Source organism: Mesoplodon mirus (assembly GCF_964341445.2).
Source record: "Mesoplodon mirus genome assembly, chromosome: 14".
Taxonomy (NCBI): Eukaryota; Metazoa; Chordata; class Mammalia; order Artiodactyla; family Ziphiidae; genus Mesoplodon; species Mesoplodon mirus.
In genome coordinates this window covers 11,635,621-11,707,709 of record NC_138990.1, presented here as the reverse complement: position 1 = coordinate 11,707,709, position 72,089 = coordinate 11,635,621, and the positions used below count along the sequence as shown (strand labels likewise).

General features: G+C 44.7%; 1 protein-coding gene across 2 annotated transcripts; it reads right to left on the bottom strand.

Moving 5' to 3' along the window:
* Positions 1–34,272: 34,272 nt before the first annotated feature.
* RPIA (ribose 5-phosphate isomerase A) lies at positions 34,273–66,652 on the bottom strand. Of its 2 annotated transcripts, XM_082642184.1 has the most exons (9): positions 66,352–66,652; positions 60,547–60,607; positions 58,343–58,398; positions 46,669–46,728; positions 44,405–44,469; positions 43,097–43,165; positions 42,254–42,395; positions 40,518–40,617; positions 34,273–35,206 (listed from the first exon to the last, which is right to left on the bottom strand). In XM_082642184.1, the coding sequence occupies exons 1-9, from the start codon at positions 66,622–66,624 to the stop codon at positions 35,112–35,114; spliced, it is 921 nt and encodes a 306-aa protein (XP_082498310.1). In that variant the 5' UTR covers positions 66,625–66,652; the 3' UTR covers positions 34,273–35,111. The 2 variants fall into 2 exon arrangements, with proteins under 2 accessions (XP_082498310.1, XP_082498311.1); XM_082642185.1 differs by lacking the exon at positions 40,518–40,617.
* Positions 66,653–72,089: the final 5,437 nt, after the last annotated feature.

Sequence of the window (72,089 nt, the reverse complement as noted above, 5' to 3'; positions counted from 1 at the left end):
AAAGAAATATACTCAATTTACAGATAAGAGAGGCTAAGAGGCATAAGTAATAGGTCAAGGCCACACAGCTGCTAAGTGGTGGTCCAGGAATCAAATCCCTACCTGCCTAATTCTGCTCTCTCTCTCTCTCTTTTTTTTCTAAATACTTATTTATTTGGCTGTGCTGGGTCTTAGTTGTGGCATGCGGGATCTTTAGTTGTGGCACGAGGGATCTTTTAGTTGCAGCATGAGGGATCTAGTTCCCTGACCAGGGATCAAACCCATGCCCCCTGCATTGAGGGCAAGGAGTCTTAATCGTTGGACCACCAGGGAAGTCCCCTAATTCTGCTCTCTTGACACCTATACAATTCTGCCTTCCAGTTCTTACAGTGCTGCACAGAATAGAGGGTCAAATTCTACCTTCCCAGGGACTCCTCCTCTATCTGGCTAACCAGGAGCATACATACGTAGAATTGGAATGGAACAGACATTCAACAATGGGCAAAGGATGGAATTAACCTGGACCAGATATTGGGATCCCATGTATGAAAGGTTATGTGTTTGGGAAGCGGGGAGCAGGAGGGGCACATATAAAACCAACTTTGACTGTCTTCCCCCAGACCCCAGCCCTTCCCCTCTCACCTACTCATCCATCCAAACATTTACTGAGCACCTTTCTTAGCCTATACCCTGAAAGAGGTACAGAAGTAACTAAAATGGTGTCCTTTCCCTAAATAAATTTATAATCCAATTTTTCTTCTCTTTTTTCCTTTCCTTTGTCATTCCTGGAGCAAGTGGGAAAGAACACTCATGGGAAAAAGTGGATAGAAGGACAACACTGACATTGTACCTATTGAGAATATTCATTATTATCACGTCTTTGAAATTTTGGAGGTCTGAGTAAAGTTCAGAAAGACTCAGTTATGTCCCTTCAAATGACATAAACTTTCTCATTCATCTCTGGTGGCAAAACTCAACAATCAATGGCACGTCTGATCCCAAGCAAGGGTCTTCTCATAAAGCAAAACTCTGAAACCAGACCCACCATGACCCAAAGAAGTGAAGACAGGTGTTATGGGTTGAATTGTGTCCCTCAAAAAGATATGCTCAAATTCCCAGTCCCTATAAATGTGACCTCATTTAGGAATAGGGTTTTTGCAGATGTAAATACTGAAATGCTGGTGAAGATGCAGTGAACTGGATCTTTCATACACTGCTGGTAGAAAAGTAAGATGCCTCAGGCAACGCTCTAGAAAATAGTTTGTCAGTTTCTTAAAAAACTAAATACACCAGCAATTGAATTCCAGAGCATTTAACCCCACAAAATGAAAAAGTACATCCACACAAAAACCTGCACCTACTTTTCATAACAGGTTTGTATGTATAACTAAAAACTGGAAACAACCAACATGGCCCCCAATAAGTGACACAAAAGGTGACTCAATAGATCCCTCAACATGCTTCTCAATAGGCTGAACAAATTGTGATACATCCATGTCATGGATGCCATGTAGCAATAAAAAGAAACAAAGTACTGATACATGCAACAACTTGGATGATTCTGAAGTGTACTATACTGAGTGAAAAAAAGCCAGTCTCAACAGGTCACATAGTACATGATTCTTTTTTTTTTTTAATTGGGTTACAGCTGTCTTACAATGTTGTGTTAGTTTCTACTGTACAGCGAAGTGGAGTTCCCTGTGCTATACAGCAGGTTCTTATTAGTTATCTTTTTTATACATATTAGTGTATATATGTCAACCCCAATCTCCCAATTCATCCCAACCCCCATCCTCCACTTTCCCCCCTTGGTGTCCATACATTTGTTCTCTACATCTGTGTCTCTATTTCTGCCTTGCAAACCAGTTCATCTGTAACATTTTTCTAGATTCCACATATATGTGTTAATATACGATATTTGTTCTTCTCTTTCTGACTTACTTGACTCTGTATGACAGTCTCTAGGTCCATCCATGTCTCTACAAATGACCCAATTTCATTCCTTTTTATGGCTGAGTAATATAGTACCTGATCTTTTTCCATAACGTTCTTTTTTTCTTTTTTTTTTCTTGGCTGCGCCGAAGACCACTGGACTGCCAGGGGAGTCCCCTACATAACATTCTTGAAATGACAAAATTGTAGAGATGGAGAATAGATTACTGGTTGCCAGGGGTGAGGGATTGTGGGGGGAAAAATGACTGAATGTGACTATGAAGGGAGATCTTGGTGGTAAGGGAATAATCCCGTTTCTAGATTGCAATGGTGGTTCCGTACATCTAGACACGTGATAACATGACATAAAATGATACACACACATTGTACCAATGTCATATTGCTGGGTTTCATATTGTGCTGTAATCATGTTAAGAAGTAACCATCAGAGGAAACTGAGTGCAAGGCACACCAGACCTCTCTGTTCTATCTTTGCAACTTCCTGTTAATCTATAATGTTTTCAAAATAAAAAGTTTTAAGGACATCCCTGGTGGTCCAGTGGTTAAGGCTCTGTACTTCCACAACAGGGGGTACAGGTTCAATCCCTGTTCAGGGAACTGAGATCCCGCAGGCTGTGCAGCCAATAAATAAATAAATGAAAGGTTTTTTAAAAAGTTTTAAAAAATGAGGTCATTGGGATGAATTGGGAGATTGGGATTGGCATATATACACTAATATGTATAAAACAGATAACTAATGAGAACCTGCTGCATAGCACAGGGAACTCTACTCAATGCTTTGTGGTGACCTAAGTGGGAAGGAAATCCAAAAAAGAGGGGATGTATATATACATATAGCTGATTCACTTCGCTGTACAGCAGAAACTAATACCACATTGTAAAGAAACTATGCCCCAATTTTAAAAAATAATAAAATAAAATGCAAAAAAAAAGAAAAAGGAGGTCATTTTGGATTAAGGTGGGCCCTAAATCTAATGCCTGGTGTCCTTCTATGGAGAGGAAGATTAGAGATACAGAGACACACAGGGAAAAAGCCATGTGGTGATGAAGGCAGAGACTGGAGTAGCGCAGTTGCAAGCTAATTTATGTCAAGGATCATTGGGGAGCCACCAAAGCTAGGAAAGAGACACGGGGTGGCTTCTGTTTCAGAGCTTCAAGGAAGAACCACTTTAATTTCAGGCTTCTGGCCTCCAGAACTGAAAGAGAATAAATTTCTGCTGTTTTAAGCCACCCAGTTGGTGGTACTTTGTTACAGCAGCCCAAGCAAACTAATATAATGGGGATGACAGAGATGAGAGTTCGGTTCTCAACAAACTTCCATGTGTACTGACAAGTCAGCCTCAGTAAACCATTAATGCTCTTACAGTCTAATAGGACAGCCAAGTGATGCACAAGAAGGTTACACCAGCCCCATGAAGCAACAGCATCAGATAGGAGAATGGTTTAGGAAAATGGGAAATGACCAGTAGTCTGTGGACCTGTGGCACCTTCTATGGGAAGATGAAGAGGCCCGGCAGGCACCTGAGATCCCTGGGGTCCGGGGTCTCAAGAAAGAACAAAGAGACTTGTTAGGCTGCGGACACAATGGAAGAGTTAGACCTTGGAATTGTCAGTTCTTGAATGAGGCACAGTGTAAAAAGACAAACAGATAAACATCTATCTCCACTTCCCCTCTCCCTTTCCTCTTTCATTTCTTATTCTCCATCAATCAGCTTTTGCTGCTTCTTCCTCCTCCTCTATCTCCCTTTCCCTCCCCAGTTTCTTTCTCTCCATCTGCCATTTCCTGATATTTTTTATTACTATTTCTTGACTCATCTTCTCTTCTTCCTTCCCTTTCTCCAAAATAATATATTCAAGTGTCAACTTGCTTTAGGATCTGTGGGAATGTGTTAGCACCAAATCTAAGATATATGGTTAATTCTGGAAAAGTCTTCTTCTTAGAAAAAAGTTAATAGAAAGCTACGGCCCATTTTTGAAGCCACTCTGATATACATACAGACATTAGAGCTGGAAAAGGACTCCAAGGTCCCCAATCTAGCTCTTTGTCTTAAGATCATGCGAAGAGGGCCCAGAGGGGAACTGACGTGCCCAAGAGTACTTGGGATGGTGTGGGTGGCCCATAGGAGTGGTGGGTGGAAGTGGTGGGTTAGTAGTTGGACTACCCCAACCTCATGACACTAAATATTTGTTATTATTCTAAACCCACTCCCAACTACCAGGAAGTTTTCATTCTTCTTACTGTGTCTTAGTGTATATACAGTCCACATGCTGCTTCCAAGATGTCCAGTTATTTTTATTCCCAAATGGTTGATGCCCAGCTCTGTGCCATGGATGTGGACCTCTTTTTACTCAGGAATGATGGCTGTTTCACGCATGGTAAGCTTCAAAGTGTGCTGAGATGCTATCTCTGCCCAGGAGAGAGGTACCAACCCTGCTGCCCATGGGGGCATGTCAGTGCAGGGCCCTCCAAGTTTTCCTTGACAGACCTCCTTTTCTCATTTTTTCATTCTGTAAGTATTGATTGAATGCTTAAAATATGCCCAGCACTGTTTTAGATAATAGAGATAGAGCACAGGTAAAATTCTCTGCCCTTGTGAAACTTATAGTCTAGTTGGAGAGATAAATAATAAAAAAGATTAACACATAAAAATGTATTATCTTAATGATATGTGTTAAAGAGAAAGAGCAGAGAAAGAGGGCAGGAATTATTAAAGTAGATTTATAAAGTCAGACAAGTCATCAGGAATGTTGTCACTGAGAAGGTAACATTTAGGTAAAGAACTAAGTGAAGTGAGGAAGTGAATCATGACAAGTGGATAAGATCATTCTAGGCAGCATGAACAGCAATGATTGAAAAGTCCTGAAGTAGATGTGAACCCAGAGTGTTCACTGCACAGAGTTACAGGTGGGAAGGGCAGGTCCTGCAGACTCTCCGAGGTCACAGGAAGAATTTTTTTACTCCAAGTGAGATGAATGTTGGTGGATTTTGAGCAGAAGAATAATTTCACCTGGCTTATATGTAACAGGATGTCCCTGGGTGCTCTGATGAGAATAAACTGTCAGAGGTGGATGAGGGCAGATATGGCAGTAGGAGCCCTAGTTAGGAGTCTACTAGAATAACCCAAGCAAGAGATGGTGCTGCTTTGAAAGTAGGACTAATAGGACATGCTGACAGTGTGGATGTGGGGAAAGACAGAGGAAACAAGGGTGCATCCAGGGTTTTTTGCCTAAGGAATTAGAAGGATAGAGTTGCTCTAATGAAATAAGAAAGCTTACAGAATGTGCAGGTCTGGGAGAAAAGACAGGAGCCTCAATTTTGACCCATCTGGAATTAATTTTGCATATAGTATGAGGTATAGGAGTCAACATACATTTTTTTTCATATAATATCCAGTTGTTCCAGCACCATTTATTTTTAAAGACTTTCCTTTCCTTTGTTGGATTACTTTGGCATATTTGTTGAAAAAAATTGACCCTGTAAAGTAGGGTCTATTTCTCTGCTTTCTTTCCCATTCCATGGCCTATTTGTCTATCCTGATACCAATAGACATTGCCTTGATTACTGATGAGTTAAGAGCTCTATTTTGGACATGTTAAATCTGAGACGCCTATTAGACAAGCAAGCAAACATGGCAGGTAGACAGCTGGATATAAGAACCTGGAATTCAGAAGAGAGAGGTCAGTACTAGAGACATAAATGCAGTGTCATCACCATGCAGATGGTGTTAAAAGCCATCAGATCGCAACAGACTGTGAGAGGGTACCTAGCTAGTGAGCATGGATAGAGAAGTCCAAGCACTGAACTGGGAGGCACTCCAACATTAAGTGATTACTGAGATGAGGAGGAACCAGAAAAGAAGATTGAAAAGGATTAGTCAGAGAAGAAGGAAAATCAGGAGAGTAGTGTTGTCCTGGAATCCAAGAGAAGAGATGTTCCAAAGAGGGAAAATTGATCAGTTGTCAATTGGAATGAAAATGGACCATTGGATTGAGTGACGTAGGGGGTCATTGGTGAATAGATAAGAGCAGTTTCTATAGAATGGCAGGCAAAAGTCTGATCTGAATGGATTCAAAAGAAAATCAGAGGAAAGAAATTGGAGACAGTGGGCATGAACAATTCTTTCAAGGAAAGAGTTGGAAAACGGAAGGAGAGGAGTGCAAAACTTGCCACCCCAAAATGTCTCTTTGGCATGTGGATTATTTTGAGCTGAAAACAATTAAGGCCCAAAAGACTCAGGAAGAAATGTTGACCTTCCCCCTAACTGCCTAAAAAAATTTAGATTGAGGGCCTGTTCCCAGAGTAGAGCTATCACCAGACATGTCTACAAAGAATATGAGCTGCGTGTGGTGGGGAAACTCTCAGAGATCAGAGTCCACTCCATGTCCCATTATCTCTGCCTGGCCCAGCAAACATTTATTTACCCAACATTTACCTTTCCATCTCCATGTGAATTGCCTTCCTCCCCTTTCAAGTCCCAAGCCACTACCCCCAACATCCTCTTTTGTCTTTAGCTGAAGATGGTAATTAAGGTGACGGTTTCAGCCATTTTGGCGAGTTGCTCAGTTTTTCTGGGTCTCTCCCACTTATGCAGGTTATTAAACTGTGTTTTTCTCCTGTTAATCTGTCTCAGGTCAATTTAAATCTCAGACCAGCCAGAAGAACCTAGAAGGGTAGAGGAAAATTTCTTTCTTCCTGACAAATGTTTATGAGAACCATCTAGTAGAGAAAGAAGATCTGGTGCTGTAGGAGAGAGAAGGGAAAACTACTGGAGCATGTCCTTGAGAAGGTGAGGTGGGAAAGGGGGAGCACAGGTGGAGGTGTTGCCCTTAGCTAGGAACACAGACAGCTCACCCAGTAACAGAAGAGAAGGGGGTGTCCATGAGCACTGATGTCCCTGCCTCATGGATGAGGAAACTGAGACTAAGAATGTTATGTCAAGTGCTTAGCATTACAGAGCTCATGCGAGGTAGAACCATGACTTAAACTACGGTTACCAAGCCCAAACCACCATGTCTTTCTTATAGTTTTGCACGTGGCAGGTTCTCTGTAGGTTTTCAATGTTATTGGTTTGTAATCGTACCAGTTAGGCCTCAACCAACTCCTCTAATACTGACCAAAGTGTTGGACTGGTTGGTGAATAAGGATCTTCTCTCTCTGTGAGTCCTTTTCAAGAAAGTATACAAATTTTTATTTCATCAGGGGCTCACAGAGCAAATGAGGAGCTGCCTCCAATCTATGACACTGTAACAAAATGTTGATGGTCAAGGTAGGAAACAAAGAATACACAGAGAAGACCTTCTGTAATACCGTTGGTGGCTCAACACATGTTGAGTTGTAATAGGTTTGTACTCTATGATAGAGTAATGGATAGTAATGTCTCAGCACTGACAGAGATCATGTCACTGAATCCTCCAACAACCCATGGGTAGTTTGTATTATAAGGAAACTAAGACTTAGAGTAAACACTGTGTCCAAGTCACACAATCAGTAAATACCAAAATCAGTTTTCAGACTCAGGCAGCCTGATCAAGAGCCCAAACTCTAAAACACAATCCCTTAATAACCACTATTCACAGTTGCCATTTTCAGGGGCAAAGAATCATTGAATCCTAGAGTGAGAGGAGCTTAGAAATCAAATCTCTCATTAACAGATGAGGAGACTAAAAAGCATGGCATAGCCTGGTCACTTAGAGACAGAATTGAGATTCGAAGCCAGTGTTTTTCTACCTGTTTTGTTTTTACTAAATGTAACAATGAGCTCATTACAGACTTCTCATGGGGGAGGAATTCACGACCCTCAGCAAAAATGGAGAGTCAGCCAAGCCTAAGACAACTAGGTATGTTGGTCTAGTTTGGAAATATAACTCATTAACCAAACGTCCCTCTTAGCACCCCCAATGTTTTTCACCATCACAGTGCTTTGGCCCCAAAACCATGCCCAGACCACCCCAACCCCAGACTGGTTCTTACTGAGTTTCATGGTGACTGGCCTGAGAAGACCAAAAAAGTAATGACACCTTACAAAGGAGAGCCCCAAGGACCAAGATAGCAACTGTCATAGCAACGGTCACACCACTTTGGTCAAGAAGATCTTTTGGGGAAGTGAAAACAGAACCTTGAGCACATCTGCTGGTTTCACTCCCATCCTCCTTCAACAGGCTGGGTGGTGCACTCCACACCCTTACAGTCGTTTCCACGGCCCCCTGCACCTGGGGCCCCCACAGCACCTGGCTAAGTCTGTGTCCAGCACTGGAGTGGAAGTAACATGGACCCTAACCTTGTTTAATACCATTCTACCAAACCCCACTGCCCCATCTCCAGTCCTAGAATTCTCCTACTTGAAAACCTCAGCCCAGGATGGTCAGCATCCCCTAAGTGGTCTGATACAGTAGTAGAATCTATATACACAGCATGTGAGAAAGAAGTTGTGGGCAAGCAGGTTCCTCATGAGGCCCACAGAGGTCCTGGAAGTGTTTGAGAGCAGCAAGAAAAAAATTCATGCTGAATAGTTTGGGCATCTCAGGGATAGGAGGCTGGGAAGGATAGGGATGAGACACAGCAACATTTCAGAACATATTTCATAAATTTCCTAGTGCCCAGGACAGAAGCATTCTCTTCTATTGTACTATCTCCCCCTTCCATCTATGCGTGTAGCCATCCACACATCCATTCATCCATCTGTTGGCCCTTACCCTAGGCACAGGGTTAGTTGTTTGCCCTTCTACTGAAGCAACCCTAACTACTACAGGAATTACCCATTTGTGTGATTGCATGTATGGAGGCCCACCTTCATTCATTCCACAGACCTTATGATTAGTATCTTCACTACCGGGCTCTGTGTAGTGCTATGTTCTGCAGAAACAGAGTGAACAAGATAGAGCTCTCAACCTCAAGGAGCTCCCAGCCTAGTGCAGAAACAAGTTAGCAGAAATACCACACAGAGCAGTGGGATGGAGGGTGGGATGCCTAAAGAACGCTGTGGAACCACACAGGATGGGCCCATAATACACGTTGGAGGTCAGGGAAGATACGTACCTTCATCCTCCTGCCCAAACATTAGCCAACCTGGGATTTACCTGACACCAAGGGTATCCTCACAAATCACTCCAGGGCTCCAGCCCTGTGACTGGGAAGCCATAGGCTAAGGAGCTCTGACATGGAGACTCATCACTTCAAAACTTAGTTACCTCCTCTTGGTCTTAGGTTCTTTGTCTATACTAAAGCAACAGAAGTAAAACCTCTGTTTCAGTATTACTATGAATATTAAATGAAATACTGTATATAATCCACTTAGCACAGGGCAGGTCACAGAGTATATGGTCAATCCATGATCTTTTCTGATTCTTAATTATTAATAGGTTCTCAGATTCCATGGCTGCGTTCAGTGGATATTCTCCCTGCAGTGATTCCACAAAGAAACCTTTTTAGTTTGGTTTGAAATCTTCATTTCTTCCAATTTGCAATAAAACATCACAGTCCTTCTGTTCCTCTTTACCTATTTGACATGTAAAGCAAGAAAAATCTCTCCATCTGAAAAATAGAGAAACTAAGGCATGGAGTGAAGGAACTATTTGTTGCTACAATGTGTCACCCACAGGCCTAAGGCTCAAGTTCAGTTCAGGGTATTTCCTTCCCCAGCGCATCGTTCCTGACACCGTAACGGAACATAAAAATGTTGCAGGATTAAGGTGGAAGGTGCATTTCCCAAAAGAACCATATTTCATGCTGAACAAAAAAAAAAAAAAAAAGAAAGAAATGTGCTCTCCAGATATCACCACGTGGTTTCAAGTGTTCCAGCCTTTAAGCTGTCTTCCTCACCAGAAGGACAGTGAACTAAGAGTGTGTTTATATCCTTGTGGAAAGGATACTCTGGAGTCTAAGGCATCACAAACTCTTCTTGGACAGAAGACCTGGCTTCCCACCCACTTGGTTCATGGGCAGACAGGTGATGGCTCATTTACTGAAGTCCTCTAATAACCAAAACTGGGGTTTTTGCCCTTCCCTGTTGGAAAGAGACACATAACAAGGAAAAAACTAACATCATGGATAGAAAGGAATAAGAAAATAAATAGATAAATAACTTGGAGAATCAGAATATATTCAACCCATTCTCTTACAACTTCTGACCCGACACCTATTCCTGGATTCTTTCGTTCTATAGACATTTTTGAGTACTAGGGTCTGTGTCCTGGGGGCTGGGAGGTAGGCAAGGGAAGATGCACCGTGGAGAGGAGTACACAGCTGTCCCTGACCTCATGGGGCTGCAGCATGACCTACAAACACTCACCTTGAGCCCTTTAAGATCCTCAGTCACCAAACAGAAGCTTAAATCTGTTCCCTGGACCTGAATAAAATGAGGACCTCCTCCTACCCCCATTCACTTCTCTATACTCTCCACAGACTCAAAGATCTACCTATGGGTTTCCCACATACATTTTCTTTTTTTTTTTGCCCACAATCCAGACATGAGGAAATTCTGGATTGAGGATCACCAATCCAAACAGACAATCTGCCCCAGACTTCTACATTCCGGAGAGCTGTTTAAATTCTCTTCTTTTGTTTTAACAAATAGAAAATATTTCGTGTGTGTGTGTGCAGTGTTTTATTAAGCAAACTAATGGTTATGATTTTATTCCAAAGTGTGTTGAATTAAAGCACATTTTGTAAAGGATTCGAGGGAAAAGGAAAATAAAGAGAGCTGGAAGAAAGACAAAAGATAACAGAGATAGGAACAATGAGAGAGACAAAAAGACAGAGAAACAGAGAGAAACTGGGTAGGCTCTGAAGATAGTTCTCATCAGGTCTTTCCCCTGAGGGCCCAGCCCAGGCTGCGGGTTTCTGAGACAGGCTGTGCAGCGAGGTGATGATCAGCTGGTCTGCCGTGCACTGTATCAGGGTTCCAATGCTAGATGATAATCTAGCAATTAAATAATCTAGCAATGATGATCTAGCAAAGAGTCTCCTATGACTTTATTGCCTAGAGCAGCTACCCTAAGATCGAAAGATTTCCTCGGATTGCAGCAACTGCAAAGAGAGCCCCAAACCGAAGGGCTGGATGGGTCTGAGCCTTCCTGCCCTGATGTGAGCTTGTCTTCTCCTCCCTTCCCCCTCCCTACTCTTTTGGGATTATAAATGCTTGAAGACACAGTGTCTCCTAAATTGACTGTAAAAATCCAAAGTTCTTGAAACAGGAGACGCTAAACAGGCAGATGTGAAAAATGATACAGTGCAACCCTCCTCGCCCCCAACCAACACACACGCAGACCCACAGACACACGCTTCTGTCCAGAGCATTTCTCACCCCAACCACTGGCTCCCTCCACTCTCAACCTCAACATGGTTTTCTAATATGCATTTTTCTCAGAAATATAGTAACCCCTAATTTTTTTTTTTTTTTTTGCAGTACACGGGCCTCTCACTGTTGTGGCCTCTCCTGCTGCGGAGCACAGGCTCAGCGGCCATGGCTCACGGGCCCAGCCGCTCCGCAGCATGTGGGATCTTCCCGGACCAGGGCACGAACCCGTGTCCCCTGCATCGGCAGGCGGACGCTCAACCACCGCGCCACCAGGGAAGCCCCCTAATTTTTATGTAAGAAAAAGGAATGCACTTCTTCCAGTTACTGTATTCTGTAGTCAGAGTTAATAAGTCAAATCAACAAGTTGTGTTTTCTCTAGGCCTATCTGATGTGACAGCTGCAAATAAACTTCTCACCCGTGTTGTCAGATTTACGACACACTCCAAAATGATGAGGCACGAATGGTTTGTTCAATGGAACAGTATCAAACTTGTGAACCTCATAAGTCATTAGTTATGTATCTGCAGGTATGTCTGAAAATCAGTGAAAACTTGGTTCTATTTTCAGCTGACCTCCAGATATCCCCCAGATAGCCCACCTTCCCTAAAAGATCATCTGTGAATAATGAGAAACTCTGCTGATTTTACCCAGAGTCTACTCTCTTGATTCCCCACATCACTGTGCTCGGTACATACGATCCATCACTTATGTATTTGATTTGTGTAAGACCCAAGGATCTCTGCCTTTATTTCCCATCAAAATATAAGCTCCTAAAAAGGAGGGTCTTCTGTCCATTATAAAGAAACTGGCACTGTTTTGCTCAAAAACTGTGCACCAAAACAATATTTGAGGATCACAATAGTAGCTGGAGAACCAACTGAAAGTCATTCTTTATTTCCATGCTTTGGTTTAGGATTCATCTACCATTTATTAAGGACTTGAACTAGAATTTTTGCACCTTCATTTTTATGCAGCTGTATACTTGTTGCAGTGCTTAGCACAAGGCACAGTGCCTTGGTTGCAAAAGCATTTGTTGAATAAATAAATGAGTGAATGAATAACGAATTGTTTACGGTTGATATATGTTGGGAGAACTATTATAGGGGTTGTTTTTCTGTGTGCGTGGTTGTGTTTGTTTGCTATTTGGATAGACCAACTCACAGAGTGTGACGCTATTACCCCACTTGACAGATGAAGAAACAGAACCGGAAAGATTGAGAGACTTGCCCAAGTGGAAAAGCCATCTCTCAGATACCTGCCCTCTGATTTCAAGCCTGTTCCTCCTTTTGCTCAAAACAACCACCTGCCTAGAACAACATAATTGGATCTGACCATCCAGGTCCTCCTAAAGAGTCCCGCTGGACTTGGAATCCACTTTCCAAAAGTGAACTTCAGGGACTGGTCTTCCTATCGCTTTGCTATCCTTATATAGCATATCTGCTCTATGCTGCCTTCAGTTCTGATGAATGTAAGTTCCGATTTCATGTAAGGATAGGAGATTGCTTATCTCCACCTTCTGGAGCCAGCCACCTAGAAATGAAGTGTCACTTCTCACAATCCCAGATCATTTAATCCAAATCCACCAACACCACACCCTACCCAGCACCGTGCCATTCTCTCCACCTCTGTGCACACACGATGGGCACTTTCTCTTTGAGTGGAAAGGAAGCACGCTTTTGGGCAGAACGGTTTGACCAGAGGTAAGAAGTCATTGAGTTGACACGAAAGACCTGCTGATTTGCACCAAATAACTTAGAACCACTGCTCTTTCACTACTGGAAACGATTGTTTGTGTTTCTCACCAGACAGATTTATCAAACAACCTCATTTAGTTTTAAGAATAAATCTTTAAAAAAAATTTGTGTGTATAAAGTTACTTCCAACATTTACTCTCAAAAGAAATATTGGAGCTATAAAAATTCAAGCATTTATTTAAATTTTGATAACTTTTTACTCTTGAGTGAAGAATGTTTTATAGACAGGGGACTCTAAAAGAAAGGATAGACTTACCGAGAAGAATGTCATTTTTACAATGGCCCTAAAAGTTCAGGTCACTGTGAGGAGACATAAGGACATGGAAGTCACAAGTTCTACCCTCAAGAAGTCTGTGTGAAAAATAAAACATAATCCTTGCCCCCTCCCCAAAATGAGTACAGACACGGGAAAATTAGAATAGTGCCAAACTGAGCACTACCACCCCAAGAAGAGCCAGCTAAAAGCATCATAGTGATTGGGATTTGGTTTGAATGAATCAAGAAGTTTGGATAAAAGAGCTGGAGGTGAATTCACAGACCCCTAGGACTGAAGAGAAGTGGCCAGAAAAGTCAGTCTACCCTCTTTAGTGTAATAAATATGGAGACTACGCCCTCGAGAGATTGACTGACTGATTCGGCGCTTTGTATTTGACGAAGTAGATAACTAGTTAACTTCCAATGACTTAGCAGTTGAAGTTGAGCTGAGACTAGAAGCCACTCTTGAGGCTCTCTGCCCATCTCTCCTTCCTCTAGCAGACTCAGGCAAGGAGGCCTTGAGAAGCTGGCACATCGAATGAGTGGAAAAGGGCCCCAGGCTTCCCTGTGGTGGCAGGAAAGATTAGAGGGCAACCTGGGCCAGGCTGCTGTGTTAACTTCTAATTCGGGGGGAATGACTGATCCTCAGTCACTGGCCCAAAACACCCACATGTTTTCTGGCCTGGTTAGACTGGACTAGTTTGCATTGGATGGGCTTGCATAGAGTCGAATCAATTTGACTTAAATCGAATTGAAAGCTGGAAGACTACTGAGGGTCCCAGTTGTGTTGCATCTCCTCAGATTCTTCCCCTTACCAAGAACCCTGAAAAAAAAAGGGTCAGGGTTAGGGTTAGGGTTGGTCAAGCTCTAGCAGAACCAGCCCTAAGTATTCATGACTTGACCTATAGGGCAAGTCACGGCATGAAATCAATGTGTTCCTGAAAGGTCAATATATTTTTAAGGGATATTTATGAGGGATTCTTTTGAAAATAAAGGGTTCATCTGCCAAAATAAAACATAAATTATCCACTTGCCAAGTTGACTGTTGGTATATTGTTTTTTTCTTGAAGAGATATGAGCCTCTATTGGGGCCGACTGATTCATGGAGGAACCAGACATTTTCTAGAGAAGTAGCAGGACAAATCCGTGAAGCTCAGAATCAGAGCTCTCAGGGCCTCTCCCTTCTTTTTTTTTTTTTTTTTAATAAATTTATTTATTTAATTTTAGCCGTGTTGGGTTCTTCGTTTCTGTTGCGAGGACTTTCTCTAGTTATGGGGAGCCGGGGCCAGTCTTCATCGCGGTGCGCAGGCCTCTCACTGTCGTGGCCTCTCTTGTTGCGGAGCACAAGCTCAAGACGCGCAGGCTCAGTAGTTGTGGCTCACGGGCCCAATTGCTCCACGGCATGTGGGATCCTCCCAGACAAGGGCTCGAACCCGTGTCTCCTGCATTGGCAGGCAGATTCTCAACCACGGCGCCACCAGGGAAGCCCCCTCTCCCTTCTTTTGGATTCAATATCAGGTTGTAGGGAATTTAGGAAGAATTGTAAATGTAATGGAAGAAATGTAAATGGAAGAGGACTCCACAACCTACTGGATTTATACTTTTTTCTCTTTAAAAAAAATCAAGTCATTCAAGACAGAGATCACACTGAATATCAGAGAGGAAGTCCTACCCCAGAGAAGGATGGAGCCTCCACCCAAGCACTGGTACAATATTCAATCCAAGCCATTGTTCAGTATGAAGTTATTCAAAATATTTGGTCTATGTCAATTATTAAAAGTGAAAGACTACTAAAGAGAATGTTTTTGAAATTTATCCATAAATCCATAACCCTAATACATCTATTATTTTCATTCCTCACATCATATTATTTTCTAATATTTATTTATGTATTTCATTCATAGTGACGGGTAATTCACATCATTACCACAATTTTGTGTTCAACTTCTTTCACGTGCTGTTTTTCCCAGCACTTCTATTTTTGACTTAGATATTATATTGATCATTTTGAAAGATACACATCATTCTCTCTTACTGATAGTGCATAATTTTACTTAGCCTTTTCCCCATTGTTGGAACCCACAACCTATGGCCTTGACTCTTTCTTAGAATGGTCAGCTATGCTGGCACACCACTCTCCTTGAAAACTTGACTCAGAGACCATCACTGTGAGAATTTGCCTGCTCTGCTTGGGGCATCTTATCCCCAGAGCAACAACTGGTCATGTCCTGATTTAAGCTGTTCTCTAATTGTTTCATACGTTTATTTTGTCTCATTAAAATATTGCTAGCTTCTTGAGATCATGGGGCCAAATCAGTAGCTAGGCCAATCAATAGGTAGCACACATGAGCAGAAAAAATGTAACTTATTATTTGACCCTAAGTGAACAAACATTTTCTGTGTGCCTAATATGTGTCAGACACTTGCTAAGCAGAGCCACATCCTTTTTCCCATTTATTTCCCACAACAACCCCATGAAGGAGGCATTACTATTCCTAAATTACAAAAAATGGAGCATAGGACTCAAAGATTAGTTTGACCATCAGGAAAAAAAGCCAGAGGAGGGCCTCCCTGGTGGCGCAGTGGTTGAGAGTCCGCCTGCCGATGCAGGGGATACGGGTTCGTGCCCCGGTCTGGGAGGATCCCACATGCCGCGGAGTGGCTGGGCCCGTGAGCCATGGCCGCTGGGCCTGCGCGTCCGGAGCCTGTGCTCCGCAACGGGAGAGGCCACAACAGTGAGAGGCCCGCATACCGCAAAAAAAAAAAAGAAAAAAAAAAAAAAAAAAAAAAAAGCCAGAGGAGTTTTATAAATATCAATTTCTTAAAGTCTAGTCTCTTGGGGCTTCCCTGGTGGTTAAGAATCCACCTGCCAATGCAGGGGACACAGATTCGAGCCCTGGTCTGGGAAGATCCCACATGCCGCAGAGCAACTAAGCCCGTGCACCACAACTACTGAGCCCACGTGCCACAACTACTGAAGCCGGCGTGCCTAGAGCCTGTGCACCGCAACGAAGAGTAGCCCCCGCTCATCGCAACTAGAGAAAACCCGTGCGCAGCAACGAAGACCCAGCGCAGCCAAAATAAATAAATAAATAAATGTATATTAAAAAAAAAAAAGTCTAATCTCTTAAGATGTAGAACTTTTGAAAGGAATCTTTAATTCTTATGCCAGAAAGGAAAAACAACTGTCATGGAAATAACCCTCCCTGATGTTAAATTAAATCACCTGTTGTTTTCTGTGATCCTATACGTATACATGGGGATTTATTCAAAGTTTTAAATGGTGCTTGACACTTGTTTAGAGAGGGTTGCTGATGCAGAACAAATGGGAAGTCAAGGTAGTGGGATGATGTACTTTAATCAACAAGACTCATTTGTAGGCCCAGCTACTCCTGCTAGAATAATATTGCTGGGAGAATGAAACAAAATAGAGATGGTGAATTCCAAGATCTGAGCTCTCATCAGAAGCACAGAATATCAAAGATATTCTGAATATCTGATATTCTGCTTCTCATCAGAAGCACAGAATATCAAAGCTAGGAAGGATCCTCGAGGTTACCTCTATTTTACATGTGAAGAAATTAGAAACGTCAACTGACAAACGAAAGGTCCCACAGAAGTCAGGAAAACGGCTCGATGGAAAACAGATCTTCATCATTTCATTAATCTGGACAGCAGGTGAAGAGGCAAGGGGGTTTCCATGTGGCCACGTCACATGGAACAAAGGCTTCTATTTTAAGAGCCCAGCCCTGCACCTGCGCTATCCAGCTGGGCTTGGCAAGAGAAGAAATGAAAACAGGCTTTTTTCACTAGGGGGCTGGCGTGAGGGTCCAGCTCACAGGTTGCTTAAGCCACAATGGAGGAACCAAATGTTGCTGACGTGTACCCCACAGTGGAACCTTTTCTCCTAAGAATCCCAGTTTAAGTTACTACAGAGCTTTTCCCCATAACACCAAGGGGAAAGTAAGGAAAAGTCAGAGAAAGAGACTGTTTAATACCCTGGCTGATACAGGGGCTCCCCCAACCACTGTGTGCTGATTAAGCAGAAGAATTGGGAAACAAGAGAAGGTCCAGCCCAGCCATAGTTAGAGGAAGAGAAGTTAAGAGCCTGCACATGTCCAGAAAAAGGAAATGATTCAATCTTGGAATAAATTGCCAAGAAAAGCAGAAAAATATTTTAATCATAGTTTTTTCAGCATGGTAATAAAAGTTCAATGAAAAGATTATGGACTTCAGAACAGGCGGACATGACTTTGAATCCAGCTCTACCATAACTTGGGTGACTGGCCTTGAGCAAGTTAGTGACACTCTCAAAACATCAGTTCCCTCGTCCATAATTTTAAGATAATAACAAAGCACCTCTTTGAAGGTTACTGTAAGAACAGTGACAAAATGAAAGCACCTAGTGCAGAGCCTAGGTAAAAGTAACTACTCTTGTTCTTTTTATCAACCTACACGCAAACATTGCTTTACAACTTTCAAGCTCACACATAACGGTTCACTGCTGTTTCTTCATTTCGGAACACAAGCAATCAATCCCAGCCTCAGGGCTCCACTAATGATACAGCAGCCACTCTCTAGCAGCCCCCTCCTCCTCTCAAGAAACTGTCATTCAAATTCAAAGGATTCTGTGAATTTTAGTTTAAATCATGTCATTAGACCTCCTTGTTCTATCAAAACTTGATGATATAAAATGTTGTGTGTAGTTATCAAAATCCACAAACCCTATTTCTTTCACAAAAGGTGAAAGAAGAAGCATCCAATGGAGGACTAACAAAATCGCCAAAATTTTTTAAGCAACCTCAGAAAATTCCCTGTTAGCTGCCTTACTTAAGGAATGGGTTATTCTAGTTAAAGTAAATAAATTTTAAAAGATCATGACTGAGGTGAAATAAAACCAGTAGATCTGGTTTCCTCTCTCTAGTAATTTTATTTCATTGATAACTCAGAAGTCACTTCACAGTCTCCCAAAAAATTACTGTAGTACTATAAAGGGACAAAATGTTGGCCAATTAAGAAACTCAGAAAACAGCAAATAAATTTGATTTTATGTATTCATACTTCTGAGCGTGCAAGAGCTTTTTATAAACGACAAAGGGCTTCACAGTTGTAAGGGGTCCCCATGATTATGAATATTGTATGCCTCTGATTCCAGAACTAGGGTATTTTTCTTTTTGTCTGCTCTCCTCTCATAGAAGAGCAAACATCAGGTGCTCATTACACAGTCTTTACAACAGTGAACTGGGGCTTCCCTGGTGGCGCAAGTGGTTGAGAGTCCGCCTGCCGATGCAGGGGACACGGGTTCGTGCCCCGGTCCGAGAAGATCCCACATGCCGCGGAGCGGCTGGGCCCGTGGGCCATGGCCGCTGAGCCTGTGCGTCCGGAGCCTGGGCTCTGCAACAGGAGAGGCCACAACAGTGAGAGGCCCACGTACCACAAAAAAATAAAAAACAAACAAATAAATAAATAAAACAGTGGACTGGAATCCTAAGATGTGCTGGAGACCCTCCTTAGCACCACTTTGCTAACAATCTAGAGCAAGCCAGGGGGCCCCAGTTTTCCAGTCTGTAGGATGAGCAGGTTGAACTGGGTGTCTGTGAAGTTTCCTTCCACATCTAAGGTGCTATGAATCCTTCACGACCATATGAAGAATTTTTAAGGTCCTTTCTTTGAACATGACTTGCTAAGTATAATATAGAAATAAATACTTTAATATGAAAAAGAGGCTTTGCAGTATTCCTTTTAGCAAGGATTTTTAAAGTTTCAGCAGATGAAAAGGCGTATAATGAGGCACTGCTCTAAGGAAGGTAACTAGCCAAAGAGAAAGTAAGATAACAGCTCCACCAGAGATGGACTGGGCCCACCATGCAGGTTAACCTATGACCCCCCTGATGTGTGGGCCTTGTACCAGGCCTCCAGAGACCTTTTAGGAGCTTATCACCTAAAGCAGGCCCTCACCCACATGGGTGTTGAGAATATGCCTACAGAGTGCAAGAGCGAAAGTAGGAGACTACCCAGATGATATAAACAATGCCATCAGAAGGAAACAACTTAAATCTAGAAATCCCTGAGTATCCTGGTTTGGGTACCCTATCCAATGAGTCAACATTGGACAAAATTGCCAAGGCAACTGATCTAATCTCCCCTTCATCTCTGCTGGGGATGCAGATTGAGAGATTTCTACCCTCAAATGGCATGTTTTTAATAAGTGGCCTGGGACTTCCCTGATGGCGCAGTGGTTAAAAATCCACCTGCCAATGCAGGCGATGAGGGTTTGATCCTTGGTCCGGGAAGATCCCGCGTGCTGTGGAGCAGCTAAGCCCATGTGCCACAACTACTGAGCCTGTGTGCTGCAACCACTGAAGCCTGTGCACCTAGAGCCCGTGCTCCGCAACAAGAGAAGCCACCACAATGAGAAGCCTGTGCTCCGCAACGAAGAGTAGCCCCCGCTCACCTCAATTAGAGAAAGCCCACATGAACCAACGAAGACCCAATGAAGACCCAACGCAGCCCTAAATAAATAAATAGCCTAATATGGCAATAAAACCTAGTAAAACCACACTGGATTTGAATACAGACTTTTGTACTTGGCTCTGGTTCTGCTCCTGTTATGCTGACTGAGTCACTTAGTCCAGATAAAATAAGTCCTAGTATAAAATTGAGGCTAAAAACACCTTATGTCCTACACAGTGTTGAATAACGGTCACACAAACAATGTTTAAGAAAACTCCTGGCAAGCTTATTGTACCCAGTCTTCTGAACAACAGCTCTCAGGGACAGGCACAGAATTCATTTCATAAAAAGCAACATGGTGCCACTTCCTGCCCCACCGGCAACATGAAACAAAACTGTTTTGTTTTGAGTGGTGGGCTCACAGGCATGCTCTCCTCCTGCCTCCACGCCGGGCACTTACTTCGTCCTGAATAATGACATGGGTGGGAACAACTTCCCTCGACTCCTTCTGTCTGGAGAGACACCTGTGATCATAGTCAGGAAGTCAAAGTCTCTACTTTTTGCTGATAAGGGTTTGTGACCAAAAACTTACAGAATTGGGCTCTCAGAAAAGACCCAATGCCAGACTTGAGGCCTGTAGTTAAGTGGGTTATCTCTGTATTTCTCAGTGAGATAATATCTATACAATTTAGCATGTGAAGCTTAGACATTCACAGTGAACATACAGGTATTTATGTATGTCTAGGTCTTACTTCACCCTCAAGCTAGTTTTTTTGCTGGCTGTACAGGAGAGGTACAGATGTGTGTAAATAGACTGTAACATAATTCTCCTATGGTTGAAAAATGACACTTGTGAAACACTTAATTGGCATTGTGAATTGGTACAAGCTTTTGAAAATAAATTTAGTAACACATATCAGAAGCCACTAAAATCTCATTCCCTTTAACTCAAAAATTTCGAGAAGTCTAAAAACCAAACATTAGAAAACTCTTACATGCCCAACAATAGGAGAAGTGGCCAAGGAAATTATGGAAAGCCAACTCAGTGAACTAACATACAGTCATTTGAGAGGAGGCTTCTGAAGTCTGTGCAGCAACATGGAAAACTCAATTAATGAGGCATCTGTAAAGTGTGGAACTCTATATGCCTTACAATTAGCTTTATGTAAAAATACATGTGCCTACGAACAAAGGCTGGAAAGAAAACGTGGACAAAATGCTAAAACTGTTATTAAGTCCAAATTTGTGAATTTTCTTCCTCCGAAATGTTTGTTATTAGAATATCATTTTCCAATAAGTAATATTTAGGAACAGGAAAATATTGCCAAAATTGCACAGTGGAAGTCAGAAATAAATCGTTCTGCTTTCAGATTCAAATAGAACCAATACCTCCTGAGCACCAGCTCTGTGCCAGGCCCTGGGCACATCATTCCCCAGCTGTGAAGATCCTGCCCCAGCACCAGGGTAAATAAAGCACTGTTATTTAACCAGACAAACATGAGAGCTTACTGCTTCCTAACAATCTGGACTAAGTGATTTGAAAGGTTAAATTCTACCAGTTATAGCAAATACTTCTCAGAATCTGAAATTATCCTTTATTGTCAAGTGACACGTGAACTATAAAAATAACTTCAGTCATTCTGGATTGAGAACTGAAAATACTTTAGGTTTAGACAATTGTCTAAAATAAATTACCAAGGGTATGTTTGGGTGCAGATGCATGCTTTAGTCAATTAAGTTGCTTCTCTCTAATTTCTCACATCCATTTGTCTAGTTCCATTCTTGAAAGTACTTAACAAGGCAGAAATAGGTTAATGAAAAACACTAAAGGGCATGAAGTATTTTACTGAAAATTTTTCCATTTGATTGTTAAAAAGGTAATCCATGAACTTGGCAAAACACTCATACAGTACAAAAGAAAAATCATGGGAAATAATTCTCTCTCCACCACTCCATATCCCCCAGACTAATAAATTTTTAATAAAATATTTTAGTTCTCAAGTAGGTTTTTTAATAAAAGTGGACTGAAACCAAAAACTGGAATGTTAGAAAAGACATAACAAGAAGTGAGACCTGGAGGTACATGCTGCATAAACTCTCCTTACAGAGCAAACTAATTTTTGAACTACTTCCAAAACCAATACTTCTGGAATTCTTTTAGAATTTTCCTTACTATAAAAACTCAAGTTATAAAAGTGTTAATTATTTTAATTACAGAAAAGTGTTCAAAAAATAAGTTCTAGAATTCAGTCTCTTATTTGGATAAATATTTGGGGTCATTTACTAATTGCCATTATTTATATCTGGTATACAAAAATGAGATGATCCATTGAGGTTCCTATGGATAGGGGTATGCAGAAAATATATTTTGCCCCATGAAATGAATTTATAATTAATGAGAGTGGAGGGATAAATTAGGAATTTGGGACTAATAGATATACACTACTATATATAAAATAAACAGCAAGGACCTACTGTATACCACAGGGAACTATATTCAATATCTTGTAATAACCTATAATGGAAAAGAATCTGAAAAAAATATATATATATGTATGTATAACTGAATCACTGTGCTGTACACCGGAAACACTATAACTCAACTATATTTCAATTTTTTAAAAAGGAACAAAAAGAAAAAATTATAATTAATGAGTACTTGCCATAATTAAAAACAAAAATCTACAAGGTTACTTAGAGAAAGATTCCTCTTTTCTCCTCAAAACTTTTAAACATAAACGTAAAAATATTTATGCATACATCTTATATAACAGCAATCAATTTTAGGAAGATGAATGCATTGAGGTGAATTGTATTGTATGTGAATTATATCTCAATAAAAAATAAGAGTGCATTAAATAAAACCCAAGAAAATTGTACTTGAGAGAAAGGAGCTGATCTAAGCCATCAGCCCAGAGGACCCAGCTCTCAGCTCTGCAAAGTACCCCAAGAACTTCCCATATCAACATTTACAAGGATTATCAGCCTGGATTCATGCTTAATCAGAGACTCAACTTTTCATGCCTAAAATAGTTTACTTTGATGAAACTATGCTTATTTTTCCCAATTAAAATTGCATCTACCAGTAAGGGAAAAGAATTTCAAAAAGAATATATATATATATCTGAATCACTTTGCTGTACACCTGAGACTAACACACTGTAAATCAACTATACTTCAATTAAAAAAAACAATAAAACTAAAAAAAAAAATTGCATGTCACCCTCTTAACACTTACTGATTGTATTTTGCTTATGCAATCTCTTTAATTACATTTCACCAAAGCAATCTTTTCCTTAGAGAAGTTTTAACTCATTTCCCAAAACAGAAAAGCATAAAGTTGTAAAGCATTCTATACTTATTAAGGGAAAGGAAACCACCCAAATGAAAGCACACTCTCTCCGTTGGGGAGTAAGAGAGAGGAGGATGCCTGGAAAAGACACACTATCTGGAATTATATGAAATTATGCTTCCACCTGGACCTCCCTTGGATTTTCCAAGCACACACACACACACACACACACACACACACACAGAGCCTGGGTGGGACTCCAGGGCCCAGCTCTTACCCCAGAGTTTTTGCACAGGCAGCAGGCTGGCAGCCCTCACTGTGGGAGCCCTAGTGGCAGCCCAGGGGGTGTCCTGATGGGGCTGCAGGTGCCTTCATTAGCAGAGACCTGCTACATTTTTACAATGTCCACTATTCAGAATTTGACCCCTTCTCCCCCGGGTAAGCTTCCCCACTCCCTAGAGCAATCTCCTGTGACCCCTGGGGACCTGTATATAGGTGTCCAGGGAAGATCATCTGCCTGAAGAGGTCATGGAGTTGCTTCGGGAAGGCAGGAGTTCCAGCCCAACCCAGCCCAGCCTGCACTTCCCGCCATGAGAAAGCTCTGTGTACCCCGGGGAACAGGCAAAGATAAAGGTTAGGTGAACAGAGGTACCTTACCGTCAAGGTACTCATGTTGACCGCCAAAAACAGTCCTCTGGCCACTCAGTAATGCAGCTCGAACTGCTTTTGGCATTTCACTGGTTAAGCAGCCCAAGCTGGTCTACCAGAATCAGTCACTTTAGGTGAGATAGTTTGAAGAAACAGCAGAAACTGCAAAATATGGAGCCTTGCACACAGCAATTTCAGGTCCATGCTCAAGGAAACGCCAAGATGGATTCATACAGCATTTACTGTTATATGACATCTAGGGCTGAGAGTCTAATAACCAGTGACCACTGGCACCTCCAGGGAAGTCCCTTTAGGCCAAGCATAATCAGTACAGTGGGGCTCAAGATTCAATGGACACATGTGCCAAACACCCCAAAGGGACAATGAAAGCCCCTCAAGTTCCAGTGGTGCTTGTCTTGGCTTTCTCATGAATCTTGGCAATAGCTTGTCTAAAATGGAAGGGAGGAGCAGCTCTGAGATGGAGGCCTGAAAGAGACAAATCTCTTGGGGCCAGGCTAGTTGACAGAGCAACCTCTCCCCTAGGGTCCCACTCGGCAAGGGCCGCCGGAAACCCCAGCCTGCCAGCCAGCCTGTGTGCTGGGCTTGCGTGCCCCCTGCTGGCTGCCATGAAGAGAGAACATCCAGCGGTGGTAGGAGGACCACTCACTAAAGCCTGGAGCTTAATGAAAGAGACCCAGTGTCTAAAACGCGGTTGTTTGACTGCATCACATCCATCTTTATGTACGTATTATCTTTGTAAGAATATCTGGCATCGCCCCTGAATATACTCACCATTTTTTTTAGTAATATTGTTTGGGTTCTTTAGAAAATACAAAAAAAAACCATGAAAGTAAAAGTCATATATAATTCCATCAGCAAAATAACTATTAATTTTAACATCATTTAATATGCACAATTTTCATCTAGTGGAGATCATGCTCCATCTCCTGTCAGATGCATTTCCTGCCCTTGGCTTCATTGCCGACTGACTTTGGCTGGTTGGCTGATGGGAGGCACTGGCAAAAGCTTAGAGAGTGGGAATTAGGGTTAAAGCAAGGCCTTAGTCCCTCTCTGCTTCGGGGAGGAATTTTCCAGCAGTGGCTACATCTCCTCTGTGGTCCTAGCTTCTACCAAGCGCCCAGTTTCCGGGTTCTGGTAACACCACGTCCTCCAGCCCTGGGAGTGCAGTGGCCTGTGGCTGTCACTCATCTCTGAGTTGCTTTAACATAAGGATTGATTCTCTGCCCTTTCATCTCCTGTGAAGCATTTCCCATAATGAGTTCCCTTTGTTTGAAATGCCTAGAGTGGTTTACTTTTCTGACTAGGTCATGACTGACATATGTCACTCACATCTATAATTTTTGGTTAATTTATCCCTCAATATTATTCTATAAAGTTTTTCTGGTATCTTTCGTTCTTTACAAAACTTTCTTAATGGCTGCATAATATCTCATGACATCACACCTTAACTCATTTGTGTCATTCAAATTTCTAATGTTTGCTAGATTATAACATTGGTATGAACATCTCTGTAAATTTCTATTTACATTTATAAGTATTTGATCAGACTAGATTCCTGGATGCGACTAAAAAGGATTGATTCATTTGAAGATTCTTGGTAAATATTGCCCCAAAATCCCCAGAAAGATTAGACCAGTTTTCAATTCTACCAGAGGTCTAAAGAGAGCTTGTCTCACCTTGCCCTCTGCAACACTGATTACCTTATTTGCTAATTTTATAAGTAAAAAAAAAAAGGCATCTGGTGGTTATTGTTTTATCTTAGATGTGTTTTGTTTTTGTTGTTAGTGAGGTAGAACTTTTTAAATTTATTTTATTTATTTTTGGCTGCATTGCATCTTCGTTGCTGTGTGCAGGCTTTCCCTAGTTGTGGCGAGCGGGGGCTACTCTTCATTGTAGTGTGAGGGCCTCTCACTGTGGTGGCTTCTTTTGTTGTGGAGCACAGGCTCTAGGTGTGTGGGCTTCAGTAGTTGTGGCATGCGGGCTCAGTAGTTGTGGCTCACGGGCTCTAGAGCACAGGCTCAGCAGTTGGGGTGCACGGGCTTAGTTGCTCTGCGGCATGTGGGATCTTCCAGGACTAGGGCTCAAACCCATGTTCCCTGCATTGGCAGGTGGATTCTTAACTACTGCACCACCAGGGAAGCCCCAGTGAGATAGAACTTTTTTGGGTGTTTATTAGCCATGTGCTTTTCCTCTTTGGTAAATTATCTATTTTACTATTTTACTGTACAGTCCTTACTGATTCTCTTATTGATTGGGGTATCAGGCAGAGTTTTTAGATATAAACAACAGAAGTTGGTTCTGTCTAAATTAGGCAGAAATGGGATTTATTTAAAGAGTATAACACAGCTCCAAAACGGATGGGAAGACTGGAAAATTAGGTTTAGAAAATAGAACCAAGGGTACCTGACACACTGGAAATATGGCCAAGATCTAACCCTAAAATGGTCTGAATAAGATGCTATATTGTTTTTGTTACCCTGAATGTCATTCCTGGCCTTACTGCCGCCCACCACTGAATTCTGGATGCCACCAGCAGAAGAACATTGGGTCTATTTCTCCACCTCTGTGAATCTGGGCTGGCATTTTGACTTGCTTTGAGCAATATAAGTGAGAGAGACATTGTACAATGTCTGAGAAAGCCTTCCAGCTTCCACAAAAACACTCCTTCCTGGAATCCAGCCACCATGCTGTTAGGAAGCCCAAGATGGCCCAGGGAGAGTGAGAGGCCCAGGCAGCTCCTAGACATTCCAGCCTCTGTCAAGTTTCCCCAGCTGAAGCCACATACAACAGCAATGGGCCATCCCCAGCAAGCTCTGCTCAATTTGCAGGACTGTGAGCAAATGAATGGTGGTGGTGGTTTTAAGCTACTACACTTTGAGGTGGTTTACTATGCAATAGATAGCTGGGACACTGCCTTAAGGGTCAAGCCTTGGGCAGAGGCAGCCCACTGATCAAGCCTAAGTCCATGCCCTAACAGCCAGGGAGCAGGAAGAATGGACATTTCAGCTGTGGTAGAAAGGGCAAGACATGCCTCACATCAAGTTCCCACAGTGAGGAATTCCCCAGATATATATAGGGGGTTCAGATGCTGGAGAAGGGAAAAAAATAAATCTGTTAAACTCAGTACCTGCCTTTTATCTGCCTCTGCATATCTGCCTTTTATATATTGATCTCCCTCTACAGACATTGATGATTGTGTCTCCTTCCCAAGAATCCTATTTCTTACTTCCACTTTATATCTCATCGTGTTTGAGGGGTTCCTAAACAATGGATCATTTTAATGGAAACACTTTGAAGGTAACTGGATTTAGGAAGTGCCAAAGTTTCTGCCCCCAGGGTAACTAGTGACGCTCAGAAAAAGTACCCACATGGTAGACCATTTCCTGGCATCTTGCACAACCCAGACTTGCTGTGTCCTGAAACTGTAAGGAAAACATTCTACCAGCCTTTAAAAAAAAAAAAAAAAGTCTTCAAATAAACTGGGAAGCCCTTCTGAACATTTTCTTTTTTTTTTTTTGCGGTACGCGGGCCTCTCACTGCTGTGGCCTCTCCCATTGCGGAGCACAGGCTCCGGACGCACAGGCTCAGCGGCCATGGCTCACGGGCCCAGCAGCTCCACGGCATGTGGGATCTTCCCGGACCGGGGCACGAACCCGTGTCCCCTGCATCGGCAGGCGGACTCTCAACCACTGCGCCACCAGGGAAGCCCCCTTCTGAACATTTTCTACAGACTCATCACTGATTTCTCCGGCCCAGACTCTGCCTTGTTCATCCCACCCTCCTCCCTGCCGCCAGCAATGACGGATCATACGTCTCCGCTGCCTAAGTCCCCCACTGTCAGGATGAAGACCATAGTCCATTGCTATGGCAAACATGGCCCTTCAGTAAGTGGTTCCTGCCTTCCCTTCTCTCAGCTCCTCCCCAAAGTCACCATCACTTGTCGCCTACACACAGCTCCTCGAGTTTACCCGTACCCAACAGGTCCTCACTAACCCTTGCCTTTGCACATTCTGTTCCCCCTCCGTGGAATGCTTCTTTCCACATCACTCTTCCCCCCACCACCACTGCCTACCTGGTGGTCTTTTACTCTTCCTTCAAGATTCAGCAGCTAGAACAACCACTTTAAAAAGTCATTAAAATATAAACAGTAAAAAAGAGAACAAAAAACAGAGGAATTAGAACAGTAGGCTTTATATTTTATTTAAATCGAAAGAAGGAAGTACAAACAGACAAGGAGATAACAAAAAACATATATTCACACAAAAACTTGTACATCACTGTTCATAGCAGCACTACTCATAAAAAGTGGAAACAACCCAAGTGTCTATCAACTGACGAATAAATAAAATGTGGCATATTCATACAACAGTATTCAGCAATAAAAAAGAATGAAGTATCGATACATGCTGTAAGAATGAACAAGAACTGAAAACGTTATGTTAAATAAGACACAATGAGATCATATATTGTATGACTCCATTTATATGAAATTACAGAAGAGGCAAATCTATAGAGACAAGAAGTGAATTCATGGGACTTCCCCGGTGGCGCAGTGGTTAAGAACCCGCCTGCTAATGCAGGGGACGTGGGTTCGAGCCCTGGTCCGGGAAGATTCCACATGCCGCGGAGCAACTAAGCCCGTGCACCACAACTACTGAGCCTGCGCTCTAGAACCCACGAGCCACAACTACTGAGCCGGCATGACACAACTACTGAAGCCCACACGCCTAGAGTCCGTGTTCTGCAATGGGAGAAGCCACCGCAATGAGAAGCCCACGCACCACAACGAAGAGTAGCCCCCACTCGCCGCAACTAGAAAGCCCACACGCAGCAACGAAGACCCAATGCAGCCAAAAATAAATAAATAAAATTTTTTGAAAAAAGAAGTGAATTGATGGTTGCCTGGGACTGGGGGTTGTGGGTGGGAGGCATTGAGGGGAAACGGAGTTACTGCTAATGGACAAGGGGTTTCTCTTTGGGTTGATGAAAATGTTCTAGAATTGTAGCGACAGCTACACAACTCTGTGACTATACTACAAACTGAACTGTACACTTTAAGTGGGTGAATTGTAGGGTATGTGAATTATATCTCAATAGAGCTGAAAAAAATTTTTTAAAGATACAACTAAATGACCACCTACCCTACGAGGCTTTCCCTGACTTTCCCAAGCAGAACACACACATATACTCACACATCTCGATAATCCTATATGGCACTTCATAGGGGCATCTAAAATTATTGTAACAATGTTTTCTTGCAGCAAATTCCAGAATAAAAGTTGGCAAGCCATTTTAAGAAAAATTTTATTATGGCAAATATCACACATTCAAAAGCAGAGAGCAGTGAACCCCATGTACCTATGACTCAGTTCACTGTTTCCCCATCCAATGCACCCCCTAATTATTTTCAGCAAGCTATTTTGCACATCCCAATGCTCTTCATTGTGAGGCCCAAGGAATCTACAAAATATAAGTCCACAGCAGTCTAATGAGAATAAAACATTCAAGTGCTTTATGTGCCAATAACTGCTCTAAGCACTTGGCATGAATTAATTCATTTGATCCTCAAAATTACCCTAAAAGGTAACATTTTTATAGCCATTTTACACTGAGGAAATCAAGGCTTATGAGTGAAATAACTTATCCAAAAGTTTGTAAGTGGAAGAATGGAATTCCAAACCAAGGTTATTATCTTTTTTTTTTTTTTTTTTTTGCGGTACGCGGGCCTCTCACTGTGTGGCCTCTCCCGTTGCGGAGCACAGGCTCCGGACGCGCAGGCTCAGCGGCCATGGCTCACGGGCCCAGCCGCTCCGCGGCATATGGGATCCTCCCAGACCGGGGCACGAACCCGTATCCCCTGCATCGGCAGACGGACTCTCAACCACTGCGCCACCAGGGAGGCCCCTCCAAGGTTCCTATCTTAATCATACTTACCTCTCTCAGAAAAAACAGTACACCTCAACCAAAATAATCCTTTAACTCAGAAGCTGAAGGAAAGGTATTCTCTTTCCTGGAGTTAAGGCCACTTATAAGGTCAAAAAAGTCATCTGCTTAATGGGAATTCCCTGGTGGTCCAGTGGGTAGGACTCCACACTCCTAATACAGGAGGCCCAGGTTCGATCCCTGATCGGGGAACTAGATCCCACTTGCATGCCACAACCAGGAGTCAACATGCCGCAACTAAGACCCAGCACAACCCAGATATATAGATAGATAGACAGATAGATAAAGAGATGCAAAAAAAAAAAAAAAAATTGGGACAACTGAGTGGAGCCCCTGGGGAGCCCTCTATTTGACTCAATGCTCTGTGGGCTTTAAAAAAATCTAGGGCCACAGGAGAACCCAGGCTTGCTCCAGGAAATCAAAGGAGGCTTTAAAAAGCCAGAACGAGGACAACACCAGAGATCCACTTGAATTCTAGAACCTTGTTCCCCAATCCTATAGCCACTACTGAGCACTTGAAATGTGCCTAGTCCAAAGTGAGATGTACTGAAGTAAAATATACATATTTTGAAGACTTAGTTAAAAAAAAAGAATGTAAAGTATCAACTATGTGTTAAAATAGTAATATTTTGGATTCGCTGGGTTAAATATTTTATTAAAATTAATTTGTCCTGTTTGGGTTTTTTTTTTTTTTTTTTTTTACCTTTTTAGTGTGGCTACTAGGACATTTAAAATAGCATATGTGGCTCACATTTCCACTGGGCAGTGCTGTTCTTGACCTTACCTGTACTGCCCTGGGTGCCAGCTCCCTGCAGGCTCTCGCCTTGTGAGTGCTTCTCACAAGTTCACAAAGAAACAGGAGGCAGCGCCACTGGCACAGGAATGTGGGCCAAGTAGAGCTAAACTGAGATCAGAGCTCTAATCTGAACTGAACTCATCAGAGACTGGAGACTGGCCTAACTCTCCAGCAAGAACAGCTTCTGAAAGAAAATGAGGATGCGTGCAACTCTCCTATTTGCAACTCAGGTTGGAATACCCTTGAACCTGGGAACTCCCTCCAATGTATTTCTGTCATCAGGGAGACATTTGGGGGTCTTACTGCCCATGGGCTGAAGCTAATAGAGATGCAGGCAGCCAGGGCTTCCGTTCCCAGAGAAGCTGCTTCCTCTCCCACCTTGCTGCTGAGCAGAGATGTTCTCAGTGATGGAGTTTCAACACTGAATCAGGCTGCATAATGCACTGTCCACAGAACACTGGGGTGGCCTTTCCAGGGAAGACCTTTCCCTTCCCCTCTGGATTGCACCTTACCACACTGCCCTCACTAACCATTACATTTCCATGCCTCTCAAAGCATCGTGAAAGATGTTTACTTGCAGAGGTCAACTTGGGCACATTTGAATGCGAGGCTATATTGGAGTGTTTTGCTGTCCTGCAATACAAGCTGGTTACTAAAAAAAGCAAAGGCACTGAACCTGTGTTGAAAACATCATCTGATTACTGGGTTAGTGGAGAATGAAGGCTGATGCAATCCTAAATCTGGCTGCATCAGCTGCCAGGTGGGACAGGAAGTGAACAAACATCAGGGCACCAATGAAGTCTTTGAAGGCTAGAGTCACATCATAGGGTATCTGTGGCCTGACTCTTCCATCCCAGTGCCCAGGACACAGAAAGTGCTCAGTACCTGTTCACCAAAGGGAAGGGAAGAGTAGCTCATAGAACACTCAGGTCTCCAGACCCTGGGGTCAGAAGATCCTGAGAAAGAGAAATGCAGCCCCTGACAGCTGGGAACTGGCCAGGCTCTATAGCCCAGTCTTGGTGTTGCTAAGAGCTGGCCTGGCACCCCACAGTAAGGCTGTTGTGTTCTCCTGTGCATCATAAACAATATCACAGAACACCATCAGACAAAGCCACTCCGACTGTGAGGACAAACATGAGATGACTCCATAATCATTTCGTGTCTCCATAAGAGACAAAACATGATCATCCAAACCAGAAATAGGACCAGACATCCCCCTCTCCTTGCTATTTGAGTGACTGCTGCTTCTTTACCAATCTCAGCTTTAGCCTCACTCTGTTCTTCTTACTGTCGCAGTGAAAATTAAGATTCCCGATCACAGAATTCTCCTGCTGCTTTTTTTTTTTTTTTTTTTTTTTTTTTGCGGTATGCGGGCCTCTCACTGCTGTGGCCTCTCCCGTTGCGGAGCACAGGCTCTGGACGCCCAGGCTCAGAGGCCATGGCTCACGGGCCCAGCCGCTCCGCGACATGTGGGATCTTCCCAGACCGGGGCACGAACCCGCGTGCCCTGCATCGGCAGGCGGACTCTCAACCACTGCGCCACCAGGGAAGCCCTCTCCTGCTTCTTGATGACATCCAATCCAGTACAAAGCCCTAGGCATAAGCCTAAATCCTCTAAGTCCTAACACCCTTGGACAAAGACTCCCCATGGCATGCAACTTCCTTCACTCAGTGGGTCAATAAAACCAAGTTTGTCCAACTACATGTTCTGAAGAGTCTTTGGCTACAGGGAACTAACAACCCTTAGCCATAAACATCCTTCCCAGGCTAGCAGTGCCTATGGTTGCCACTGTGTGTATATCTTGGAAAGGGGAGAAAGGAAACAAGCACGGGAGGAGAGAAAATCAGTGGTGGCGTTAAGGACCAACTCCTACAAGGGCCTTCCCAGAGCCAACCCTAGGTTGTACAATGTCCTACTCCTTTCTCCCATTAAAAGAAAGCTCATTAGAGAACAGAAATTTATTAATATTATAGGATTACCCACGAGTCTATACACATACAGACATACACAATAAACCATTCACTAACTTCAGTACTTTAACAAATCACAAATTACATGTGATTCAAGTTACAGATGATGGATACAACGATTAAGAACGCCAACCCTTCAGAGTCCTACAACCACCTGGAATTATGAGCCAGAAAAGTCTGGCCTGCTTTCCAGTGTACGACCTGAACAAGTTACGTAAACTGAGCCCGTTTCCCACTCCACAAATGAAAAGAACAGACACCACCAAGTTGCTGTGAGACAACAGGCCAAAGGCCCAGGCCAGCACCTGCACACAGTGAGTGAGGACAGGTAGGGCTCTGTCACCAGTCACCTGGTAACTTTTCCTACCTCGTGGCCCCTCCTCCTTACTGTGCTCACAATTCCTCTGTCAATCTGTCTCGCCCAAAAGGCTGGAAGCATCTGGAGCACAGGAGGTGTCTCGTCTCTGTCCCCACCCTCCCCCCACCCCGGCCCCCAACTATTCCCCAGTAAGAACTGGCACGTGATGGGGACTTGCTGACTGAAAAACACTTAATGATGGAAGAGTATCAAAACTTGATGAGCTCTAGCTGAAACCAAAGTAGAATCGATCTGATTCAAATCCAAGTGATTATTTTTCCCCTTTGACGTCTCCCAGAAAGGTGGCAGCTTAACTTGGTTATAAACCTTTCCCAAACACCGGACTTGCAGCTTGCCTTGTGCCCCTCCAACCAATCCCAAGCCTGCAAATTGTGTCCATCCAACAAGATCACATTTACTAACAATTTTATTGAAGAAACTTTAATCAAAATTGACCTCTAGAACAAACTGCTGTATGCGTACCTGAAGCACGGCAGGTGTTTTTTTCTTCTTCAAGAGAAGAAAAACCTCACATTCACACTTAAGGGAACTGCAGTTGGGTCACAGGTGTGAAGGCGTATGAAACCCTCTGAGGATTTACATGTGCTGTGGAGCACACAGGCGTTTTTCAGAAGCCCAGTTTAACTTTGTTTATCTTTATCCCTGAATTTAATCCGAGAGCTTTAAAGGATCATTCCAAAAATCCGTTCTATCAAGTTTTCTCAGCTACGACCTAGTGCCCATTTTGTGCAAAAGTTACCTATCATCCAGACCAAAATAGTCTTGGAGAAAAATAAAGCACTCCGGACAACAGGTTTCCTAACAATGTGTAAGGTGACTGTTTTTAAAGATCACCTTAAGAGCAAAGAAGAGAAGGAATTCAGCAAAGGAAGCCTCGTCAGTGCTCAGTCCTGACTGATTGACTTTTATTCTGCAACTTGATTTAGCAGGAATTCCAGCGCCACTAAGTTCGGCAGCTATAATCCAAGCTTCAGAACAGAGGCCAAGGCGAGTGAAATGACTGTCTAAGGATCGTGCGAAGTCAGCACGTGGCCGGGGTGGGTCAGGGCTCTCAGCACAAACACCTTTGCAACAGGATGGATTCCTGAGTCCCATCTAGAATCATCACTGAGCTGATCACAGCCTTTCCGTTCCCATCTGAGGCTTTCTGGACGGTTCACTGCTCGTCAGGCACACTGTGAAGATTACAGACCGGGACAATACAGAGAAAAGTCAGGTTACCCATTTTACTGCTTGTCAGCTTCCATGATCAAAAGTCTGACTGGTGTGAAACTTGGGGATAATTTGTGACTTTTGTTCAGCTGTGTTATCCTCTATTAATAAAGAAAACGAATGTCTTATTTGACAGAGGTCTCTAGAATAAAACTGACATCAAGCTCTCTCAAAAATAAAGGTAATATTTGTCTACTCTTTGGCTCAAGATTTCTTGAGTGAATTCTACCCCTTATCAAAGATCCAATGTGAACTGGTGAGCAAAACTGATTCCTATTTTACTGCAAAACTGACAAAAATTCTATAGTAAAGACAAACAGTCAAAATGGCACCATACTGTTTTATTTCAACCTTCAAACAATATAAAGAGGTAACAACTTCTGATGCCGAACCATGCAAATAACAATAAAGGAACAAAAAAAATATTAACGACGAAAAGACAATCATTTAAAGGTGTTTCACAGCAGTGCTTTGGCAGTACGGGCAAGTACTTCCAGCCAATGGATTCCAACAAGCGGGGTCTGAATGAACCCCCTGTTCTCAGCAGAAGAGCCCCCATATTTCCCCCCTGGTGGTCTACACACTCTGAGTCACACACACCACACCCCTACACTCGCCGGACTTGTCATTCACATCTTACAACACGTAACTACACATTGTGCGTCTACACAACAAAAACTAAAAATAAAACAGTGTGGTAGAAAAGTAAACAAACTCCAGTGTTTCCAGTAAGGCATCAGGGAATCGCTGCTGGCCGGGCCCTTCATCTCACCAGTTTAAAGAAAAGTTTGATTTACACTTCTCAGCAAACCCAATATTCAGAGGCTTCACCATAACCAGCAGGCTCAAGTTAAAAGTTTAAAAGACAGTCCTCCTTTGTTTTGGTAAATGTTTCATATAAAACATGAAATCAAGTTCTACTTTATAAAAAAACAATGGAGTATTTTTAATAGTAAAAATATATATGTTTATACTTCTCTTTTTAAAAAGACATTTAATAACAATACTTCAGAAGACCAGATTTAACCCTCAACCCCACTCCCTGCCAAGTGTCCACCTGGCACAGATACATTAAGGCAAAGGCTCCTGGAGAGGCATGTCCGCCTCGGCGGCGGGCTGGGGACACAAGGGGAACACACTCCGCTCCTGCAGGGCCAGTTTAGAAAGGCTTCTCCCTCATGTTCACCGAGCCATCCTGCATCCCGAAGTAGACTCTCTCCGCCATGTTGATGAACAGGCCCGTGTCCACCACGCCTGCAGGACGAAGGATGGGAGGGAGCATTAAGTTTCAGGTTCCCGAGGCAAGAAGAAAACCAGGATCATAGGGCAGGGTCAGTAGGAGCAACTACCATGAACAGCACTGGACAAAGAAATGACAAGTCTAGGGCTTCCCTGGTGGCGCAGTGGTTGAGAGTCCGCCTGCCGATGCAGGGGACGCGGGTTCGTGCCCCGGTCCGGGAAGATCCCACATGCCGCGGAGCGGCTGGGCCCGTGAGCCATGGCCGCTGAGCCTGCGCGTCCGGAGCCTGTGCTCCGCAACAGGAGAGGCCACAACAGGGAGAGGCCCGCGTACCACCAAAAAAAAAAAAAAAAAAAAGAAATGACAAGTCTAAAGCCCTCCCTCCCTCATGACAATGAAAAGAGATTCTGATTACTTTTATTTCTACTTGCAATCCCTTCTCCCCTGCAATCTTGGCTTTCCCTCTATACTCAGATGTGCAAAGCTTTTCCTGGCCTTCGAGCCTCTGCTCACACTGTTGCCTTAGTCTGGACCGGTCATCTTTCCAGAGAGGCCCCCAGGACTACTCGAAGTACCCCCACTTCCAGTTATCCTCAATCACACTATCAGCCTTAAAAGTTTCTCCCACAAAGGGCTGGAACATACGTGCAATGCATATACCACACCAAAATATATAAACTGTCCAAATCAATAAGATGACAGACAACCTAGTAGAAAAATGGGCAGAAGACTTAAAGAGGGACTCCCCTGGTGGCGCAGTGGTTAAGAATCCGCCTGCCAATGCAGGGGACATGGGTTTGAGCCCTGGTCCGGGAAGATCCCACATGCCGCGGAGCAAAACTAATAAGCCCAAGCACCTAAGAGCCCGTGCTCTGCAACAAGAGAAGCCCACGCAGCACAATGAAGAGTAGCCCCCGCTCGCCGCAACTTAGAGAAAGCCCGTGTGCAGCAACGAAGACCCAATGCAGCCAAAAATAAATAGAAAATTTATTTATTTAAAAAAAAAGACTTAAAGAGGTACTTCACAAAAAAGTTTATCCAAAATGGCCAAAAAACATAGAAAATGGTGCTCAAACTAGTCAAAAGTGAATGCAAATTAAAACAAGACACCACAACACACTCACCAGAATGAGTATAATGAAATTTGACTAGAATGCAAAGACACTCCCACACACTGACAGTAGGAGTAAACTGGCAAAACTACGTTGGAAGATGTCTGTCGGTACACCTTCTAAAGCTGAACATATTCATACCTGATGATCCAGCAATTCTACTCTTTGGTATATAAGGTATATATTAGGTATATATATGGCCCTCAAAAGACATGTATGAGAAGGTTCACAGCAGCACTTTTACTAATAGCTAAAAACTAGAAACACCCAAATGCCCATAAGAGTAGGATGGATATACAAACTTTTTTTCACACACATAAATACGATGGTATACTATTCAGTAGTGAGAATTAACTACAACTGTAAGCAACCTTCACTGAAAATATTTACGTATATACACATACTATAGTGAGATAATACAGCAACTCCCCTATATGCAACCTTCAAGTTGCGAACTTTCAGAGACGTGAGCGTGCGTTCGCGTGTCCAATCACGTAAGTTAGTTCACGCGTCTGGCGTACATTGCTACGTCCGTGCATCCTCTACAAGTGGCTGTGCGTTGGTGTACTGTACTGTACAGGACTGCGTAGGGTACAGTAGTACAGTAGCTTTGTTTCAAGCCCAGGAGGTCTGGAAGCAAGCGTAAAAGCAGCGGTGACGTAGCTGGTACTACTGTACTTTTCAAGGTACCGCACTGTAAGATGTTTTCTTGATTTTTTTGTTTGCTTTTTATGTATTATTTGTGTGAAAAGTATTATAAACCTATTACAGTGCAGTACTATATAGCCGATTGTGTTAGTTGGGTACCTAGGCTAACTTTGTTGGACTTATGAACAAATCGGACTTACAAACGCGCTCTTGGAACAGAACTCGTCCATAGGCAGGGGACTTAATATACTGTTCAACTATCGAAAAAAAAAGTTTGGGAATTCCCTGAGGTCCAATGGTTAGGACTCCGAGCTCTCACTGCTGAGGGTGCAGGTTTGATCCCCGGTCAGGGAACTAAGATCCTGCATGCCACACAGCACAACCAAAAACAAATAAATAAAATTAAAATTTAAAAAACGTTTGATGGACCCAGTGTACAGGGGAAGCAGCACCTGCATACATGGTTGGCAGAAGGGTCAACTGGTGCCGTCCATGGAGGGCAATTCTGCACCAATTGCAAAATCAAATACACTTTTTCTTTGATCTGGTAAGTCCCTTCTGAAAAAAAAAACAAAACTGGAAACAAATATCTGCTAGTGGGGACCTGGTTAAATAAATTATGTGATAGCCACAAAATGGAATGCCATGCAGTTATTCTTTTAAAAAAATGAGGAAGCCCTTTTGTGAACCATTACATAATCATCTTCAAGATGGGAAAACGTAGGAAGCAAACCACGTGTCTAGTGTGCTGTCGCTGACGGAAAAGGAGACGGGGCGGGGCTGATTTGCGTTTATGAAAGATCAACTCAAGAAGGACGCACAACTTTGGCAGCACTGGCTGCCTCCAGACAGGGGGAAGGGCAAAGGGATAGAAGATAGAGACTTTTCACTGTTTACTTTTGTAATTTTGAACTACATATATTCAAAAGGATAAACAAAATTAAAATTTTTAAAGACAGCCCCCAATACATAAACAAATAAAATCATCTACCGGCAATAAAAAGCCATCAGGTAGAGAAAGGAGCTGCTGAAACACAGAGGTCCCCGGCACCACGCTGGGCCGCCACGACTGGGGCCTCCCAAAGACGTGCCAAGTGGCCACTCAAGACCCATCCTTTTCAAACATTCCGTAATACAAGGTGACAGCCTGATCCAAGAGAAAGCCAAACTGGCTCCCGAAAAGACTTCAAAGAAAGAGCAGAGATGCGTGGCAGCAATCTAAGGTCTGATCTTAGAGCAACCTCTCTTCAGATCACTGAGATGCTAGGAGCGACTGACCCATTCCTACCCCCACCCTCCCAATTAGTGGAAAGGGCAGAGGTGGCTCAGTGTGAACACGGGGGCAAGAACCTCTGCTCTGCGTGCAAACAATGGAACATCCAAGGGCGTGACCAGCCATGGACCAGGTTAACTGTCCTTCAAGTGTCTTCACATAAAGGAACGTACATGGGACAAGGGCAGGGTGACAGGATAGACAGGGAAACTTGCCCTCTTTTCCTCCCTTGATCATGGTCCAGCAGCAAGTATCTTAAGAGACCAAAGGGGAAGAGAAAAGAGAATGAGAAAGAGAACAAACCTCACTGATGATGATCCTGGCGGCACTGCACTAAATAATTTAACATCTAGCCTCTCTTTTTTCGTTTTCTTCATTTTAAGTTCCTAATGAAACTCTGAACTTCTCTAGGATGTAGTGTCTACTTACTAAGGTGGAGAGCGAAGCGTGGGAGAAATCTGCTCACCAAGGAGATCTCAGTGTCTCAATACACCAAGAAAGGTCTGAACAGGTGCAACAGAGCTACCTAGTGGACACTGCAAGAAATCCACCTACACAGGAACAGCGCCAGCAAGGGTGAGCGGTTTCCTGTGCCGTCCCTGGGTTTGTCTGTATTCTCATTCGGGGCTAATTCTCCCATGTTACTAACGGTGACCTCTGTGGCTTCTCTTCCTCTTGCCTTCTTGGCTCTTTAGTTCTTCCACTAAAAGGTTAACACTAAGTAAGGGAATAAGCATAATTCAACCCATCTTCTTTACATAGTAAATCTGGAAAAAGACTGTCAATAGAAGACTAAAATAGTGGACTAAAGTAAGGTTGGAGAATTAGCTCTTTATTACAGGTCTATATATTTTTCATTTTATATATTTATATGTATTTCATTCCCAAATAGCATGGGTAAATCGGAATGTAATCTAGCAACTTAATTAATGATGAAGACAGTATACTTCCTTCCTAGGGATGTACTCATTCAACAAATATTCCCATGTGTGCTGAGCACCATTTTGACTCATTTACTCCTCCCAACAATCCTATGAGGTAGGTACTAAGAGCAGCCTCTTTTACAGAGGAAGAAACAGGCACAGAGATTTAACTGACTGCACAAAGGTCATACTGATAGAGCAGGCCTGGGTTTAGATCCTCACCCAGGATGTCCGCTCCAGAATCCACCCCTAGCCACTACAATCTACTAAACTGACTTCATCTGCCCCATTAGCTTGCTCTGGCCCAAGAATACTTCATGTCATAGAATATTCCCCGATGGAATCTTAGTCGCTCGATTTCCTAAGACTGATACCTCTCACATCTGCTTCCTCTTTTTAATCCCCTCGTAGGAGCCCTCAGTACCACCTCTGGCCTGGACTCGTAACTCACCTCGACACGGCCCACCCAGCCTTCACCCAGGGCCCAGATCCCTGGCACGAGGTGGACTGGAGACACCCCACTGCTCCCAATGTCCATGTCACACAACCCCCTCCTGACCTGGCTCTCGACGAAGGAAGGGCTAAGAGTTCAGGGTCTAGAGGCAGACAACCCAGGCTCCCACCTCGGGGCTGCAGCCCTTGAGCAAATCACGTACCCTTCCTCGATCCGTGTCTTCCTCTGTAACTATCTCATGAAATTGGGGGATCAAACGAGACGCTTCTCAACACGTAGCACAGCGTCTGGATCGTCTACACTGAGGCGCAGGCCCCGAGTCACCTCTCCTGCGTGAACCTCCCCACGCTTCGCAGAAGCAGCAGCTCTAGGCTCTTGGTATTGCACATTCCATCTTATTTGTAGGCACAGCTTCTAGGCAGCCCCCCACAGCTTTCCCCAGGTTCACGTCAACTCTCCCTGAGGCAGAACCCACATTCTATTGACAGGAGAACTCCCTGTCACACGTGTCACAGCGCCCTGCCTGTGGCAGGAATCTAACGTGTGGGTGACCTGAGTCATTCTCCCCCAGAGAACATGCCAAAATCCAACAGGCTGCAGTCAAGCTCCTGAAAGGAAAGGCTCTTCGCGGAGAGGGTGGGCTTATTTCAAGGCAGGCCCCATCTGACACCCCGTCAGCTCCAGGCCTACCCCAACTGAATGGGTTGTGAAATGCCAACCTACGAAGCTGCTAGGTGAGCAATAGCTCTTCTCGGAAGGAAAAGGCAAAGGCGTGAAGTTGGGAATGCCAAACACAGCATGAAGGAAATTCCTTCCAACCAAGTCTTGCAAAGCCCACATCCATCCACGGCCAGAGGCAGGGGACAGCTACGAAGGGCATGGGCGCCTGTGCTCAGTGAACGCCAGGCCCATTACCTGGGATCATTTTGATAGTTGTGTTCACTTCACTCCATTTGTGGACCCGGTCAAACTTCCAGTCCAGGATAAAATTCCCATTATCCGTCACCACAGGACCCTAGAAGATAATGCCCCACACTTACAGAGGCCATGCAGATACAGGCAGGCAGAGGAGAGCAGGAGAGTGGAGGTGATAACCAAAGACAAGTATCTTAATGAACCCACTCCAACCGGTACCCCTGCCTCGTGCTTTCTAGGAGGCAGGAACTTAGGAGTCAGAACTGGAGTCTTGAAGCCATCCAGGCATAGATCTCACAGGAGCCATTAACCTCTGTGAGCCTCAGATTCCTCAACGGCAAAAAAGGGATAATGAAACATACCTCATCAGGCAGCTGTGGGTAAGCCACATGGGTAAGCGTTAGCCACAGTGAGGGCTCACTGATTCTTAGCTATTATTAGAGTGAAAAACTACAGAACAGAACAGACTACCAACACGGCTCAACATTCCCACAGCTTCACGTTAAGAACCATCAGTAGGGGCTTCCCTGGTGGCGCAGTGGTTGAAAGTCCGCCTGCCGATGCAGGGGACACGGGTTTGTGCCCCGGTCCGGGAGGATCCCACATGCCGCGGAGCGGCTGGGCCCGTGAACCATGGCCGCTGAGCCTGCGCTCCACAACAGGAGGCCACAACAGTGAGAGGCCCGCGTACCGCAAAAAAAAAAAAAAAAAAAAAAAAAAGAGAGAACCATCAGTAATGCAACATAAGACAATGCTCCCCCAGGTGGGGCAGACCCATCCAAAACACAGGGAGCAGAGATGGGTCCTGGGGTCATACAGGCTGGGGGTAGTTTTAGTTAAGTAATCCAGAATTCCACAACAGCTTTGGGCACTAGAAAGCGTTTAGGAGCATAAATGTTGACAGAACACTACAGTCAAAGGCAAGGAAATGAGGACTCCTCTGCGAACTGGAGAAGGGGTGGGAGCCCAGTTCAGAACCCCACGAAGGCATGATGCTGGGCTCTGTGTGGAGGAACCCCAGCCATGAGAGAGCACCCCAACAATCTCCTCTTGGCTTTTCAGCTATACAGGGAGCCAGAGTCAGAGCTCTGTACAACCAGTATGATCAGGATTATGATTTTGTAAAAACACCAGGCAGAAAACACGTCAAAATAAAAGTTCATCAGGGTAGAGTTACAGATAATTTGCTTTCTCTTCTGTACGTTCCAAACTTTTTATATATAGTTCTGGTGCAACTACAGTTATTTTTTGGAGTGTTGCTGTTGCTTTTTCGTTTATTTAAGTGTAAGAAAATGGGGAGGAATTCACATCTCCCAAGAAACTACTTCATTTAACCACAGAATGAGAAAAGAGGAGGAAAAATAAAATTACACCATGAAACCTGAATAACTTTCTGCCCCAGGTGGGCCTCCCAAAACCCATTTTTAGCAGCTGTTAGTCAGAGATCCAGGCCTCAGGTACAAAGACCAGATAACCTAAGGAGCACAGATCCCCAGCGACAGAAAATACGCCCATCTGTACAGAGAATATGCGTTGCATTAAGTATCGTCTTATCTACGTGAGTTTGAATGTGGAAACTGATAAAGCCAGCGCTCTAAAAGTAAACCAATAGGCTGATTAAAAATAAATAAACAGAAGCCACCTGCCCAGCCTAGGCACAGACCTAATGGAAGCAGGAAGGAGGACACAGTCCTGAGAGCCTGGAACACCTTCCAGAAACCTCCCTGGCCACTTACTGCCTTGCTGACAGCCATTCGAAGTTCAATCACACCCCCAAACTTCTGGGTCACAGCTCGGCTCACTGGGACGTAGGCCATCGGGATGACCTCGATGGGGATTCCCTTGTGCCACTGATCCCCGAGGTTCTTTGAATCTTTCCTGGAAAGAAAGAGTCAGAAAGTGCAACACATGTAAATAAGCTCAGTGGTACAGACACAGCAAACGCAGGCATGGGGGTAATAATGAGGTAAGAGGACAAGGGAAGCGAGAAGGGTTGAGGGCACGAGGCTTCAAATGCATTGGCTGTGTTTTACCGTTTAAGAAAAGCAGTAGCTTTTGTAAGTAAATATGACAAAAATGTTAAAACCTGGATATGGCTGGCTTGTCATATACAGCTGTGAAGAACATAATCTTACAGCTGTCATTTTTTTTTAAATTAACATGCTCGCAGAAGTGCCTTCTATCAGACTCCCTGAATGAAGGAGAATCTGAGAGCCTGGTCAAAGACTGTCCACAACACAAGTCACGTGTGACCCCAGAGGCTGCAGGGGTGCTGGGTCACTGCCCAGGGGCAGGGCTTGACCTGCTTCTTCTGAGGCTCCTTGCTAGGCGCGAGCGAGCGATAAGTAAGGACGCGCTCTGTTAACGAGGGTGACGGGCTGTTTGCCCTCCTTCCAGTGGACACGTGAAATAGCAGTACCTAACTTCAGCACGAAAGCAGAGCATACTCCCCCCCACACTGCCCTCCGTCATAGACTGTTAGGAAAGCCCCTCCCTCCACCTGTTTCCTCCTCTGTAAAATGAAGCCTGGGGTCCGATCCACCTCCCCAGCGGACAGTTCAGAACACCGAACATCGTACCTGAAATCGGCAATCACGATGAAGCGACTGGCATTGCCAGCCACAATTTTCTCCTGGGTCAGGCAGCCTCTGGGGGATGAGGAAGAAGCAGCAAATGAACACAGGGGTAAGTAAGACAAAAACTGAATTCGGGAACTAAGGTCAGATACGGGAAGCCAAAATCCACTCAATTCTGGCACTTAAAGAGAAATTTCATTTTCAATTCTTAAAGGAACGCCCCCCCCCAACTCCATCATACTGTGCAACGGACTGACTTGTGTCTCCCTGCCCCTCCCCCGAAATTCAACGGTTCAAGCCCTAACCCCCAATGTGACTATACTTGGAAGATAGGGTCCCTAAGGAAGTAATTATGGTTCAATGAGATCATTAAAGTGTGGCCTTGGTCTGATAGGATGGATATCCTTTTAAGAAGACACCAGAAAGCTCTCCTGCTCTCTCTCTCCCTCTGCCACAAGAGGCTGCACTGAGGAGGCTGCCATCCGCAAGCCCAGGGCTTCCAGAACTGTGAGAAATAAATTTTTCCATTTAAGTCGCTAAGTCTAAGGTTTTTGTTATGGCAGCCCAAGCTAAGACAGGCTGTTTCCAGTAAATGGACTACGGAAACACAGCCTGTGTCTGGGAGAAATGGTTCCCAGTCAGGCAGCGGGCATAATCCCATCTAAGATGCATCTGCCAGGAAGCACTGTGCCTGGGGAGAAGCCATCTGAGCGTGGCATGAGGCGGAGGTTCTGCAACTGGAGAAGTAAGGACAAGCTCTGAACAACCTGCCCTGTCTGCAATTTGACAGCCAGGGTTATAAAGTGGAGAGAGGACAGTGAGATTTTAAGCAAATTTTGTGTCACTCCATAGTCTGCTTCATTATAAGAACTAGGAGACCAGGACTTCACATCCTTCAACTCACCACTTCCTAACCCCCCAAAATCAACACCTAAGAAACACCCAATAAATGTTTTCCAAATGAATGAATACATGCATCACTAACTGCTCAGAGCCCACAGACCTAGTAATCTAGTCCTGGTAATATGTTTGCTTTAGCCTGTACAGTTTTTAAAGCTGGAATCAGTAGAAGGCAGCAAAGAGAACCCTTCAAGATGAATAATTTCATTGAAGAGGCCCAGGTTCCTGTCACCAGATTGCTACTAACAACCAGAAATGCCAGGCTGGTTCTACAGCCTTATGCTATCCACATCCGAGTAGAAAGAGAAACTCATGTACATTGCAGCGGCAATGTGTTTATTCTGTATTCTAGTCTGCTTTGCTAAGGATTAACTGGCAGATACTCTGCAAAAAAATCCCCACAACACTCACCCACCACCCTTGATGAGATTGAGATCAGCATCTACTTCATCAGCGCCATCGATGGCAACGTCAATCTGTGTTGAAGGTAAGGAAAGATATAAAAACCACTAAGCTTGAACATGCCATAGCGCATCAGGTCCCAGCAGCCCTATTAGCCAGGCACAGTTTTTCCTATTTAGCCAGTCAGGAAACTGAGGCTCTGAGAGGTTAAGCTATTCCACTAAGGTCACCAGGAAACAAATAGGGGAACCACACCTGGGTCCAACTCTTATCCACCACTTTACACTCCCTTTACTCATTGATGGCTTTCTCTGTGGATGAGCTGGAATTATGGAGAGCGTGCAATCTCAACGTGAGTGACTTCGCCTCCAAGTACAGAGGAGGTATACAGTATACCTGTGAGATTAAAATTTCATTGGGGGTGGGCATTAATGGAGAAAAGGCTGAGAAACACTGATCCAGAAGTCTCCGTACTAATGTGGCAAAAATACTGGCATGCTGACACACATCTGATGCACTACAGAACCGGAAACTTTCTGAGGTACCCCCGCTACGACCCACCAAAGCACCTGTCTGGGCTTGCCCACTCCCCTTTACAGGAAGCTCCACTGCCAGGCCCAAAAGCAGTCAAGGAGGGAATAGGTTCATTCATGTTTCAAAATTTGAAATCAAGAAAGAGAAGTACTTCTCGTCACTCCCGGTACTCTGCAGAGACAACGTGGGAGCCCCAAGTATGGTTTCTAAAAGAGCAGTATAAAACCTCAGGGTGCAAATCCAGTTCAAGCTGCAGTTGGCAGCTGCGTGGCACAGGGCCTGCAAAGCTTCCACAGGGCATCCTCCTCGCTTCCACCCTTCCACAGGATGGAGGTGCAGCCTGCGATGCTCCTCCCCACTCTGCACCATGGCAGCTCTCTGGGGCCTGGAAGGCGGCAACTTTGTCTGTCTGGGTTTCACACCCACCTTCAGCCCAAGCCACTCCCCCCACAGCGCTGAACAGCTGATTCCGCCTGTGCCCTGGCTTTACCCACTGATATCTCCGAACAAGCCCTTCCCATGGTACTTACTAACCCATCTGTGGCCCACATGTCCCATGACACAGTGGATTAGTAGACCACCATCCAGTCTGTCTTCAAGCTGCCGGAATCCCACCTCACTCTTCCAATCCAGCCTTGACCTCTCCTTCTCCCTCTCCCCTCCCCCTGCTGTGCCATTCCACTCACTTGGTCCTAGACACCCCAGCCAGTCTCAGCACTGCACACATGCCAGCCTGGGACCGCTCCCATGGTTCCCATCTACCCCTCTCTGGAATGTTCTCTCCTGCCCTTGCCACCTAGCCTTCACAGCTCTGCTCAAACTTTACCTCTTCCCACAACACCCTTCTAAGCAGCATCCTCTAGAGCCAGAAGCACCTGGATTCACTTTCAGGCTCTGCCACTTACAAACAGCATGGCCTTAGGCAAATGCCTTGCCCTCTCTGTGCCTTTCTCATATCTGTAAAATGAGATAATAATGGTACCCACCCTCAAGACTACGGGAGCTTAGATTAGATACAGTTGACCCTTGAATAACATGGGTTGGAACTACACAGGTCCACTTATACAGATTTTTTTCCATTAAATACGTACTACGTGACCCACGGTTGGTTGAATCCACAGATGCTGAAGCGCAGATACAGAGGGCGAACTACGGGACTTGAGCTTCTGTGGATTCTGGTACTCGCAGTGGGTCCTGGAGCCGTTCCCCCGCAGATACCCAGGGACGACTGTGGTTTAATACAGGCCTGGCACTTAGCATGGTAACTGGCACACAGTCAGGGCTCAGTAAACGCCAGCTGTGAGCATGCTGCTCACTCTCATCAACTTCAGTCTCCTCCAGATTGCCTGTGTGTTTAATCATCTTTACCACACAACTGCATTTTAATCTGTTTTCAAAGACCCACGGCTGCCTCAGATGATACTTCTTCTCTCCACTTGGAGATAAGTTCTGAGGGCCGCCCTGCTCGTATATATACACGTCTGTGTGAGGGCTGCAGGAAGCCCTGGGTCCCTGAGCCCTCTCGGTGAAACCACAGGGAATGTCCTCTGAATTAACAAGCTCTTCTCTTCTGACCTCAGCCAGGATTAATATTCAAAGTCCTAGGAGAAAAGCTAGTATGACTAACTGACTTTTCTCCTAGACTCAACAAGATATCCAGAGCCCATGAACAAGTGACAGCTATTTAAAAAAAAAAAAAGAAAGGAGACCAAAAAACCCAGCAGCCTCTCTCTACTTACCTGTGGGTGTCGGTCCAGGTCACTGAGAGTTAAGCCATACTGCAGGATGAGCTGACGGGCCTGTGGAGGACAGGAGAAAGCACATATAATCATTAACTCTTAGTGACGGCGAGAATCCCCAGAATCCTCTTGGATTTAAGTGTCAGACACTGAGACCCACCAAGGCTTCCTCTCAAATCCAACCTGGTCCACCACGAGGTAGGAGATCTAGCCCCATGAACAGCAAAAGTTAATTCATTCCAGAAGCTGGAGGAAGGTAAACAGCACATCGTGAACACTGCTCCAGTGCTAGGCTAAGAGTTCCTCCTCGGTGACCTGTTACTTAAGATAACATCATGGGGGACTTCCCTGGTGGCGCAGTGGTTAAGAATCCACCTGCCAATGCAGGGGACAAGGGTTCGAGCCCTGGTCTGGGAAGATCCCGCATGGCGCGGAGCAACTAAGCCCGCGCGCCACAACTACTGAGCCCATGCACCACAACTACTGAAGCCCGTGCACCTAGAACCCATGCTCCGCAACAAGAGAAGCCACCACGATGAGAAGCCTGCACCCCGCAACAGAGTAGCCCCCGCTCGCCATGAGAGAAAGCCTGTGCGCAGCAGTGAAGACCCAACGCAGCCATAAATAAATAAATAAGTAAATAAATAAATAAATAAAGGTAGCGTCATGGCCTCCCAAAGCCTCTGGTAATAGAGTACCAGTAGTTCCCTCCCCTCCACCCACCTCCCCCCTACCCCCCCCCTCCCCCGTCCCCGGCCATTCAAGGTTTCACTTTTCACGGTTTCAGTTACCCAGGGGCAAGCCTGATCCAAAAACATTATATGGAACATTCCAGAAACAATTCACAACTTTTAAACGGCACACCATTTCGAGTAGCACGATGAAATCTCTCCTCATCTACTCTGTCCAGCCCTCGTCCCTTTGTCCAGCGTACCCTGCTTATTTGTGATTTAAACGCCATCTCAGTTATCAGATTGACCATCACAGTACCACCGTGCTTGTGTATCAAGTAACCCTTACTTTACCTAATACAGGCGTACCTCGTTTTATTGTGCTTCACTTTACGGCACTTTGCAGGTACTGCATTTGTTACAAGTTGAAGGCGGTGGCAACCCTGACTCCAAGGAGTCTAGGGGTACAACTTCTCCAATAGCATTTGCTCACTTTGTGTCTCTGTGTCACATTTTGGTAATTCTAGCAATATTTCAAACTTTTTCATTATTGTTATTATATTTGTTACTATGATCTGTGATCAATGATCTTTGATGTTACTACTGTAATTGTTTTGGCATCTTTAGCGATAAAGTCTATTTATTTATTTATTTATTCGTTCATTTATTTATTTATAGCTGCGTTGGGTCTTCACTGCTGTGCACGGGCTTTCTTAGTTGCAGAGAATGGGGACTACTCTTCATTGCGGTGCGCGGGCTTCTCATTGCGGTGGCTTCTCTTGTTGCGGAGCACAGGCTCTAGGCACACAGGCTTCAGTAGTTGTGGCTCGAGGGCTCAGTAGTTGTGGCGCACGGGCCCAGCTGCTCCACGGCATGTGGGATCTTCCCGGACCAGGGCTCGCACTTTTGTCCCCTGCATTGGCAGGCGGATTCCTAACCACTGTGCCACCAGGGAAGTCCCTAGCAATAAAGTATTTTTTAATTAAGGTATGCACATTGCTTTTTTAGACATAATACTATCGCACATTTACTAGACTATGATGCAGTATAAACATAACTTGTATATGCACTGGGAAACCAAAAAATTCATGTGACTCGCTTTATATCATACTCACTTTATTATGGTGGAATGGAACCAAACCTGCAATATCTCCAAGGTAATGGTCCCAAAGCGCAACAGTGATGCTGGCAATTCAGATATGCCAAAGACAAGCCATAAAGTGCTTTAAGTGAAAAAGTGAAAGTCCTCCATTTAGTAAGTTAAGAAAAAAAAGTTATATGCTGAGGCTGCTAAGATCTATGGTAAGAATGAATTTTCCATCCATGAAGTTAAAGAAGGAAAAAGAAATCTGTGCTAATTTTGCTGTTGCATCTCAAACTGCAAAAGTTACAAGACTACAGTGCATAAGTGCCTAGTTAAGATGGAAAAGGCATTAAATTTGTACAGTAGGATATTTTGAGAGAAAGAAAAAACCATATTCATGTAACTTTTATTATGGTGTATTGTTATAATTGTCCTATGTTATTATTTGTTGTTGTTAATCTCTTACTGTGCCTAATTTATCAACTAAACTTTATCATAGGTATGGCTGTATAGGAAAAAACACAGTGTATACAGGGTTCAGTACTATCTGTGGTTTCAGGCATCCACTGGGGGTCTTGGAACATATTCCCCCTGGAAAAGGGGGAACTAACAGTTTTTAAAATTTCCTAAACTAAGAGCCAAATCTACAAAATATTAGAAACGTCTCTAAAAAAATCTAACAGTATGAAAAAAGACTGTGGAAGATCACTACAAATTGATACATAGTGATTTCCAGGCTACGCTGCTGAATAAAAATAAGCAAAAGAATACATACACTCAGAAGAATATGTAAAGGCAGGACCTCCGGAATGGCTAGGTGAGAGCACCTGAGAGCACCAGACTGGGAAAGATTTAGGATGTTGGTAGGAAAAGTCAGCACCACCGACTCTACGGACATGCCTTTCACACAGGCTGACTGAAGGGGAGGGTTGCCACCACCACAGGGCCCAGAGCAGAATTTGTTGCTGGAATACATGCACCTTTGAGTCTGACCACTCAAGTTCAAGTGATAAGGATCTGTGTGTGTGCCACTGCTTACAATACGCAGAGGAACTAAAGGATGGAAAACTTCTTTTCAAAAGCCATGTCTTGAAAATATTTTCTGCTTCAAGTCAAAAGCACCTGAAATGTAGGATCCGAAGGTCTCGGTTCTAATCTTAAATGAACCAGCCACATGACCCCTGGCAAGTTTTCTCATCTATAAAAAGATGCAGATGCATAATGACCAATGTCAATCTTCAAATCCAAAATCCTAAGACTCTAACAGTAAAATACAAAGACCCTGGAATTTGCAATATATGGGACCTATTTGGATCCTGATTCAAACAAACTGTAAAAAAAGGATAAGACAATAGGGGAAATTTGAATCCTGGATTTTTATTTGATCCTATTAAAGGTTATCGTTTGATTTTTTTTTAGTATAGTTGAGATGTTTAAAAGTCTCCCTACTTTTCAGAGAGACATAATAAAATACATACAATGAAATCATACTGTGCCTGGGATTTGTTTCAAAATAACAAAGGTGAAGGAGAATGAGATACAGATGAAACAAAACTGGCCATGAATTGATAATTGTGGAAACTGGGTGATGGGTACGTGGAAGTTCATTACATTATTCTTTATCCTTTTTGAAGTTTGAAATTTTCCACAATAAAAAGCTAAAATAAAATGCTGACTGAAAAAAGTTCAAAAGAAAAAAACCCATGATTTTGCTCCTATTAAAGAGAAATATATAATGAAGGGAGAAAACAACCATAAAGATGGTATTTCTGGATTATTTCTCAGTTCCTAGGTTTCTCCAAACGTAACACTGGAGAAACCATACTAATTCCAGATCCTAAGGCTATAAAAACATTTGGAACGTCTGGAAGATGAACCCCCAAAGTCCCCCACGCCTCTTGGTATTCGTGCCTTTGGGGAATCCCTGCCCACAACGTCCCAAGGCTGTTGTGTTACCAGTGGCACACAGCAGAGGTGATAGCAAGACACTTCTGTGATAAAGAAGGGGGGGCCGTGCTCCCACAAGATCCTTCCCTCCCTCCCTCCTTCCCCCTCACCCTCACTCTCTTATCACACACACTGGGGGAAACCAGCTGCCAAGTTCTGAAGACATGGAGACAGCCCTGGGGACAGGCCCCTACCCCACAGGCTGTGAAGAATTAAGGCCCAGAACACCCACAAGATGGAGCTGGAAGCAGATCCTTCAAGCACAGCTGAGACGCCTCCAGCCCCGGCCAAGAGCTTAACTGTAACCTCCCCAGAGACCCGAGGCCAGAGCCCCCCAGGTAACCACTCCAGATTCCTGCCCCTTGGAAACTAGGGGCTAATAAGTGTTTGTTTTAAACGGCTAAGTTTGGGGGTAATTTGTTCCAGCAAAGATATCTAATACAGATGGTGTTGGAATAATGCTATGAACTGCATAAAGTTCCGTGTGATATTCTATCCTGCAAATAAAACTGTGTTATATACTACGGTTCCTGTTAATTTTATGTACTACTTTAGAAACAATACTAAACTGCATTCAAACATATTACGTGAACACTGGGCGTCAGGAAACTGTCCTATCATGATTCCTATAGGGAAAAATCCTGTATAAATATATCATCTTAATTTAAGTTCTAAGACTGCCTGCACCACTTGCCAGTGCTACTCTTTCACGAGGATGTCCTGTTTGTCCATCTAGATTGTAATCAGAGCACATTCCACGTACACTTTTCACCCTATAGCAGTTAGGGTCAGTTAGGCCAATAGTTGAGTGAATAATTAATTATTCTGAGTTCAGTCAAGTTACCTAGTGCAAACTCCTGTTTTAAGAAAGAAATGGATGCCCAGAGAGGTCTCAGTGTTAAGTTAGGGACAGGGCAAGGACCAGAAATACAGTCTCCTGCTCTCCTGCCCTGTCTAGGGACTCAGAAGGAAATCAGAAGATAAGGCAAACAAAGGGAATGTAGAAGAAGGAGGAAAGGAGAGGACGGCCTCTGCTTATAAATGGCATTGAAGTCATCTCACATAATAATACTATGCTATTCATAACATTTTTAACAATACAATTTTAAAAGGAGCTCTTTGGCATTCCCTCCTCTACCTGAAATACCCTGCCTCCTCCCAAACTCTAGCCCCTCACGCCCGGCTTTCCAGGAAGCCCCCAATCCCCTGTGCGAGGAGTGGGCTCTCCCTCCTCCAAAAGGCACGTTACCTCTACTTCTGCTCTACCATATATTTGTAAAAAATGACACATAAATGTAGCATTTATTCATCCAACAGGCAGAGTGCCTGCTAAGAGCCGGGCACCATGCTGGGCACGAGCAATGCTGAAAAGCACCCACCGTGCACAAGGAGTCTCGCACCCCTTAAAAAGATAACCCCTCGGTGATCACCATGCTGACTGAAATGTGCCTCTTCACCACCACCACCAGCTGCCTGTCCAGAGTCCGCACATGAAAGGTGCCCAGCAGATACGTGCGTCTATGTTAATGTGGCTGGGAGGCCACCCCAACCTCCACAAGCCCCGTGTCCTCCCAGACAACAAGCAGTAACGTAAGGACAGGATCTGTTCTCCCTTTAAATCGTCTGTATCTCCCCCTTCACAATGTGGAGGACCCTGTGCAATGACCTCAAAGAGCCCACTGGGGTGGGACCCTTCAGTCCTGCTTCCATCAGCAGGTCCTCCAACTCTCCCTTCTCCCCATCTTTGACCGGACTCCCCACAAGACCCCTGCGAATGGCCCTGCACACAGACAGAAGGCATCATCACAGGTGGCATGAGCTTCCTCCTCCCTGAGTGTTGTGGGTTATACTGTGTTCCCCTAAAAAAAGGTACGTTGGAGTCCTAACTCCTAGTAACCCTCACTGTGACCTTATTTTGAGATGGGACTTTTACAGAGGTAATCAAGTCAGAATGTCATGAGGGTGAGCCCTAATCCAATAGGACTGGTGTCCTTAGAAGGGCAATTTGTACACACAGACAGAGGCACACCGGGAGAACGCCACGCGAACATGAAGGCAGAGAGCAAGGATATGTGCCTACAAGCCAAGCAATGCCAAAGATTGCCAGCAAACCACCAGAAGCTAGGAGAAAGACAAAACAGATTCTCCTTCACAGCCTCTAAAGCAATCAACATCTAGCCTCCAGAAATGAGAGGCAATAAATTTGTTTTTTAAGCGCTCAATTTGTGGTTCCTTGTTATGGCAGCCCTGGGAAACGAATCCACTGAATTCAACACTACAGCCCTACTGTGGAGATATGGACCCATCACTGGCTCAGCCGGTACTAATGCAGACACAGCTGCTCAACTGAGATCAGTACCTGCTAGACACCAGACACTCCAGGCTCACAAGCTAAGGGGCTCCTGAGGGTGTACAGCAAACAGCTGTCTCTCCCAGCTCTTAAAAGTGCAGGGAGCAGGAAAGCTAATGATTAGCTTGTACTTTTGAAACAAAAGACAGGAAGCAATGCCTTCTCATTGCAGTCCCACAGCTGGTGCCCCCAAATGCCTCGTGTGATCAAGGACAGTGGCATGTGGCAGGCTAGCAGTCCTGTTTTTCATCAATTTCACAATAATACCTGAAAACGTTGCATTTCCCCTTCTATCAACTAATAGAGGTAGACTGAAAGCCAGCATGGACAAACACTGTTTTTTTGCCTAGACCAGATCTGGCTTTTTTTTTGTTGTTGTTTTTTTTTTCGGTACACGGGCCTCTCACTGTTGTGATCTCTCCCGTTGCGGAGCACAGGCTCTGGATGCGCAAGCTCAGCGGCCATGGCTCACGGGCCCGGCCGCTCCACGGCACGTGGGATCTTCCCGGACCAGGGCACGAACCCGTGTCCCCTGCATCGGCAGGTGGACTCTCAACCACTGCGCCACCAGGGAAGCCCCAGATCTGGCTTTTAAATCCTTTTTTAAAATCTCCCTCTCCCAAAAGCTTTTAACTTTAAAGGGAAAATCTACAAACATCCTTTAAACACCTATGGGTTTACTTGTTTAAAAGGCAGAACATGAAATATCTTGATTTCCTTTCAATCATTTCAGGAAGATTGCGGCTGACTAAACTTAACACAAAATAAGTTTGGGTTTGATGGGGGGGGGGGGAACCAAAACAGTAACTCTGAACAAGTGAATTTTTTAAAGTCCTGTGAACTGTGAATGACTCCTCTACCTGATCAGCTGGAATTGGCCAGCATTTTCCAGTCTGGGTACATGGGTATTACTAACCACCACAACATATAGGTGGGCTGGGAGGATGCTATCTTCAAAACACAGATCAAACTTCCAATTAAAGATAGCAATTGGGGCTTCCCTGGTGACCCAGTGGTTGAGAGTCCACCTGCCGATGCAGGGGACGCGGGTTCGTGCCCTGGTCCGGGAAGATCCCACGTGCCGCAGAGCGGCTGGGCCCGTGAGCCATGGCTGCTGAGCCTGCGCGTCCAGAGCCTGTGCTCCGCAATGGGAGAGGCCACAACAGTGAGAGGCCTGCGTACCGCAAAAAAAAAAAAAAAAAAAAAAAAAAAAAGATAGCAATTGAACACCTGTATTTAGCTCAGCTCTTTCCCTAAACCTCTCTAAATCTATAATACAATAAAGGAATTTTTCTCAATGGCATAAACCAAAAAGAGGAAAAAACACCAACCAACTTCTAAAAGCTAGATCACTGATGGACAATGGTAAATGGCAGAAATGAGAAAGAGAAATCCTAAGCCAGGATCCTAAACCAGTACTGGAAAAAGCTAAGAAGCGACCAAATAAAGGGCACAGAACCTCCCAAAAGGTTCAAGGACTCAGCAGCCCTGTAAACTTCAGAAAACAGACAACAACGGTGGGAGTGAAAAAGGCAAGACTGGTTGAAAGCCTATTGGAGAAGCTGTTATAGCTCCTCATCTTTCTCCACTACTCCCAAAGCAGCATGTTTATTCTCTGGAGGTCAAACAGCAGGTCTCAGGACTGGGCTGCCAGGCACAGCTGAAGATGGGGGTACTACATTAGCAAGCTTTTGCTGTGTAGCAGCTACCCCAAGACTCAGAGGCTTAAAAGAGCCTCTCATCCTCCAGAAGAGTAGCCGAGGCCTGTTCACATGGCCGCAGAATGGTTTCAGCAGCAAAAGGGCCAAGCCACAAACCAAAAGCACTCACTGTTCAAGCCACTGATGGCCTGCCATTTGGTCACATCCCATTGGCAAAACACGTCACACGATCAGGCCCAGAGTCAAAGAAATACTGCAAAATGTAGCAGGCACCTTTTTCCCCATCTACCACAGGCACTACACTGAAAATGGGGGTTATGTCCCAAATAATGACAGACGTCTTCTAGCCCTCTTCTCTTACTTGGCTCCCAGGACACAGGCAGCCATGCACACCCCTCCTCCTAAAAGGGCACTGGGCAGTCTTCTCTGGGAAACCTGACCAGCCAGAGGGAAAAAAAAAATGATCTGACACTAGGAGTTCCCCAATGATCTGCCAGGAGTGCTCTTGGCAGACAAGCCAAGAGCAAGGACCACCCTCACCACGAGAGCTGGTTTCCAGTCAGCTTCTTAGTCCACTAGTCTTCAAAATGAGCTGGAATTTTTAAAAAAAGAACAAAGCATTCTAACAATATTTGACTGTGTTGGTTGTTACATGACTATGTCAAAACTCAGAATTATATGCTAAAAAGAGTAAATTTGGGGGCTTCCCTAGTGGCGCAGTGGTTAAGAATCTGCCTGCCAATGTAGGGGATACAGGTTCGAGCCCTGGTCTGGGAAGATCCCACATGCCGCGGAGCAACTAAGCCCGTATGCCACAACTACTGAGCCTGCGCTCTAGAGCCCACGTGCCACAACTACTGAAGCCTGTGCGCCTAGAGCCTGCGCTCTGCAACAAGAGAAGCCACCGCAATGAGAAGCCTGCGCACCACAACGAAGAGTAGCCCCTGCTCACAGCAAATAGAGAAAGCCCGCACGCAGCAACAAAAAACCCAACTCAGCCATATTTAAATAAATAAATAAATAAATTTTTATAGATATTAAAAAAAGAGTAAATTTTATATGTAAATTATACCTCCAACAAACTGTAAAAAAAAAAAAAACAACTTTGAGAAAAGAGATATAGGAGAAGAAATCCTAAAACAAAAACAAAAGTATTAACATCCTCAGGGAGCTAAGAGAAGAAATTGAAAAAAACTGCGCCCATAAAACAAAAACAAACAAACAAAAAAACTTTTCAGAGAACAATAAAAAAAAGAGTTCTTTGAAATTAAATACATGAGAGCAAAGAAAGCTCAACAGAAGGGTTAGAAAAAGGTAAAGCTGAAAAGACAAAAGGACAAAACAGGCCACAAGCACCAAGGACATAACTAGTACCCTAAAAGGAAAGACCAGAGCCAGAGAAAACAGAGAAAATTAAAGGAATAATAGGGGGAAAAATCCCCAAAACTGAAGAGTGTGAATTTGTAGAATGACATGTCCCAGCATAGAGGACAAAAATAAACCCACACCTAGACACAGCACGGTGAAATTTCAGAACACTGTAGACAAAGAAAAGATAATATAAGGGTGTAAGAGTTCAGAGAGAATGAAAAATAGGTTTTATACAAAGGATCAAGAATCAGAATGGCAGCAAGCTCCTCAACAGCAAATTGAAAGCCAGAAGAGGGAATTCCCTGGCGGTCCAATGGTTAGAGCTCCATGCTTCCACTGCAGGGGGCACAGGTTCCATCCCTGGTCGGGGAACTAAGATCCTGCAGGCTGTGCAGTGCGGCCAAAAAAAAAAAAAAAAAGCCAGAAGATACAACAGAGTACCAAGAAGTGATTTAGCACAGAATTCTCTACCCAGGGGACTTCCCTGGTGGCACAGTGGTTAAGACTCCGCGCTCCCAATTCAGGGGGCCCAGGTTCAATCCCTGCTCAGGGAACTAGATCCCACATGCGTGCCACAACTAAGAGTTCGCATGCCACAACTAAGGAGTGGGCGAGCCACAACTAAGGAGCCCGCCTGCCGCCACAACTAAGACCCGGCGCAACCAGATAAATAAATAATTAAATATTTAAAAAATAATAATTCTCTATCCAAATAACTGACTTCCAGAGGGGCTAAAGACATTTTCAGACATCCAAAGTGCTGACAAGTTTGCATCCCGTGCACTTGGGTAGCTACCTAAAGGACGTGATTCACCAAAACTGAAGGAAACAAAACCAAAGGGTATGGGGGAGTAGTGAGGAGGAACAGGATGATCCAAAAGAGTAGACAGAAAAGGAAAGTTCCTGACCGCAAAGGGAGATCCCAAGACAACAGCCGAGGGCAGCTGCTACCAACCAGAGCACCAAGAAGATGAAGCTGATGGGAGTAGAATATCCACTGGGCCAGAATGAGGTAAGATTTTCCATCCAGGCTAAGAGTTTGGGGTTGAATTAGTAAGGAGTCCGCAGACAACCAATGAAATGGAAAAAACAAAGGCATCATTTACTTAACTTTCAGGAAAGCAAAATAATGAGCAGGTAAGGAAGCGTAATCATAGCTGACTGCACAGTTCATCTGTAGCTTGGACATCACGATTCTGTAAACATTGAGTGAGGCCTCACAAAAACGTAACTGTAATGAAGACTGGGAGAAGGGTGTCTGACCTGGGAGAGCAAGGAGGGAAGAGATAACCGAATGCTCGTCTTCCCTGCATCCATTCAGCGTGGAATTATTACCTCAAGTTGAAAAAAAATTTTAAATGGCAAGAAAAGCATGTAGTTTCCAGACTTTGGAGCAAATTCCCAATCAGCTAAAAGAGTTTTAAAAGTATGTCCATCTAAAGAGCAAGAAATGGTGGTGGTCAGCAGTCAGGGAGGGTGTGAAGGCAGTGTCTTATTTTTTAATAAAATGACTTGAATTATTTGCTTCTTCAATCTATGTGTATGTATAACTTTAATTAAAAATAAGCACCAATATCAAATAATTTTATTAAACAAAAAATAAAAATACTAGATGATCAAGTCACTTGGAAAAATCAGACACTTAGTTTTTTCAAGAGCAAGGCAACCCACCACAAGCCCTCTGACTTTAAGAGCATCTCCTCAGAACATCAGGATTTCAAAAGCAAGAAAGGCCAGGCAAAACCACTTTTTCTAGCCTGAAGCAGGAATTATTATGGTATTGTCTTCAGTCCCCTGGGTGTCCGGGCAGCTTGTCAGAGCCTCCAAGAGATTTAACTTCAAAACAGCTCTGACAGCGTGCACGATCCTAACTTCCTATCCTGCCTACCTGGAATCCTTCCTCCACTCCCTCCTCTGACAGGTTGGGGCACACACCTGACACATCCTGCCTCCAGGACTGAGAGTTTCTTAAGACCTAGCTGTCCAAAACCATGTCCACAACATCACAGGAGCACAAATCACCAGCAATGCCAACCTTTAACCCCAATTCACACGATCCCCGCGACGAAGCCAATGAGAGCCGACACACATACCCTCCCCACGACAGCCAGGTGAGGCATGGGGCTCTGTCTAGGCACCTCTCGTCCCTCCTTCCCTGAAGTCTACTATTCTCTTATCTATCCCTGTATTTAAGTGGCTCCATGGCTTTCCTTCACCAGCCCCTACTATTTTATGGTGGAACAGCATTAGACATGGACTCACACTACTGTACTTGCATTTCTAACGCATCACTTAACGCCCTTTAGCCTCAGTTTTTTCATCTATAAACGGAGATAATATTCCTTGAGGATGGAGACCATGTGGTTATCTCTACATACTCCGTGGTGCCCAATACAAGATACGCTAAAATATTCACGTCTAAAACCATGCTTCCAAAGAGCAATCTCCAGTCAATCAACTGCTCTCCCGCTCCTGGCTCTCTCGCCCAGAACAACCCTGGTACACACCCCAGAGCCACACCCCTATATCCTCAGGGACCCAGAAGATTCAGCGGCAACTGCCAAGGTGCAGAATGGAAAGCAGGACATACCTGGAAGGAAGTGGGGATACAGACGAGGTTCAGGTTCTCTTGTTTCACTCTTTCAGCTGTGGAGACAAAAGCCGCGTTGGTGGTTTTTCTCTCGCCTCGCCTTATTTTCCTTGTACTCACATGTGCTCAAATCCAACAGAAAAGGTCCAACCCCTCCCCCCACTGAAATGTCCCTTTCATTCTATGTCCCCACCCTTGCTGAAAAGTTGGTAAACGGCCTTCACAGGTCAGGGACAAAAAAGCCTAAGGAGGTAAGTATTAACCACAGAAAGAGCAACGTCAGGGTTTGCTAGTACGTGCACGGCAACATTCAAAGAATTCTGTACACATGAACTCTTCTAATCCAGTAACCCAAAGATAACTTACAATTACTATCCCCACTTTACAGATGAGGAAACTGAGGCACAGAGAGGCAAAGTAAATGGCACACAGTTAACAAACGGCAGAACTGGGATCTGATCCCAGGCAGTCTAGTGCCAGTCTTAACTACTTCCCTATATAGGCTTTTACAGAGAAAAGGTAGAATTTGACTTTTACAGTTAGTAAAAAAATAAATAATCATTTATAGACCCCAGGGGGTGGTTAAAGAGGGTTTATTTATTCACTTTGGATTTGTACCTTTTGGGAAAACTTGATTTAAACAAAAAGAAAAGTCTTGGGAATTCCCGGACGGTCCAGTGGTTAGGACTCTGCGCTTTCACTACCGGGGCACGGGTTCAATCCCTGGTCAGGGAACTAAGATCCCACATGCCAATGGTGCGGCCAAAAAAACCCAAAAAACAAAAAGGAAAGTCTTAAGGAATGCAAACAAAGAACGCCTCCTGTCATTTCAGTAAACAAAGGATGTCGCAGCCATCACGCCCTCAGCCACTGCAGCTGCTCCCAGTCGGTGCACCCCTGAGAGAATTCAGGACAGGAAAAACAGGATACTGGCTCTAGATTAAGGTGCACATCAAAGGAATAATTTCATTGAGCCCAGACCCTTGCATCTTCCATACATAGGAAAGCACTACATTCATTAACTTGAGATGTCTGGTTTTTCTTTAATTAACTGTAATCTTTTGACGTTTGATTGCTCGGGGTTTTTTTGCAAAAACTCCTATATATCCTGGCTCCTCAACAGTCCCTCAGAGCTATCTGGGAGGCTGTACCCAAGGCTTAAGTCCTCAGTAACACCCCCAAATAAAACATAATTCTTGGGGAATTCTCTGGCGGTCCAATGGTTTAGGACTCTGCGCTTCCACTGCAGGGGGCGCAGGTTTGATCCCTGGTCGGGGAACTAAGATCCTACGTGCAATACAACATGGCCAAAACACACACACACACACACACACACACACACACACACACACCCCATAATTCTCAACTTTGAGGTTGTGCATTTTTTTTCAGTCGACAGGGAAAACCTGTCTTATTAAAAATTTCAAGTCTCCTTAATGACTGGGTGTACACCTTGGGAGAGTCAGATGCCACTATTATGAAATCCACAGTAATCCCTGTGCCCTAAAATCCTTCACATACTCAGTGCTGAGGCAGAAAGGTGTGCAACACTGAGGCTTTCAGAAGCCATCTCACCCGCACCACAACCATTCCTTGAAGACAAAGCATTCCTGGGCTTTGTCCCCTGAGCACAGCCCCTTGGCACCTACCAGAGGAGATCCACATTCAGGCAAGCCTCTCCTCTGGGCTCTGGGCTCACAAACAAGAGCAGGGCGGTCAAACCTGTCCAGCAGCCACCGGGGTTGATAGTTCTTGAGCCTTTCCTGAGCCCAGAGACACCCAACTCAGGATGAAGTCGGCATCTGCAGAGCCAGCCACCAGCTGCAGGGTCACGGACAGGCCGAGCCTGCGCTGGCCTGGCCGACCTCGATTTGTTTGCTTGAGAAACCGCAGGCTTTAGAGGGTTTGCCTGCCTCGGGATCCATGAGGTCACACACACACACACCACTGATGACAATTACGATTCTGTGGAGACCTCACCCTAAGTCAGGTCCTCACCCAGCTCAGCAGAGTAGACAAAGCCAGGGCGACCCCAAATGTGGGTGAAGAGGCCCAAGAACCCCCCTCAGAGAAGAGCAGAAACACTCACCTGATCACAGGCTCCACAAAGCTGGTGCCAAGCTGTGCCCTGCTCCCTCCCTCTCCTCTATGTCCCCATCCCCATCACCCCACGCAAACATCCAGGAGTCAGCCTGAAAACATACCGATTCGCTGCACGGCGTGGACAATTGTAGAACCACTCCCAATTCCCAGCACTTGGTTATTCTGCAAAAAAAAAAAGGAGGGAAATCCAAAACTTACCAATACCGTGTTTTACTCCCTTCTCCAGCCCACTTCCTAGAGCTATAAAATTATTAGGAACAGCAATTCACCAACTTGGGTGCAAGGTACTGTGCCCACAGAAACATAATCACTGAACCTCAAAGCTGTACTATGTCCTGGTGCCCAGGGGCAATTTATCAGCAGAGCCCTCCTCCTTTCATCCCTGGCAATGATATCACCATTTCCTCCTGTGAAAAGATACACTGAAGCCTATTAAAAATTTTAAGCATTTATTTCAGCAAAAATCAATGTGAATTGGGCAGCACTCAATCTAGCAGGCAGAAGGGAGCTCTGAGGAGCTGTACAAAATTAAGACTTTTATAGCAAGAAGCAAGTGGGGACAAGGAAGTTATACTGGGCAAAAAAGCAAGCTGGTTATTGTAAGGTTACTTCCCTTTAGGGGACGGCAGGGGTCTACCAGGCAGATGACCTCAATAGTGCTGATCAGGTGATTCCTGATTGACGGAGCTAAGATTCCATTTCCGGGAGAGCCAAAAGTGTAATTAGGTATTGTTTGGTGATGCGGGGCTTGGCATAAGCGACTCCATTTTGGGTCTGTTGTCTCATTTTTAACACTCCCTACCTCCTATCAACACAAAAGGTTTGGCTTATTTACAACGTACAGCAACTTAAGTCAGCCTCACAGAAATGGCCTGCAGATGAACGCTGAACGATTTTTGGCCATCCCCAGGAGCACGATCAGAAAGGAAAGACCCTAGGAGAAAAACAGAGCCTAGCTGAACGTTAAGAGCAGAAAACAGAGGTTTCTGGCTTCAGCGACTTTTCACACAAGTCTAACATCTAAAAGAAGGGACTGACCACAGTCCCCATCAAGTTGGTGGCAACACAGCAAACCTCAGAGACACATCAAGCCTACCATCCAGAGCTCCAACCAAAGTCAACAGAAGAGAGTCTGAAGCAACCTTGAATAGCAAATCACATCAACTCTGTCCTACTGATCCCAAGGGGTCCTCATTTTGCACAAGCCTGCTTCAGAGAAAATGGGGAGAGGGTGAAGGCTTAGGTGGGAACATGAGAAATCGTCTTCGTCTGCCATATAGGAAGCCACACCTTGAGTACAACGGAGAAGAAACAGGCATCACACTACTGAGCCTATCATCTTAAGAAAAGGGGGAAGGTACCTCAGAGTAGACCAGGGGCAGAGTAGGGGCCCAGCCAAGGTCAGTTAGACCACAAACAGCAAAACAAGGTCAGAGTACAAACAGTCAGGAACTAATGTGAAGCTTGGTTCCTAAGCAACTTCCTGGGAGTAATCTCCTGCCTGTTTAGGGCAAAACAGCTACAAGCCAAAGCTTAATATCATCTGTTAAGCACCTACCAAGAAGATTCATAAATGTTAATATAAGTCAAATCTCTCAACAACCCCTTGTGACCTCAAGGCCCTTAGCCCCACTTTAGAGATGAATTCAACGCCCTAAGGAAAAATTTAAGACTTAGAAATGAGCAAGAGATTATTAGACACACTTTCAATGAAATGCCGGAATCTGCAGGTAGTATCTGATCCTACAGGGGTGTGTGCCTTTGCTCAAAGTTTCAAAGTCACCAAATAACACCAAGGGGCCTTAAAACAGAGCTTGTGCTAGGTCAGGATTTCACCTGTGATGATGCCCTCAAGAAGGCAATGCATCCAATAGCCATTTAGCTACTTGGGCAAACCTCAATAGCAAGGTCTTCAAGACCAGTAAATGCTACATCACAACACAAAATAGCTGAATATCAGGAAATGTACAAACCTTCAAGTAACAAGGAAATGTCTTGACTAGGTAGGCTCAACCTGACCTTCACACCCAACCTGAAGCTGTGAGCTCTAGCTATACAGTAATTCAACTGTCAGATTCCTCATTACCATACTCATGTCACCCAGCAGGAAGGTGGCACACAGATGAACTTGGGTGAGTCACACAAGCTCTGTGCAAGGCTCCTCCCTTGGCTTTAGGAAGCGGCCAGGAATAGCACAGGCCTGCCAGGCCCAAAGCTCTTCAACCCTGTGGTCCTGCTACCTTGCAATCAAATGACTGGCCAAGAATCAGTGTACCAGCCAAAGCTAAACAGACGTGGCCCAACAGCAGGAGGCTACCAGGCAGGCTCTCCTGGAGGAGCAGCCTCCTCCTAATGGCAATACTTGACAACAGGTCATACGTGCAACATCACAAACTTGGGTCACCTTGTCCAGCAGGGTCACCTCTTCTGTTGACCAACTGGAACCACTGCCCACCAACTCCTTCAAGCTAAGCCAGCCAAAAAGCTAAGCTCAGGCTCCAAAGAGAACAAACAAAGGAGGCTAGGGACCTTCAGGAGAGCGTTGCCTTGCATGGTGACCCATCCTGCAACAGGCACATCTGAGTCCTGGGTGGCTACCCAAAGGCTTCAGCTGAGAGCTCTCCAAGTTTTCCACCCACCCAGAAATGCAAGTAGTAACCAATGGACTAGGAACACCAATGGGCTAGGGAGACTCACCCCACAACCTCCATATTTGTGTCCACACTCCACACAATTCATCAAGCATTTACTGGGAAGGCCCCACTGTGACCAACACTCGATGAAAATAAGGTTAACTACCCTCCAGAAGCTCACCCTTCAGGGAACTGGGAGACACACATACACATAACTAGACCATAAAGACCCTTAAGAGGCATAAGGCACCTAAGAGGTATGGAGTGCTACAGAATTAAAGGGGAGAACTGCTTCCCCTACAAGGCTAAGGAAAAACTGAAAGGAAGAATGGCTTTTGAACCAAACCCTGAAGGACATATATGATTTTAAGAGGCAAAAGCAGCGGACAAGAAAAAGCACTCTTGGTCAAGGGTTGTGATATTAAAACACACACTCTATGCCAGTAGTCTGTCCTTTCAATGTTCTGGTACATGGGAGAGAAGGGAGAAGAGAAAGAAACAAGACTGTGGGCTTAAGGACAAGAACCAGAGCCTCTTCTCTGTGCATCCCCTCCACCTGCCTCAGTACTGGTTTACAACAGATGCTCCTGATGTGTCTTATGGAGGTTAGGATGAGGCCACCTGAGGGGCACAGTGACAAGAGTAGATTAAAGCTTCAGAAGATGATAATGCACCACTTGGGTGGTCGACAGAGGGGACAAGATAAGGGCAACTGCAATCTTCTGGCCACAAGGAGAGCCTAAACTGGGAAAGTTGGCAGGTCAACAGGAAGGGTCAGTTCTAAGAACCTTCCAAAGGTGGAACCAACAGGACCTTGCACACAACCTAGCTTGATAAACTTACACAAGTGAGTATGAAACGGAGCAGGACCCTATGGGGTCCTCCCGTACAAATCCTTTCCATGTCCTAACGTTTCCTGTTTGTAGGAAATAGGCTTCTTTCAGCCTCCTTGACCTCCCCTGAGTTCCAAAGGGCAGATTCAAACAGTTGCTCATCAGGGAAGGAAGGGACTGCAGAAACAAAGGAGGAGCAGTCAAGAAACAATGGTGTTGCGACAGGCAAGGTCCCGGTTCCTCCTCAAGGAATATACAAAACAATATAACTCTGAGTTCTTGTACAGGAACTAAGGCCCCACCCAGATGGAAGATGGTAAATTCAGGATGGGCGCAAGACTTCAGGCTAACCATCACCCAGTTACCTCACCATCAACCGATCAGAACAAAGTCTGCACTCAGTGGAAGATAAGACTCTGAACCACCCCTCCCCAAATGATTAACTGCGATTAACTTCCCCTTTCTCCCCTGGAGTTGATTCTTGGAGTCTGCCTTCTCCCCAGGTTGCCGGCCTCCAGAATAAAGTAACCTTTTCTTTCCAACCAACACTTATCTTTGGAGGGGTGAGCAGCCAAACCTGAGTTGTGTAACAAGTAAACAATTTCAAGACACAAAGTGCTAACGGAAAACTTGGCCTTAGATGGAAAAAAGGATACACCCTGGAGAGAGCAGCTAAGCCTTGACAATGAGGTACGGGACTATGCTCAATCAACTTGTGGCTGTGAATTAAGTTTATGCTCAATAAACCTGTGGCTTTGAATTGAGTTATCTTGTCTGCAAAGTATCCAGGACCAGCCTCTCCTCCTCCCTTTAGCCACATTTCTGACCACCACACCAACTACCTACCTACACATAGTAGGCACTCAACAAATACCTGAAATGAATGAATCCAAGTTACAAAGCAGAAAATACAAAATTCAAGTAGCGCTGGCATCTCAGAAAAGAAGTTTGCAAAGGAAAGTGGGTGTAACAGATTGGGGGGAGTGCCCCCAAAAGGCCTATGAAGATCTCCCCAGGATTGCCTGGTAAACTTCATGCAATAATGTGGCCAGAATCCAGTGTTTTGCGGCTCTGGCCTAAGGTGGGAGCTTGCAAACTGTAATTTAACCAAATACATAATAATAAAACAATGGTCAGGGAGAGGCATGCCACCAAACAGGAATGCAAATAGGTTAACAGGAAATCTAATACATGGGTCTTTTCTAATTGTATAGATCTCATTTACCCATTACATTTACCTATTACAATTCACTTTATCCAGGCATTTTGAAATTTCAGCTTACCGTCCCAATTTTGCAGCTGAGGCACGTGAATCCCAAAAGGAGAGCCAGATTACACATTTCACATTATCTCTGTGAATCCCCATAGAAAATCCTATTGCTAACCATACTATTAAACCAGAACAGAGCAGCTGTGTTACTGGTGGAAGGGCACTGGAACGGAAGTCACTCGGTTTGGGTCCTGGAGGATTCTTGGTCATTCCTCCTACTGAACACGCTGAGCCAAAGGTTACCACACTCGCCCCTCCCACTTAGTCAGGCGGTGGGAGGATCAAACATCTATCTAGGCAAAATAACTTTGTACACGAAAGCATTACCAAATGTAAAGAATAAAGTAGCATCACTAGAGAAAAGGGAATCTGATACCACTTTCCAGGAAGCAGAAAAGAAGGACTAAAAGCCAATAAAGTCAAGGAAACTCCACCTAAGGGCAGAGATACTCCACTTGGCCGCCGGTATTACAATTAAGATAACTGACTGCTGACAGCAAATGCGCTCGGGTTAAAAGACTCCACCCAAGAGGACCACACCCGCAACACAGCAAACAAGTAGGGCCACGACCTCGCCCCGTAAGAGCTAAACATCTCCACATCCCGACCTTAAAGAAGAGGGTCCTCCAGACTTCAAGTGTCCACCCGAGCCCTGTCAAAAGGAGGAGGTTTAAAGCCTGGGTTTCTCCTTCGGCTCAGTCTCCTCTTCCCTCCAGCGAGTACACTCAGGAGCGGGTGCGCGCCCAGCTAAGCACTTTCCTGGAGTAAAATTTCAAAACACTTTTAAAATCAGCTCCCCACCTACTTCCCAGGGCAGTGAAGCGAGTGAAGATCTCTCGCAGTCCCAGTCTCTTATTTGTCGAAAAGGAAGCCACACGCTAAGTCCCTACTAACCCCACTCCAAACATCAGACGCACACCACCAGGCTCCACTTTGCAAACTTAGCTGGCCTGACAAGCAGTCTTTAGATAGCACAACTTTAGGGGACGCGGCCCCAACCGATTCCACATCTAAAAGGCCTTGAAGGAACAGGTCTCAAGGCGGGTAAAATGCGTACCCGCTCCCCTCTCACGCAGCCCCCGCCCTGCCAGGAACTAGGCGCACCCGGCAGTGCCCAGAGCGAGAACCCATCAGGCCGATCACGGGCGTCCCACGTCCTGAGCTGCTCACCCTCACGTGGTTCTCCACGGCCGCGCGGCCCGCCAGCTTCTTGGCCTCCTCGGCCTTGGACATCGTGGAGGGGGCCGGGCAGACGCTGTTAGCGTCCCCGCCAACTGTACTTGTGCTGCCAGTGCCGAACTGCGCGCGTCCCGGCAACTGCACGTGGGAACCCGGAACGCCCCAGCTGTTCCCGCCTCCGCCAGAGGCCGCGCCCCCGGCCCGCCCGGGCAGCGGGGCCAGGACCCGCCCGTAGAGGGTGCTGAAGGGCCCGGGTCGCTGCATCCCGCCGCCCCGCTCCAGCCTCCGCCACGGTCCCGCCTCCGACTCTGCCGGAAGTCTGGTAGTGACGTACTAGGTCCGCGTCCGCTGCAGCGCGGGGCTTCCTGGGAAGTGTAGTTCTATGGCTTCATCGGCCTGAAGCCGTGCCCCAGCCTGGACTACCAGCCCCACAATGCTCCGCGACCGGGTTCGCAAATCTCGGCGACAGGCATTGGCAACGGGTTGTACCGCCCAAGTAGCCCCGGTGGGGTCAATCCTGGAGATTTTTCTCTTTGCCCCAGCATCTGAGAAGGGAGTGTTAGCCCTGACCCTGTTGTTTTTTCTAGAAGTAAGAACGTGGCGGTGGTGGACGAGGCCTCAGGGCAGTCGCTCTTCTAGAGATGTCCTTTTGGGAGTGACTTCTCTAGACTGACGCCACAGGGAAACGCACCTGGGGGCTCCGGCTCCCACTTTAGTACATCCTTAGGGCCCCCCCGGCCCCCCACCGCAGGCCCAAGGCTGCAAATTAGAACGCCCAGCCTTAGATGTTGTTCTGCACTGGGCAGCGTTGGATGGCACGGTTTCCCTCCAGATGGAGCCTGGCTGGGAACATACGTGTGACCTGCAGAAACCCTGCAATACTTGTTGTCTTAAAAAGGGCTTTAACTGAACCTAACAGCTTTCTCTTTTCTTTTCTACCTGTAAAGTGTCTTGCTGTAGGTGTGGACGAAAAAAAACGCACGATGTAAGAGCAGTGACTTTCAGTTTTATTCTGGGACCTTACTAGGGACCCTAGCCTGGGAGATAACCTCTCAGCTATGTGGAACTATTACGAAGAGATAGGGGAGGGGCCCGTATATATATACATAGGTATACATATATATGTGTATGTATACATACGAATTTTTGATCTAGGAAATGTAGTTAAGCATACATCTTGGTAAAAGATGACTGCTAATAATTAAATATATATATATTGAATATATCTCAAGTTAATGATTTTAGTGCTTTCCCAAATATGGGAAGATCCAAGAATCTAGGGTCATTGAAATTCTTCCTTAGATATGCATCTTAACTACCTAGGGGCCATGTATCCAAAACACAGAATGCTTCATACTGTTTTTCTTCATCCTGAATTCCCCTCAGGGTGCACTGTTGGTGGGGCAACTGCAGGATTGAGACGTAGCCCTTCATGTAACTGGATGATGAGTGAGACTCTTTGTCCTTTTGTTTGTTTGTTTACAGAGGGAATAGGGAGGGTCAGAGAATTCTTATTGTCCCCATTTTACAGGTGAGAAAGCTATTGCTAACACCAGCCATATAAACTACTTAGAGGTCTTTGAAAAGCACTAGCCTTTGTGCTACTCCTCCATGTTGGTGGAATCCATTCTGTCTGCCATGAATTCATCTCCTTCAAAGTCACTTCAGGTCTTCTCCCTCTTCTGTGTGCAAGGCACCGGTAAAAGTTGTGTTATCGCCCTGGTCACCTGGATTCTTTTTGCCATGACCCCTGAGGCTGGCAGCCCCTGGACCTTCTGAAAGGAAAATCAAAATGAAGTCGGTAAGAGAGTTCTCTAAAATGGAGTCAGGAGGCCGTTGTGGAAGTGTGATTTACGCACATCTAAGCTGACCACTTTCTGTCTTAAAGCAGGCATTCAGAACATCTGCCAGAAGCTCAGGATACTTTATCAGACCCTTACCCTAAAATAACTCCAGACAGCCTATCTACTTATTGGGACCCTTACCCTAAAATAACTCGTGACAGCCTATTCTTTCAGGACAAATTTTTTCTTACCTGCATTCAGAGTCAATTACAATTCTTGCTAGACAGCTCTTATAACCTTGTGGTTTTGTCCGTATAAGCTCCTGGCTCTTTCTCTTCCCCAGAACACTCTTGAGTTTTACCTGAATCTGTGTCTCCCGAATTGCAATTCTTAAGACCCCAAATAAAGCTCTTTCTGCTTGACAGCCTCGAAACTGATCCCACTACAATCGCCCACCCATAGTTCAACCACCTCCACCTTGGCCTGCAGGAGGAAAAGTTATTTGAGGTGATACTTGAATCCTAAGTTTTAGGCAGAATTTGGAAATTAGCGCAAAGTTCTGGCTAAGATGCAGGAAAAAAGAAAAATACTTGGATCTTCACTACAGTTGGTCTCTACAAACTTGTGGCCTCTCCTGCATCCTCTTGGGGGCAGTCTCCCCCACTTCAGATTTCTCCATCAAAAGGTTACTGGAGCAAATATCAGTGCCAATCTCTGCTTTACCCACCTCACTCCCTACCGCCCCCAGCTACCCCCAGTCTCCAGCATTTGAACTGGGACTTCCCACCATCTTGATTGCTCTGCCTGTCTGTCTGCCCCTCTCTGCACTGCCAGCTCCATCTTATTCTTTAGACTCAGCTGAAATCCACCTCCTCAGAGAAGTCCTCCTGACTACCCTATCTAAATTGGGTTCCCACCCACCCATCCTCTATCACTTTACCAGTGTTTCCTTTCATTCATAGAACTTTCCTTGATTATTTATGTTTACTTGGTTTTGTATTTGTTTGTCATCTGTCCTCTCTAGAAAATAATGTTCTGAGAGTTCCCTGGCAGTCCAGTGGTTAGGACTTCGGCACTTTCACTGCCATGGCCCTGGGTTCAATCCCTGGTCGGGGAACTAAGATCCTACTAGCTGTGTGGCATGGCCAATAATAATAATAATAATAATAATAATATTTCTGGGAAGAGGGAATTTGCTTTTTTTCCTCTACAGTATCTTCCGTGTGTCTGACATGTAGATGGTCCATAACAAATACCTAAAGCATGACTGGATAACAGAGACATTTCATGCTTAACCCCACACTTCACCTTCAGCTGTACAGAATTTCAATTCCTGCACACATGCTCTTACCTCCATGTCTTGGAAAACACTGTACTCTTCTCTCAGATGTTCCTAAGGTCTCCACTCTTGTGCGTGTTACTCTGTAACCCTGAACCCCACTGCTACCGGGGTTGGCTGCACTTCCACTCACCTCTACCCTCTCTGATAGTCCACCTTGCTCTATTCATACGACTGTCTCTCTCAAAATATTGTGAGACTGTGTGTGTCTCTTGATAGCACAGACAGTCTATTCCTCATAGAATATTTTGGGAGTAAGCAGTGTTCTAAAAGGTCCACCTGTCTGTGCCTCTGTTTTGTTTTGTTTTTTTCTTTCTTGTCTCTCTTCTCTCCATCTTGCAATCATTTCTCATTCCTGTCTTCACTTTTAACCCTTCTCCTTAGGTCTGCCAACGGTACCCAGTGACTCTCACGGCCAATCTGAAATTCCACTGGCGGCTCTTGGGGCTGAGATTATGCTGAGCCTTAGAATAGTTTGAGTATCGTGTTCCTATGACACTTTGCATTTGCATATGTATTAACAGTGCCAGACACCATGCTAAATGCTTGGCAGATGTCATCACATTTAATTTTAACAACTCCAAGTGAGTACTCTTATCCCCATTGTTCAGATAAGACATGAAAGAAGTCCTGACTGACCCAAGGTCACACTGCTCATAGGTGAAGCTGGGCTGCAAACCTTCAGTGACTCTAGGATCAAACTTTGATCTAACAGAATCACCTGGATGGATGTGTATTAATTGCCTTCCCACACACAATATAGCCCTAAACTTTGTATAAACCACACAGGTAATGTTTTTTCTCTTTAAAGTCACAAGTAATAGCAACGGGCCTTAAGACAAAATAGTTAATAAGGGAAAAAAGGAAGGAAAAACTCTATAAATGAAGAAGTAGTAACTGAAGGGAAGTCCAAGTTTTGGCTGCTGGACCACTTTCAGGGTCTCACAGAGGGGAGATCAATCTGTGTTATAATCTTAACAAACCACCAAAAATTCTATTTCTTTCTAGAATACTCGCACTGGAAAGAACCACATGGGGCTCATTTTCCCCTCTTTCATGGGCCCTAATATCCTTGGAAAAGAGTTTTCAGGGACAGAATGAAGGATCACAGAGCCCATTTTCCAACACTGTTATTGATGGTGAGAGGGAGGGCCTTGAGCACCTCGCCTCCCTGATGGCTCCAGTGTGGTCCAGTCTGAGAGGAAACAAGGCACCTTGGCCACTCCCTCAGTCCCAGGATGTAGGCTCCCCCAGGGAGACACACAGCCAGCATGCGTGCCTGCCTGGGCTTCAGTAAAGCAAGGAAAACTCTCTCCCTCCCCACTTCCCCACCTCCCTTTCCACTCCCTTCTCCCTCTTTTTCTTCAGTGTGTTCATTTGGAAGGGGACTCCCAGGGAAGACTGTACAGATGCTGGAATGGACTTGAGGATCCTGACAGAGGCTGGCGTGGGGCTAGCTCAAATACACCTCAGGCTAGAGTTCAGATTCCCCTAGTTTTATTCAGGAGTTAGACTAATTTAGAAATAGGTACTCAAGCTCACATTCTCTTAGCATCCAACTCTCACAACCTTAGAATGGGCCTTTGGAGCCTCAACTTGTGGCCTGACTTCCTTCATCCCCTTTCCACAAGAACAGCTTTATTGTCTACTAATAATTTTGACTGAGATTTAAAGCCTTGGAAGAAAATGAGACCTTGTTATTTCTGATGGTCTAGTGATCAAAATGAGCCGTGGTTAATATACCAGAGTTCTGACCTTGCTAGACACTTAGCACTAGAAGGAAGCATAGAGCAGGCCGTTTACCAAAAGCAAGTTTTCCTTCTGGTTGACCACATGGTCAAACAATACGTATAGGACAATTTCTTACTGCTGTGTGAAGCCACTCCTTGCGTAAGAATCAAGCTGCCTTTTGAAATCTTTACAGCAATGGCTGTCAACTCGGAGTGATTTTGTGCCCCCCACCAGGGGACATTTGCCAATATCTGGAGACATTTTTTTGTTTTGTTTTGTTTTGTTTTTTGCGGTACGCGGGCCTCTCACTGCTGTGGCCTCTCCCGTTGCGGAGCACAGGCTCCGGACACGCAGGCTCAGCGGCCACGACTCATGGGCCCAGCTGCTCTGCGGCATGTGGGATCTTCCCGGACCAGGGCACGAACCCGTGTCCCCTGCATCGGCAGGCGGACTCTCAACCACTGCGCCACCAGGGAAGCCCTAAAGTTAATTTTTAAGTGATCTTTTAATTGTTTGGCAAAATGCAGTGTAACAGCCTGAATTCATGCTTTGGAGCCAGGAAGAATTGTGCTGTACCCATTATTTTCTTGTTTAATCTCAGAGTAATGTCTTAACCTCTCTGAGTATCCATTTCATCAACTGTAAAATAGATATAATACTATCCATATTACAAGGTTGTTGTGAGGTGAAGAAATTTATATAGAATGTTTAGTTCACGTTCAGTATTCCACAGATTTTAGTTTTCTTTATCTTTTATCCTTTATCCCATTATGAGATTTCTTATATAAAAGAATTCAAAAATCATTAAAACATTTGTCAGGTTTCTCTATTTTAGTGGTTAGAAATACAGTCATAGCATTGGGACTCGCCCAGCC

Excerpts from the sequence above, each read along its gene's own strand:
- RPIA (XM_082642184.1), bottom strand. The coding sequence starts at position 66,624 with ATGCAGCGACCCGGGCCCTTCAGCACCCTCTACGGGCGGGTCCTGGCC. Across the intron at positions 46,729-58,342 it reads GTATCCCCACTTCCTTCCAG|GCCCGTCAGCTCATCCTGCA; the intron begins GTATGTCCTGCT and ends TGTCCTCCACAG. Across the intron at positions 44,470-46,668 it reads ACCTGGACCGACACCCACAG|ATTGACGTTGCCATCGATGG; the intron begins GTAAGTAGAGAG and ends CCTTCAACACAG.